At 44.5% G+C, this 68,684-nt stretch overlaps 2 protein-coding genes and 1 long non-coding RNA gene across 4 annotated transcripts; 1 reads left to right on the top strand and 2 right to left on the bottom strand.

The window, feature by feature from the left end:
* The first annotated feature begins 15,088 nt into the window (after positions 1-15,088).
* Positions 15,089-19,278, top strand: LOC139435356 (uncharacterized). The gene is made up of 3 exons (XR_011644640.1): positions 15,089-15,219; positions 16,811-16,914; positions 18,575-19,278. It is a non-coding gene; the product is annotated as an uncharacterized lncRNA (long non-coding RNA).
* On the bottom strand, positions 17,488-25,465 carry c3h16orf87 (chromosome 3 C16orf87 homolog). 2 transcript variants are annotated; one of them, XM_034079103.2, is made up of 4 exons: positions 25,190-25,465; positions 21,618-21,717; positions 20,247-20,426; positions 17,488-18,350 (listed from the first exon to the last, which is right to left on the bottom strand). In XM_034079103.2, exons 1-4 carry the CDS (start codon positions 25,253-25,255, stop codon positions 18,232-18,234), a joined length of 465 nt encoding a protein of 154 aa, XP_033934994.1. In that variant the 5' UTR covers positions 25,256-25,465; the 3' UTR covers positions 17,488-18,231. The 2 variants fall into 2 exon arrangements, with proteins under 2 accessions (XP_033934994.1, XP_033935002.1); XM_034079111.2 differs by lacking the exon at positions 25,190-25,465 and adding an exon at positions 22,380-22,563.
* A 1,084-nt stretch (positions 25,466-26,549) lies between these two features.
* vps35 (VPS35 retromer complex component) lies at positions 26,550-48,052 on the bottom strand. Its single transcript, XM_034104280.2, has 17 exons — positions 47,916-48,052; positions 45,705-45,800; positions 44,372-44,468; positions 43,685-43,808; positions 41,628-41,810; positions 40,840-41,059; positions 40,547-40,630; positions 39,556-39,665; positions 38,795-38,891; positions 37,758-37,906; positions 37,335-37,542; positions 33,792-33,947; positions 33,585-33,707; positions 33,323-33,502; positions 32,740-32,979; positions 32,175-32,318; positions 26,550-27,837 (listed from the first exon to the last, which is right to left on the bottom strand). The coding sequence occupies exons 1-17, from the start codon at positions 47,916-47,918 to the stop codon at positions 27,658-27,660; spliced, it is 2,394 nt and encodes a 797-aa protein (XP_033960171.1). The 5' UTR covers positions 47,919-48,052; the 3' UTR covers positions 26,550-27,657.
* Between the last annotated feature and the right edge of the window lie 20,632 nt (positions 48,053-68,684).

Below are 68,684 nucleotides of genomic sequence, written 5' to 3'. Positions count from 1 at the left end.
AATCAGGAATCTCCCGCCCGCCCCCGGCATACAAAGCAATAGCAATGTTAAAACGAAGTAAACTGGATATAAACTCCCCAAACAGGCGAAAACCTACCAGTTTCACCCACTGTCTCTGCCACCTCCCTCCATGCCTGGTTCCTCCGGTTTGTATCCCGGTAAATAGTTCTGGTCGTAAAGAACCGGGTGATTTGTTACCGTAATTTCTCTTTGGAATATGAGGAAATGAACTGCGGTCTGGCTCTCCCAGCTTGCACGCGGTTTGATTGGCTAGCGCTTGTACTGGCGGGATTTGCATAAACGGGATTTGATTGGCTGATGCCAGCTTCGAAAGCATCGGGAGCATCAAAAGTTGAACATTGCTCAACTTTTGATGCTCACGATGCTTGCAAAGCCATGCCATGCTCCCTACAATGCAGTTCGGCGAAGATTCAAAATCTTCTACGTCACCCCATTCAAATGAATGGACGAAGCGTTGAAAGCATTTTTCGATGCCTGTAGTGTAGACGGGGCGTCACGGTACGTCCACACAGCAGCTTTTCAAAAATCTTGAAAATCTTGGAGCTGGGCGTGTCTGACAGCTTGGGGATTTTTTGCGAGCAACGCGACCAACAACCAATCACATGAATCTCCCGCCCCCGACATACAAAGCAAAAAACCCCGGGGATTTTATGCGAGCAATATATATATATATATAAACTCCCCAAACAGGCGAAAACCTACCAGTTTCACCCACTGTCTCTGCCACCTCCCTCCATGCCTGGTTGTATCCCGTTAATAGTTGTGGTCGTGAAGAACCGGGTGGTCGTAAGGATCCTGGCCACTCTAGTCAATGAGTGCTATTCCACCACACGCGCCGCGTTACGGCTCAGACGCGTCCCAGAAGCGTGCCAGAAGCGGCTCGGCGCAGCGCTTCTCTAAAATTAGGATGAATCTTATTTTTGCCGCGGCGCTGCCGTAACGTAAGGTCGGGCAGGCAGCCCCCCCTCGCAGGAAGTGGAAAGGTGAGCATCCGGGCCAGGCCCATCCCCCACATATACTAATTTAGCTGACCCCCCCTCCTTCATCACAACACCTCCACTACGATACGCACAATGGACAACGAGGTTTTCATCATGGAAGTGGAAAAACACACTATTTGATATGATGTAACCAATGCTTACAAGGACAACATCAGAAAGGACAAGGCCTGGTTTTTAGTCGCTGCAGTTTGTGGAGTGGAAGGTAACAACTACATATTAATGTTTTAAAGTGAATTAATACTTGTAGGTACAGTACAGAGCCATTCAATAAACACAATTTAAACAGACACAAAAATAAAACATTTAACTATGTAGCCTACTTACTTTCTTGTAGAAGTACAAATGTCCAGGATGCCCGAATCAATAACAAAACTGCGAGCCTGCACGCACGACTCTACGCTTCTGAAGCGCTTCTGGGACACGTCCGGTGGGTTATGGCGCTAGAGGAGGTCGGACCAAAACCGCGGCGCAGACAGACCCAGTAGAAACTGGGGGTTAGGCTGCAGCCACACGAGGACGATAACGGAAACGCACCGAAATCGTTATCAAAAAAGTCTTCCGTCCACACGGTCCACACGCAACAGGCACCAGAAACGTGTCCGTCCACACGAGATAGCTCGAACCGCTGGAGACGCTGTAGTACATATTCCTGGCGCTGTACTGTACCAAATACACCAAAAGTAGCGAAGAAGTCTTCTCGCGCATGCATGGTTGCCATGGTTGCCCTTCTGTTTATTCTCCGCGCTGGCTTTAGCAGCAGAGGTGGGGTTTCGCTGGTCAACATGTCCGTTAAAGTTTAAATCTTCCGGACAAAATTAGAAAAGTACCGGTCTAAGGTCTTCTTTGTTATTTATTGAGCTTTAAAACAAATGAATAGCGACTCTATATAATAATACACGGAGGACAGAGCCTCTCTTTTCCTCCCCCTCTCCTTCCTTTCGCTCATCAGTATTCGTGGTCTCATGCAGCTGGCTGATCCAGTATGAGTGACCCGACAGCAGTGGTGGTGTCAGGGGGGCGCTATCCTCGGGGGTGCAGCCTAGCACCCCCTGAGCACCCCCAATAAATGTATAAGCTAGAGTGATGAAATTCACTCTGCACATGCGCAGTTAGATGGTACGATCGCTGAGAAAAAAAGGAGCCACGTTTGAATTTCTCGCGTAAGATATCAGCAAAACTGTGTTTCTGAGGTAAAATATTAACTAAAATGATATGATGTATTTTTTGGATACTGTCTTGAGTTCAAATGTCTAGGAATCCAAACTAGTATTATTAGAAACACTGTTTTGTAAGCTAAAAATATAACTAGCTAAATATGGGTCAAGCTAGAAACCAGGCAGGTTCACAGGGGGTGGAAGCTTTTGAGAGACTCCCTGATGGAGGCAGCTGATTTATATGATGGTCTCAGCTCAAAGGAGGCAGGTCCACATAATGAAGGTAGAAGCACCTCTCAGAGAACAGTGTAATCCTTCACAGAGGATGATGCTGTGTGTGTTATCTGTTATCCTGTTCATTGCTCATTGTTTGTTGGAGGAAGTGTGAAACCCCATTCAAATCTTGTTGCCTTAGAATTTGACAGCTTTCCCTATTTGTTGTCATGCAGTGTGAAAAAAGGTAACCGTTATTAACATGTTACAACCGTGCCTGGCATGTGCTACAACTGTCCCTGTACACAAGGACAGTTGTAACAGTTGAGTTTAAAAAAAAAAAATACATTTTCCAACCTGTACTTATTTCATAAAAACATCTTAAATACATTGTTTCAGTAGCTGACATATTGATAATGTATAATAGGCCTATAGCAAAATGGCTATCCTATTGTAAATGTTTTTTTACTTATTGGGGAAAAGCCCAAAAAGTGTTGCAACTGTCCCTGGTCTCCCTATAAGTAGCCTACTTCTGGATCTCTTGCCCCTTTCACACCAACGCGTTTTCAGCTCCGGCTCGGAGCTGGAGCCTGAAAAGTGCCGGTTTTTCCTGTTCACACCGCAGCGGCGCCGCCTCTTAGCTCCGGAATCCGGTTCACTTCCAGCTCCAAAACATTGTCGGTCTAGAGGCAAGAGCTTCGGAGCTAAGAGGCGGCGTCGCTTACGTCTCTCTTACGGCCCGTCCACACAGCGGCGTGCGTTGACGCTTCCCCATTCACTTTGAATGGGGTGACATCACTTTTAGCCAAAATGCATCGTGGGAAGCGACGTGGAGCGTAGCTGGCGTGGCTCGCTGCAAAAGTTGAGCAATGTTCAACTTTTGACGCCTCGGTGAGGCGTCAGCCAATCGAATCATATGCCAGTACAAGCTCTAGCCAATCAAACCGCTGCTTGTGTGTCAGGGGCGGGAGATTCATGTGATTGGTTGTTGGTCGAGTTTCAGACACGCCCGCCGGCAAGCGTCAGCGCACGCCGCTGTGTGGACGGGCCGTTACGTCGAGGCGTGCAGGAAACTAAACCCACCTCCCCTGAACATGGGTCGACTGTGATGCCTGCCTACAAGCAGTAGTGCCTATAAACACACTTTATAAAGTCAGGCAGCACTAACCAGGCTTCGTGTGATTCTGTTTATTTGTACCTTACTTTGACCATCCGTTCACTGTTATCGATCATTGTGGAGAGAGGCAGACGTGTTGTTTTGTATTATTGCAGCTATCGGATGGAATCAATACATGAGCTGCACAGGTTGTCGTGTCCGACTATCACAAGTAGAATCATAATAAAAATAGGCCGGTAAAATGTGCCTGTAGAAAACGGCTTATGCCACAATAGGATAGCAATAGCAAGTAGTCAGTTTAGCTTCGGTTGCTATGGTAACATCACCCATTTTATACCAGAGAAACTTTCATAACAGCGTTGTGATACCAAACAGCGTCAATTCAGACTGACACACATTCACTTAAGGGGAATGGTGGATATGCATCAGCTGCTTGTGTGAGTCGGACAGTGAATACTTTAGAGCGGCCGCTGCAGTGTGAGCTAACCGGGAGCTAAAGGGAGAATAAACTCCCGTGGAAGAGCAGCACTGCAGCGGTCGGTAAATGCCGCAGAAAGTTTAACACATTAATAAACAATGAACCACGGCACTCTGGAGAAAAGCATAAGGTTGGAGAAGTCGTTATTTAATTTAATCTGGCTTCGTGTGATTAAAAGCAACACGATCATCGACCCGACACAGTTGTTGTTGTTGTTGTTGTTGTGAGCGCCGTAACGCCGTTGGGGAGCAAATCAGCGATGTAAACGGTGACGTCATGACGCAGCAGCGGCAGCACCAGTCGGGCTCTGGGCGGTGTGAACAGAGCGGGAGCAGTAAAGGGAAACCGGAGCTGAACCAGAAAAGCTCTAGCTCGGAGCTAAAAAGGGAAAAGCGCTGGTGTGAAAGCCGCATTCATTCAAGCTCTGCTCTGTGTGTGTGTGTGTGTGTGTGTGTCAGCATACTTGCCAACCTTGAGACCTCAGAAATCGGGAGAATTTCAAAACCTCCTGGGGGGGGGGGGAATCGCCAGAGCTGTATTAGATTAACATTAACATGCTTATTGTAGTTGTAAGTGTACAGCCTTGCAGCCTGTAGCACCATCCTTGATGGAGCATATGTGTGGGCTGGACCCATAGACTGTATATATAAAGGCTGGACCTGTATTTTACAGGAAAGGAGTGAGCAGAGGGTCGAGTTGTCGATTCTTGTTCTGTTTTCTGTGACTCTCTTCCTCACCCTCTCAGACTTTCAGTTGCGCGTGCTACTAAAGAGACGTGCTACCATGGAACCCAAACAATGGTGTAGCTGTATTACAGTCCGAGTGGAAACAGTCCTGAGTAAATCTGATTTAGTCAGAAATCGGGAGACATGCGGGAGAAATATGACCCCGGGAGGAAACCGGGAGAGGGCTATGAAATCGGGAGTCTCCCGCGAAAATCGGTAGGGTTGGCAAGTGTGGGCACGAGACATGTGCATGCGCGAGCGAGAGAGAACGAGCGCGCACCGGTACCGGAGATCGTTGTGGTTAGCATCTGGTGCTAGCTAGCCAAGCTAACGGATATAAGGAGCTTTTTCAACAACAAGGTGGAGGGAGAACTCTCTCCTGTCAGACGGAGAGTCTCAGGCAGGCCCGGTTCCAGAACAAAATGACTAAGGGTGCATCTGAGATTAGAGAGGGTGCAGTGGTAAAGTGCTATTTTTATAAATGGGGAGTGTACCTAACACCCTCTAGGGGGGTCCGGGGGCATGCTCCCCCGGGAAGATTTGTTTTTACATATTGAAGTTAAAAGCATCAACCTGGTGCACTTTGAGAGCAACATGAAGAGATCGATGTGCTCGTTGCTTGACTCATGGCTTCCTCATCACGTAGCCTATAAGAGCATGGCGCCAGGTGTTGCAGCCAGTTGCGGTGAAGGCATCTGACTTACTTGAACCGAAATGTCTACATGCAGAAGATGGCATCTTTTTTACATGAATATTCAGCCGATCTCTGTTTTGAGACCATGAGCTGCAAAATGAGCGCCTCACCCCACTGGACAGGCGAGTTGGTACTTTATTAGATATACCTGCAGGCTCTGTTTTGCAGAGGTCTTCTGGCACTTGCGGGCCGCCGAGGGGTGGCGGTGTTTGGGGTAACGAAGGCGGCTGTGGCTGCTCCGCCTCCGTGGGCGAGGCGGGCAAAGCCGGTGAGTCGGGGCAGGAGGACGTTAGTGTCCACGACAGTGACGTAATGTCCCCATGATCTGAACTGTTATACCTGCAGCAGATGCAGTGCATGCTGGCGATAAGGGCTGGTTGTTTTAACCATGTTCTGAGTTCCATCACTGACGCTGTGTCAGCACCTTGTCCTCGGAGCGGCACAGGTCACGCGCACCTGACATAATAACGTTACTTACCGTTTAAATTGATCAAATAAATGCAGCAGACAATGCTATTCAACCACAATTACAATTTATTTTAACTATATTTAGGGCCTGAGCACGTAGTGCAAAGACCTATTGAAATCGTCAGTATTATTATTCTTCTGTTACCGGTTCTGCACTTTCGACCTGTTTTTGAGGGGGTTACGACACTATTCATGTTGCGACATTTGGCAACGCCGCCAGGACCGGTGAAAATGTTAACATTCTGGCTTCGAGGGGAGAACATTTTTCACCTTGCTCTCTAGCGCCACCTGTGTAAATTCAGTGTTTCGAAACATTTACAAAGTCGCAGCGTAAGTCTGACGGACCTGACATTTTGCACACTTATCCGGGTGGAGCAGCTCTACATAGTATCCTCTCATATCCCGAAGCTCCGCCTACTTTGATTTTTTTTAAATTAGCATAATGTGAAAAACATTGAAATATTAACTTAAATTCCAATTCCTCGATTTTCCAAACCAAACTTAGTGCACAGCATCAATGGAGGGGCAGACACATTACCGTACAAAATGAGCACGAGGTGTGGAAAAATGTGGCCGACATCAATCAAAACATATTAGCAAAAGGGTGTGGCCTACACATAAATGCTCACAATTCATCCAAAATGTATCCAAATATCACAGATTTCGGTGGATAGGTTCAGTGTGTCTTGGGGAATAGGCACAACAAACAATGTTCATTTCGAACAATAGGGGGCGCCAAAAACACAACTAATTATATCTCAAGAACCGATGGACTAAAAAAATATATTTGTCATAGACATACTGGGCAGGGTGAGTATAAACTGAGATTTAAAGGGTCGCAACCAATGAAAAATGTGGGCGTGTCCTATTCAGTTTTTTCTCGAAATCGAAGGGTTAAAAAATGTACCGAGCCATAAGTAGGGGAGAAAATGAGTTACGGCCTTTAAATTCGGAACGCATGTCACAGCCCACAACCTTTTCCAGACTGTAGAAAAAAATCGGACGTTTTAGCAAATATGTCTCAGTAGCGCCCCCTATTATGCGGTAGTCAAATATAGTTTCTTCGAACTACCCGAAACTTGGCACAGAGATTCCTCATGGAAATGCGGACATATTTCAAAATGGCTTCCATTATCTCCGCCCCCCATGAAGTCGGCCATTTTGAAATATGTCCATTTTAAGCGCATTTTCGCATACTTGTCCTAGGAAAATGATCGGAAAAATTTCAAACCAGGACAAGATCAGCCCATATCCAATGTGATGCTAAATTGCGAATGAATAGTCGACTGCTCAAACGGGGAGCTCGTAAGCTAACGGAACATATACCAATTTTGACGATTTAAATGCCACAAAATCGCTAAAATGACTTTCGGACGCAAAACTTGAAACACACGTCACAACCCACGTCTTTTTCCAGACTGTACCAAAAAAATGTACATTTTTGTACACCATCTCAGTAGCGCCCCCTATTGTGCGATAGTCACATATAGTTTCTCCAAACTACCCCAATCTTGCCACAGACATTACTGATGGAATTGCGGACATATTTCAAAATAGCTTCCATTAGCCCCGCCCCCCAGAAAGTCGGCCATTTTGAAAAATCTGTGTTATTCATGCGTTTTAAGCGCTTTTTCGCAAACACCTCCTCGGGAAAAGATCGGGAAAATTCCAGTCCAGGACAAGTTAAGCCCATATCCAATATCATGTTAAATTGCGAATAAAATAGTTGCTAGCTCAATCTGGGCGAACGTAAGCTAACAGAGAATGTACCATTTTTGACGATTTACATGTCTCAAATGACTCCAAACTACTCGCATATAGTTTTCCAGATATTCACGAAACACTGTATACACATTACTATTATGATGGCACACAAATTTACCAGCAACAGCTCTGCTTATTAATTTCCCACATTAACCATAAACACCCAATACATATAAAACTCCTAAACAATGTAGCCTATGGTGAAATGTTTTCCATCTTTGTTTTTCTATCTACGACTACAAACAGTATATCCACTACAAGCACAACAGTAACACATCTTTCTATGCAATACAATATAACAGTATGTGTTCACAGCCAATCCATGATTTAATGAGTATTTCCTTTGTGCCAAGAGCTGATTTAGTATATTGCATCAACGACCTTTTCAATTAAATTGACAATTCTTTTGTGTAATTAATAGTGTGTGAAACCAGGCAGAGTGAGTGACATGGTGTTCATTTCCACTATGCCAAAGCAGTTTACAGTTGCTGACGGTATAAGGTAATATATATTGTCCTAAGTAATTGAATGTAGCTGTGTTCAAAGGAGTACACGTTACAAGGCTGTGCGGGGGGAGCTGCCAGACCCAGATGTCCTCAAAGTCAGCGAGGTATACAAGGACCTCTCAGCAGACATCTCACCACGAAAAAAAAACCGAATGGCTCACTACTCAACTCAATCTTGTGCACAGAGCCTATAGAACACATCATTTAAACCAGCAGGATGTAAACAGAGGAGAACAGCCGGTCTGATTTAGTGCCATGTGATTATCCTGTAATGAGTAACATACACAGTGTTGATCGACTATATAAACAGTTCATTTATTGTCTCGATACATGTGTTGTGTAAGACATTTGAATCAATTTGATACGTCAATATTAAATGTACCTTTATTTTGAAAAACTTTATTGTGAATGACAAACCGGATGTCACATTTCCGGTATTTCCGGTTTAGGGAGAGACTTAATTCAGGTAGCTTGCCTTGGCTGTCTGTGTGCGCGGAGGTTTTGTCGTCAACAGACTCATTAAACTACCCACTTCTCGGTACATAGAAACCCTGCTCCACGGTCAAACGTGAGTAATATCGCAATTGGTGTGTTATACTGAAATGTGTTGACCTATACTTTATACTTTATTTATATATATGTATGCTTTTCATTGGAACACGCGGTGGGTGTGTACAGTGCTAATGCTAATACCTAGCGCCACTTGTTTTGATGTACGTTTTTGTTGGTAACCTCGCTAGTTTGTATCTTTTAGTGTTGAGGTGGGCACCGTTAGATTCTGTGTCTCCTTGCGGTCATAAACAATGTGTTGGATGTGGAGCTAGGATAAGTAATAAGGGAGCTAGGAGTGATTTTCGGTGCAGTAATAGGTTAGCATTTTTCGCTCGGGGCTAATTCAGAGGCTCACTGTTAGCATTGTGTGTTTTTTGTGAAAAAATAAATGAAAAAGATCAGTTAAATTAGTTTTTTTCCCATTCTATGGATATAAAATATTCATAGTTTATTCAATATTAAGCTTCCTTAGACGTTGTTTCCTGAAAATGACGCGATTACGGGTCCGTGGGGCCTAAGACGATAACAGAGTATGTTTTATTTTTATTTTATTTATTTTTTCACAACAGTTGTATTTGGATGGAATGAATACCTATAGTGATAATACAAAGTAATACAATGATTTTTACAGTGAAAACGTTCAAATGGAACTGATGGTTCCCAAATTACCCAGAGGTGAGGTGGACTTTATTTTTCTAAACCTCTCTTAAAAAGGTCAAATTTCACTTGTTTTGCATCAATCTTGATACAGGGTACTTATTATATGTTATAGTTTGGATTCCTAAAGCTTTTAGTCTACTAAACTCATCATTCAAGGGTGGTTTTCACTATAAGTAATGGTTTTTTTTTAGGCGGACATTAGAATTTACATGTTTTTACTATGTTCCATCTCAATTTACTTTAAAAAAAAACATCTCTGTGGTACGGTGGCCCTGAAGTGCAAGAAACCACAGCATTTCACAAAACACAACAGAATTTCACAAAACACAACAGCATTTCACAAAACACAACAGCATTTCACAAAACGCCACAGCATTTCACAAATCGCCACAGCATTTCAGAAAACACAACAGCATTTCACAAAACGCCGCAGCATTTCACAAAACACCGCAGCATTTCACAAAACACTGCAGCATTTCACATTGGACGGAAAGGGTATTCCTTAGGGAGAACACTTATTGTTTGTGATATTGTTTGTGGACAGAGCCAGCCAGAGAAGCACTGCTGTGATTGGTTGTTTTTGCTGCCAATCAAGAAATGACTTCGTGATTGGACCAAGACATCAGCCGTTAGCTGTTAGCACACACTCAGAGCTCACAGCTCCTCATATCTGTTCAGAAACTGGACAAAAGTTAAAGATATGCAAAACACAGACTGTCTATGTCATGGTGAATACAGTCGCTGCTTTATTTATGTCTGTATGATGTTGTTGTGAGTGTGGACGGAGCAGCTACAGGTTAGTTTAGCTGTTTTTCATTTTAAGTCATATGCTAATATTAACCAATACACAGCTTAAATTATTACTTTACTTACCTTGACCACATAACCGCTGTATTGAAGGTTTGCTTTTTGATCAATAAACACAACAACAAAAAGCAAACTCTACTGGTATGGAACATACATGGCCTAATATCCAGAGGAGATGCGTTTATTGAGTAAACAAACAGTCAAGGGCAGAACGTCTGCACAACCCACTGCACCGCACGCCACGGTTAACCTGTTAAGCCCGAAGGGGACCCTGTTTTTTTTTTTTTATTATTTAAAAAAATAATAATATATATATATTTTTTTAAATATTTGTTGTTGTTGTTTTGGGTGGAATGAATACCTATAGTGATGATTCAATGTAATACAATGATTTTTATAGTCTGGTACCTGCAAAAGGTCAAATGTGCCCAAATGTGCCCAAAGCTTATTCCGCCTGGACTTTATTTTCATAAACCTCTCTAAAAAGGTCAAATGTCACTTGTTTTGCCTAAATCTTGATACAGGGTACTTATTATGTTAGACTTTGGATTCCTAAAGCTTTTAGGCTACTAACCCATCATTCAAGGTTGGTCTTCACTATAAGTAATGGGTTTTCTTTAGGCGGAGACAGGAATTTACATTTTTTTGCTATGTTCCATCTGAATTTACTCTGACACAGAGCAATCTATATTGATTCTGACACTTCTACATCCAACTCACAGATGTAACCTTGATTTGATAAAATTCATATAAACCTTTTAGAAGTGAAGTTATGGTCATTTGTTCTGGGAATGTCATTTTCGAGCCTGAAACCTGAAAAACAGGCTCGGGGTTTAACAGGTTAAGGCTCCTCCAGACAGCCTCCGCGATAATCGATCGTCGACGAGCCTTTACAGAAATGTGTTTTCCTTCGAGGCGGCGAGCCCACATACGTTTCCCGGTCGCTGCCGGAAGACCTGGGAGTCCGGGACGCGCACGTTTGAGAAATTACGAACGGCTCATTTCGGAGGACACGCGCGCATCTGCTTGACGCCGGGACGACCGGCGACCCTCCCCTACAGGCGCTCGGACGCGAAGGCCCGCCCACAACTGTGTGCACGTCTGTGACCGCAGTTTTAATCTTCTTATTATTACTATTGTTAGTAATAGTAGGCAAAATGTAATTTTTTTCACTTTTCATTTTTTTTTTTACTTTTCATTTTTCAAATGAGGGTGCATAACGACTCAACTGAGGGTGCAATGCACCCTTATGCACCCCCGTAGAACCGGGCCTGGTCTCAGGTAACCTCAGCTCAGGTGAAGTAAATGACTCTCAGTGTTTAGATAGTTAACTTTAGTCTAAGTATTTCTGAGGCACACGTTTATATGATCATTATAGGTATAACAAAACAAGAGCATAAATGAAAAACAGGTATGAAATACTATATGACAGTAAATCAAGAATACAGTTTAAAAGGGGAGTGATTTGTAAAATATCCATAAAGAAATTGAAAATCGGTTTACAGTTCTGTTGGGCTGTTAAATGGTGGGGACTTCCGGCAACAATCTTGATCAAAGGCCAGAAGACTCGAAAAAACATCAGCAAAGATGTTTTATTGAGAAGATGATCACTACTTGACAGAAGTTTTCAAAACTGTTTATGGTCTCCAGTACTTCCAGTCCAACGCCTACTGCATGCTCTGAGTTAGAAAATCGGGCCTTCAAAATAAAAGTGTGACTTTCTCTCACACTTCAGCGACCCACTCGAAACGGGTCCACTACCCACTTTTGGGTCGCGACCCACCAGAGCTGCTCTAGAGCAGTGGTTCTCAAACTTTTTTCAATAATGTACCCCCTTTGAAAAAAATAATTCAGCCAAGTACCCCCTGATCAGCGCAAAAACAATTTGTTAGGGAAGAAATGACTATAGGTACACTACAGTGCTGCACCATCAGTGTCTGATTTATTAAAACAACAACAGTAACTGAGAAACACTTAAATGCTACATTTAAAATGTTTAAACATGGGCTTGTGCTTCACTGAGGATATTTGTCATTCTGACAGGGAGGCTAAGTGCAGATATTACACTTCGCGGTTTGAAATATGTGTAACTCTATTCATATAAAACCCACACTGCTCAAACTTCGTTACTTTTCCTAAAATTTGTATATTTATTTATTTATTTTGGGGCGTGGGGAATGAAGAGAGACAAATATATGAGCATTTTATGAGCATGGGATTTTGACCCCTCATATTATGCATAATGCTGCGCTATACTTTGCGGCCACACGCCGTTGCCAAGCAACGCTTATTGTTCTGCCCTCGCAGTGTGCGGCTATGCAAAGGACAGGTATCTAACAACTTGAATCCTCCAATAATCACAAGGCTTTGGCTTTTCTTGATGTTTACTGTACGATTCTCATTGTGAAACTAGAAATACAATACAGAAATAAAGCATACATTAGTACTAGGGATGGGAATTTGAAAGCAAATGTATATTCGAATATTCGACCCCCCAAAAAACGGTTAACCGTTTAACCGAAATTTGTCAAATGTATTGAACTGGTGATCACAGTTTGACAGCTATAGGCCTACAGCTTTCATGTGTGGAGGCGATTCACAATCAGGCCCTCTCAGCTGGAACGGAGGTTTGCGGATATAGCAAGGGAGAGCATATACATTTAATTTGGCATAGTTTGACCTCTACACAGCACTAACTAACCTCGTCGAAATATTTCCACACATTACTCCTTTTTGACGCCATGTCTGTTGTGTAGGACTCTTCTTGGAGTGTAAATAATTACCGGACTATGACTGGTAAAATATGTTGAATACCGGCAAAACTAAATCTCTCCAGTCAAAATGTCTATGTACTTTGTGCTGCCAAGCAGCGCTTATTGTTGTTTAGGCTGGCCATGTATCGTGAGTGTTGACGGGGCGGTGGATCACGCTCATGAACTGTTAGCGCCGGAACCTCGCAACGGCTGCGGAGCGCATTTGCGCCACATTTGGGCATAAGATGAGGTTTGAGTCTGCGTGATCTGCGTGCAGGGAGGGGCAGCAGCCACGTCATTGGCTAGAACCAGAGCTATTTAATAGAAGAGTTACGACATCTCCGTTCACTCCAATGGACCACTTTTTTACAGCAATGGCGGATCGTGGAGCCTCTCAATCGTTCCCCGGAGGTTAGCGCCAAGGCTAGCAGAGCTGTGGAGTTGTAGCATAATACACCGTTCGTGACGGACTTTTAAAGGTAAGAAGAAGTTTAAAGATTTATATTGCGGATATTATCAGTACATCTGATTCAAATGAACATGTGTATTAAAGGATGTCAGTGGATTATCCCTAAATTAGTAGATTTAGGGAACGTTTACAGATAACAGATTAAGCTAGTATACCGAAGCAAGTTAGCAACACACGTTGAACAGCCTTTTAATTGTAAATTCCGTTCTCTTAATGTCATTTCGTCCAACATGTTGAATTAGAGAAGAGGGGCTTCTAAACGGGATTGTATGCGGGGGTGGAGGGAGTTAATATTAGATAAATATAACTTTGGTGCGTGTAAGAGTGAGTGTTTTTAGCAGAGCCATATTGTGTCCTTGTGATTCTGTTGATTATTACCTGTCAGTATAATGTTGCAGCTCAGCTGATTTTGGACTGATGGCAAAGGGAGAGGGACTTAAGTGAGAGTGAAAACACAAGGTACGTTTAATACTACTGTTTTATATAAGTAAACACCTTATCTCCCCAAGGCATTTCCCATCCAATAGGTGTGCTGTGTGTGTATAACCCTTTCTCCTGTCTGTTACTCCCTCTTTCAGCACAAGAACCAGAGGGGGGTTCAATGGAGCCTGAATACCTGCACTGAGACCCTCACCCTGCACCCTGAGTCTCAACTCTGTGTTTTTCAAGCCTTTCCCTGTTTTTTTTTGTATTAAACAAAACATGAAGCTTTCCCAATGGTGTGGTTTTCGTTTGGTGAAAAAGTGCAAATGCAGTGTTTGTATATAATTACATCACATATTTTGTTGCTGTTGGTCGTGAAATTGCTCCTGCTGACTTGAGCCAGCCATTTCTTCCTCCGCTCTGTGTCAGTGGGGAAGCCGTACATTCGTACTCCTTTCTCGGAGCGATGTGAGCATCCCCAGGCAGCACAGCAAACCATGGTGGCGACTAGGAGGCAGCACAGCAAACCAGGACAACACGGAGGAAAAGGCACCGACAAACTGCATGATATGCTATTCAATGTTTATTGAATTACATGTATTTGCAATGGATGTTCCTAAAACAACACATTTAACATCATCATCATCATCATCATCATCATCATCATATGCTGCTAGTCCTGCTGCTGCTGCTCGTCCTTTGATAGTCACCTGTCGGTCTCCTGTCCTTTCTGAAAGCCATAAAGATGACATTAGTCATTTAGATAACTTGTGTCCTCAGTTACCAGGGGATTACTGAAACTACCATGAATTTAAGAAAATGGTAGAAATGAATCTAATCTGAATTTTAAAGCATTACTTTAGATCCCCTCCCTCTAAATGTATCAATAAACATTAGAAAGTGATGCTCCTGACTACCATACAGGTTTAAGAAGATAATATTGGTTTGAAAGAATTCAAAGCTATAAATAAACAGCAACAGGCTCTTTAACCAAGGCACTGTTAGTAACATGTAAACTAGTTGTTCACACTAATCCTAATATTATCACTTAATATTAGCAAATTCGATTTTATTTTTTAAAACATATTGATGTAAATACATACACATATCGATTTGTTGTGTAAATATTGCAAATCAAAACCTTTATTCACTAATAATTAACAAAAATCGTAGTTCTATCTCCTGTTATCAATGCATTCACATTGCCCGCATGAACTTCGGGGAACGATCCTCGTCTACATGAACCACGTGACGATAACCGTTTTTGGACTTCCGGTGTCGTAACTCTTCTATCTATATGGCGCTGGCTAGAACTAGCTAGATCTGATGGATTTGGACATAAACGCGAGTGAAGTATAACCGGACGCGAGAGAGAGAGATCAGCACCTGCAGCTCTGCCCGCTGTGAGGGACCGGTGAGCGGAGCAAAACACACCTTAAGACGTCACCTAACACATTTAGCTATGGCACAGTCGTATATATATATATATATACATTGAATGATTCAATTTGATAATATGTAATCAACTTAGGCATCACTCCCAAAAAAAATAATTAATAATTTTTTTTTTAATACAAATATTCATAACTCATTCGAATACATGAATAATTTCGAATATTCGATTAATCGTTCCCATCCCTAATTAGTACACATATAACTGATATACATACATTAATTCAATTAGTCTCATTCATACATGTACACAGCATCTGTATGTAATGCTACTAATTAAGCCCATTTATCCAAACAAATACAATTCACCATTTTACCATCAAAGGCATATGAAAACAACAGCTTACTGTAAAAGTAAGTGCAATAAACACGCCAACATTAATAATGCAATAAGCCTAAATATAGTGCATTGACAATAATGCTATGACTAGCAAGCTAAATGTAAAGCTAGCTGCTAACTGCTTACTAAATTAAGCATGTTCTAACAAACTCTTCATACAGGAAAAATGTTCCAGACTCACAAACATATTCTTTCACACACAGTGACGTCACGAGCTACCCACAATGCAACGCACGCCATATATATATATAAATACGCCATTTTCCTGGAGGTGCTAATATAAACAGCTAGCTAGCAGAGCGTAGGCCTACTAGGTTTTTTTCTGAATTAACGACCGAAGAAATCGCTGCATGTCTTCGGATTACATCTCTGGACTTGAGGGGTGTGCTCGAGGTCGTTACCAGCGTAAACTAGAGCTGTGTGGGTTGTCGGATTGCCCTTACAGACTGCCTGCAGATGTATGGAAAAACGACAGTGGCCTTCGTCGATTTTGGAAACACCAGGTGAATCACTTGTCACAATAATATTATCATGCCAATGCATTTATGTGGTATTTTAGAGTTGACTAGATATTGATTAAGGCAATAGACTATGATATTCTGCTTGCACCTCGCGTGAAATGACGTATACCGGAAATACGGTGTCGCCCTCGGCCCAAAACCCGTATGTGTGTGTGAAAGAATTAATGTTACACAGGTTATACATTATGTTCTGGTACTCATTATCAATAGTATCCAAAGCAAAAGCGTAATAATAAAGGAACTCTGCAGCACCGGGAGTCGACTGCATGTCGTGACGTCAACTGAAGAAATTCCCATTACATGCACACATCGGAGGTACCACAAACGAACACAGTATAACAAATGCAAATCAACCTTAATGATGTATATTGACTACGGCTACAGGTTCTTTTCGAAACCGCAGAAGGACTCTCAACAAGGTGTTGTTCAAGTCTGGGCCGGTGAGGAGCACACTGTTCAGCGACACTCCGTTGCACTCAGCACTTGAATCAAACACAACTCTTATCCGTTTTTTTCTGGGTGAATGTCGGGAGGTACCAATGTACCTTCCTGCAGAGGTGGAGCAGGCTCAGCGTGTTCATTTTCCAACACCTTCCGCATGAACTCAATGTAGTGACTTTGCATTTTTGGCTTTTTCTCAAGAGTTCTCCGAAGTGAGCAGAGACGCTTCATAGCTTGCTCTCTGTTACTAGGAAGACGCTGTCTGGGAGAGCGGAATGGCAATGGTGCCACCCAGCTGTTTCTGTCATCTTGGTCAACCTGGTCATCCACGATGCTCAGGAAGGCCTTGTGGATGGTAAAGCAAACAGATATTGTTCTAAACTGTATTAAAGTAAACGGGTATTATCTTGAACTGTATTGAAGTGAACATGTATTAGTTGGGACTGTTTTAAAGTAATCCTATAAATATTAACATTATACACTTCCATAACATTTCCAAACATCTGGACTACCTATGTTGCAAATGTATTATCTTTTCAATTTACACACGGCATCTATTGCACATCTGTCCGTCCTGGGAGAGGGATCCCTCCTCTGTTGCTCTCCCTGAGGTTTCTCCCATGTTCCCTTTAAACTGTGGGTTTTCTCCAGAAGTGTTTCCTTATCCGATGTGAGGGTCTAAGGACAGAGGGTGTCGTATTGTCATACTGATATTCTGTACACACTGTGAAGACCACTGAGACAAATGTAACATTTGTGATATTGGGCTACACACACACACACACACACACACACACACACACACACACACACACACACACACACACACACACACACACACACACACACACACACACACACACACACACACACACACACACACACACACACACACACACACACACACACACACACACAGAAAACAGAATGCTAAAAAAAAATCATTTTATTTGAAAAGAAACATTCAGTACATCAGCACCATCTCACGATCTGATACATATGTACTTCCTGTATCACAGCTGGACAGCTACACACTGTCTTGAGTTGATTGCAGTTATTTACTTTCATCCACAAACGAAGCAAAGTGAAATGTATCCCAAATAATCCAACTTGCCCTTAAAACCAACGAGTAAACACAACGTGCGTATGTACGTAGCAGTTATTAATGACATTATGGTTTGTAAAATTTAGAAGGAGATGAAACGTCTTCATCTTGTTCAGGGATTCATAAGTGAAGTGAAAGCTTGAACTCTTCAAGGAGGCTCAATATTACTCACAGAACAATGACGGTCCTATTATATATATATATATATATATATCTCTTCAGTTAATCGGACGCACACAGCTGAGTCGTGCTGCCTTCAGTAGATCATGTGATCTCCTGTCTGCTGAGGGTGTCCCTGTCTTCAGATGAATGTAGTATTTCCTCATCCACTTAAATCAAGAGCACATCATGGTGTGGATATTTATACTCGGATGTTTGAATCTACACAACTGTTGGGAAATATCATCGTCCAATTGTGACAACACAACATGCTGGTGCTGTGAGTGTACAGAGGTGTGTGCAGTCAGTGTGAAGCCTCAGCAGCCTCCCCCCGTCTTCAGAGTGGAACACTTCAGGTGTAGCTCTCTGGTCTCCAATGAGAAGGTTCAGTGATGGGTTCCATCAGGCCTATAGGAGGAGTCTCTGGCCCAGGATCTTGCGGTTGATCTCAGCCAAGGCGACAGAAAACACAAAAGCCTTCTCATCGGAAAGACTGGCATACATATCCACCTCCTTCTCCTGTTTCTCTGTAAACACAATAACAAACACGTGTTGGTTATTTAGCTATGGTCATGTCAATAACATTAAAGTGAATTTGACAGGACAACCATCTTGTGTTTGTATAGCAAGCAGAGAGCAGCACTTTGGCAGGAGGGATCATAAGTCTCCATCACAGCAGGGTCGATGAGGGTTGTCTATTGTCATAAGTAGAGACAGTTTGTCCAACCAATATCTTTCCCTATTTGACTAGGTCGTCCTCAGACGAGCCCTCCACCGTGTGTGAACCCCCAGGCCCTGGATCCTCCACACCAGAACCTGCCAGCAAACATGGTTCCAGGTGTTGGTGCATCCACTCTGAGATGAAAAGGTTAACAGAGCAAAATGTCTCCAAGAAACAGAGGCTGTGTTCCATAACATGTGTCACTTTGAAATGGTGTGCTGGCTCGAGTGCAAAGTGTCTCTTCTTATTGAACAGCAAGCTGTGTGAAGCATCTCCATGACTACTCCAACAGGACCCTTAACACTTTCAAGATAACATATGTCGCTTTTATATGGATTACCAATGATGGACTGCAATGCTAACCAAGACCGATGACATCACTAAATGATATTACATCAGAAGCTCAGGAGAATTGCTGTGCTCTAATGAGGACCCGTACTGTTTGATATCTGTTCCGTTAAGGCAGGGGTCGGCAACCCGCGGCCCTTTCAGCCCTCCGCTCTGGCTCCCTTGAGCTTAGACAAAAATAAGAAGGAAATAAAATAAAAGTATTTGTACTATTTATATTTTGCTGCATGGTTGAAAATGTTTCGTATTTTGAGGTGATACTGTGACACATAAATAAAAAACAAAACGGTTTTAATTAGGTCAACTAAAATATGCGTCACATCCTGCTACGGTCCCGCGCGAGCGCCTTTTCTTGGAGGCGAAAAACCTGACCCCCGGCTCGATGAGAGAACTATGGATAAATCAAAGAAAAGAACCGGAGGAACACAGGGTTGAATTCTGTGTGGACAGAGTTATCTGCTTTCACAGCAAACGATGCTGGTTTACCGGTATGTCTGATATGTGGAGAGAAGTTGTCAACGGTGGTGCAGCCTTTACGTATCGAGGAACAACGAGGGAGAGGAAGACAGCTGACGATCTTCAGTCATCATTCAATGGGGTATGTCATTTATTTCAGAAAACACTTTTTGTTATATTCCATGGAATGCTCTTAACGTCCCGATAGCAATGAATATATTAAATGCTTTGACAATAAATACATACAAAAATGAATCTCTGGAAGCCGTAGAGCTGTAAAAAGCACGACCAATCATCTGCCTCGGCCCGGCTAAAGTAACTGGATGGCCTACCTGCCTGTCAGCCGTCCATCTGTGCACAAACTGATCTCGTGCCCTCATTGGTCATGTGTGCGTTCGTGTGTGTTGGAGGAGGGGCTCTGTAAGAAAGTCTGAAGGAAGAGGCATATTTTTTCCGGTTGTGTATTTTCAAATTCTAGCGCACTCGAGCTGTTTTCTCCATTCTTACCTACCCTACCTTTAACTCTTTTTAGGGTGCAGCTATATGTTTGATTTATTTCAAAGTGGGCCCATTTTAATAATATTTTTTCCCTTCAAATGTGCAGAGGACTCCCCAAGTGCTGTGTTTAATTTATTTTAAAGTAGGCCTGTGTATTATTTTTAATTCTCCTTATAGGAGTTCTTTGTTTCTTATTAAATGTAATAAATAGCATAATAAATGCAAACAAACTGTCTGATATAACAATAAAAAACTAGGAAATATGTGTTGCGGCTCCAGACAAAAAAATGTTTTGGAAAAAGGAGCAAAATGGCTCTTTTGGTCAAAAAGGTTGCAGACCCCTGGGTTAAGGCGTCACAGTTAGCCTGTAATAACAAAGTGTGCAACACCACTCCCTCACCTTTGTCCTCCTCTGGTTTCTTCAGGCCCACAGTCTTTGGTCTGCCACGCCCCCTCCGGATGGGATCTGACTGGCTGTTGGTGCGGGGTCTCCTCCTGTTCTCCATGTCGTTGGTCAGAGAAGAGTCGATCCTCTCTCTGCGGATGCGCTCCGTCCTCCTCCGCTTGAAGTCCAGCTTGTCTGAAGCACAACACACGGATGATGAAAACAGTTCCATCACTCGGTTCCACCACAGCACTCCTCATTTCATCCTCTCTACAGCTTGTTTTATCAATATTTAAACAATATTATAAATACTGATTAAACTATTGGTGATAATACTAATTATTTACACAATGAAATGTAAAACGACGAATGAGCAAATAATAGAACAGCTCGACCCCTCAGGCAAGTCCAGAAAATTAGATCCAGTTATTGTAATGCAGTCGGTGAAACCCGGAGAAGACATCATGTGATATTACGATATCTAAAACACAAGACGATATCAAGTCTCACGTCACAATATCCATTTAGCTGACGTGCGTTCACTTTCCCCGCGCATCAGAGATGTTGGTGAGCAGTGTTCGTTTGGACCATGGTTGATGAAAGGTGGTGAGACTTTTGAATGTGTGATAGCAGGAAAGGCACAAGTGTTCACTATTGTGAGAGGGTTGACGTGTGGCATGGACCTCCAATGGTCATGTTCGGAGAGACAGTCCAACGGGTTCAGCTGTTTCTCAGATCTTAATGTGAGTTCTGCAGAAGGACTGTTGGGAAGGCTGCATCAGTTCATCCGTCTGAACGACACAACACTCTAACACACTGTTCTCTATCAGGCGTCACGTCATGGATACCTTATCCAACCAAATAAGCTCAACTATTCCGTTCTGTTCCAACACGGGAAACATAATAACAAATGCGGGTGCACCCTGGAAGCAGGGGGTGCACCCTGGAAGCAGGGGGTGCACCCTGGAAGCAGGGGGTGCACCCTGGAAGCAGGGGGTGCACCCTGGAAGCAGGGGGTGCACCCTGGAAGCAGGTTACTACAAGTGGAAAGCACGTGAACTTATTCAGTCCGTCTCTCCTTCAAACTCCACTGTGTCCAGTTGTCCTCAAAGGTATCTTTGAAACGTGATTGAATTGAAGCTTAAAGTCATTCCTGAAGGACACTTGCCTGTTGCATTGAGTAGGCCTACAGCGCAGACAGTGTGCTTAAAGAACAACATGCGAACATGACAACAATACATACACTTTATATATAAACATAGACAAGCAGATACACTTTATGAAATAAATAAACAGTACTGAAAAATGTAAGCTATAATTCATAAAGCGCCACCAATGATCATAACAGATAACAAGGTATCATAGCATGTGCCAGCTGAGCCTTACCTGCTATGGCCGGAGAAGAGCGCTCATTCAACTTGGCATTGAGGAGCTTCCTGCTAATGAACACATAGCCACACGGGCACGACTTGCACGCAACAGGGATCTGTGAAGTCAGACAGGAAACATTCAGAAGACGTACCAATGTTCAGATTGGGTTCCTTGGGAAAGAAGCATTGACAATGTTAGCTTGAGCCCTATTAGAATGGGGTTAGCATTAGCAGCAGACCTTTTTTCTTCTTATAGCTGTGTAACCATTTATATCTGCTAGTTCTGTAATAACTAGCAGTATTACATATTACTGCTTCACACAGCATCGTCCACCCTCCGCAACGCAACACGTCTTATCAAGAAGCAGTGGTGAGCGCAGCAGAGGGTCCTTCTCTAAGTGCTGTTCTCAATTCTCCATAGTGTGACATGATGCTGAGCACTTTAACCCCACTCCAGAAGGTGGCGGTAATGTACACTAAATCAGTTTGCCAAACACCATGAAGAACAATCACTCAAACTTGAACTAGTTCTTTTTTCCTTGTTACTTGTCCATTTTTGGAGAATACCAGCAACCAATGGACGTAAACTGTATGGCTAGAAAAGTAGCCTATCTTTTTTCACTTTCACTTTCTAAACATGGTTGGAAGGCACTGTTATGTCACTGGCTATAGCAGCCACCGCTATGACCAAAGAGCGCAATAAAAGAAGGACCATGGGATTCAAATGTACTTTGTAAGGGCATTTACTATTAAGTATACTTTATTCAAAACAGCTGACCGGGGAAAGCTGATATATATTGACGCCTGCTGCCATTTCTATAGACACTATCCTCCAAAGATGGTTGAGACACCCCAGAATGCACTGCGACTCCCAGTTCTATGACATGGTGTTGATGTAGCCTGACGCAGGTAGCACTGATGTAGCCTGGAGATGCTAATCTAAAGCAGAGATGAGGAGAGGGCTACAAAGGCCTGAACAGATCACTTCCCTCTAACTCAGGGGTGCCCAACCAGTAGATCGCGATCGACCGGGAGATCCCCAGTCGATCGCGAGATGTGTCTAAAAATAGAACAACAACATTCTGTTTTATCGTTAATGTCCTGACCTATAACATAATCTTCCTGTGCCAGAATAATGCACTTGAACGCATCAAAGCTTTGTGATTGGCCGGCGTGACCCCATGTGTCGGGGCGTGGCTGGTGGGCAGTATTTAGCTGACGTTGTCCGTGTCAACAGGAGTGACAGTCCGCACACACACAAGACCGCAATGGCAGAAGCAAAAAAGCCCAAAATGTATCATTTTCACTCCGAGTGGGAGGATGATTATTTTTGTATCTATTCCAATTCAAAGTCCATCTGTCTCATCTGCAATGCGAGCGTGGCTTTATCGAAGAAGGGTCATTTAGGAGCGGCATTTCAAAACAGTGCACAAACGCTACGAGGCGGAATTCCCTCCTAATTCTGCCCTGCTCCAAAAGGGGAGGGGCCTGAAGGGACGGCTAAATGCACAGCAGTCCATTTTCACCAGGCCCAACAACAAGAGCAAGGCTGCTCCAGAGCATCTTATCGTGTCAGTCACGTTCTTGAGAAACACATGAAGTCTTTCAAAGACGGCGAAGTTGTGAAAGAAGCATTCCTGGAGGCTGCGACGTGCTTTTGGGGGACAGTAAAAATAACAGCAGCATTTCAACAGGTTTTTGATATAATAAAAACTCAAGTTAGATACCGTTATTAATCAGCTGTAAGTTTTAGTTTGTTTGAACATCATTATAATTATTGTACAAAATGGTATAAGAATGCAAACTTAAATTGATTATAGTCTATTATCAATTCAGGTTAAGAAGCTAGTGTTGCTTGCATCCTATTTTAAAGGCATTTCTTTTTATACTCTAATAAAATGCAACAAAAAAAGGGTTTGATTCTCTTAATTTTATCTCTTTTATTGCACGTTGGCAGCAGATTCCTGAGTAGCTTCAGATCTGAGTCGTCTTATTAGTAAGCCTAATTTATACTTTTGTAGCAACACTATTTTTATATAATGGCAAAGAAAGGGTTCAGAGTCTTTTCTTTTCTTCCTGTGTCATATGTGGCAGCACTGTTCAATGTTTCTTGAAGACATTACCCACTGTAGTGACGTGTGAATAAACTCTGTATCAACAACACTGTTGTGTAACTTCAGTTAAATACTTGTATGTGTGTAGATTAGAAAGAGGAAAGATAAAGGATCTGCAGTATGTTATGAAGTATTAATTGTACAAAGGTCAGTTTTATACAAGTAGAAGTGTGTATTTACCTGGCAGTAGGCTGTCAGTAATGGCTACGCCTCTACTTGGACTGGTAGATCTCAGCAGACTGGCAACTTTAGAAGTAGCTCTCGGTTCAAAAAGGTTGGGCACCCCTGCTCTAACTACACATTCTTGCACCCTCGTTGGGACAATACTGAATGTACTCTTCTATATCCGAGTGCACATGATAACCGCACGCAGCGGTGTACGTAACGGGATGAGTGATGACCCAGAAGAGCGTCCGGACTGTTGGAGGCAGATGATAGCCATGTGATTAACATGATGGTTCAGCCTCGATGGAGAGAGACATGTGACTGTCATGTGTATTGCTTCTGCAGGTCTTAGCTGATCTGAACTACACTTTGAACCGGTATTCTGCATATTGTGACTGTAACACTCCGAGCATGTGAAGGACACTATTCTGGAAATGATTTGTCCCATGCAGCTGTGTGTGATGACTACTTCCATTCTTGCAAGGATACTAAATACGTGTATCCTGATATTGAAGAGTGATGTGTGTCCTAACAACCCTCATGCCTCTAGTGACATCGCCTGAGATCTTATCAGGCGTTGGCAGCTCCTGATTGGGCCTAAACATGTCTCAAGACACAATAGTACCACTTCTAAGGTCATGACTTACTTCCCAAGCCCTGCAGACTTTGATTAGAACATACAACCCTTTACATTTTTAAAAGGCCCTAAGAACAAGCAACATCTTGGAATGGTTGGTATGCTACTTTGGCTTCATCAGGAGAATATGAGCTGTCGGTGTGTTGCTGTAATTCACCTTGAGCTTTGCACACTAGTTTAAGATCTAGAGAACCAACCTCGATTGAAAATTCTAATTCAAACTCGTCGCTCATCGCTTTTCCTTATCTCATCGCTATTGCTCATCATATGTCCCATACTGCTTTGAAGTGTGCTTTGGTGCAGACAGGAAGCAGCTCTTTAACTGCTTACGTTTCTCCACCGTGCAACGTCAACAATAATCATGGGAGGATAACCAACATTAAAATCACAAAATAAAGCATGCATTTTACTAAAATGTCATATTGATAACAAAATGGTCAGAAAACGTTATCAACTGAAATGCTATCGAAATGTGAGTAAATCCAAAGACTTTCTGTGCTAACTTGTATCATTACACGGTGCGTGCGGGGTGGCCGCTGAAGCCCCTCCCCCCAGCCTGGCGGGGTGTTTGTTGACTGATATTAACCATAGATATTAACACAATTATCAACAATACACAAAGCTACACTATGAGTAACAACGTTCACAATTGAACAAATGCATTTTCCTCACCTGTTGGTCGCATTCAGGACAAGATTTAGTAGCCATTTTGACTTTCTTTGTTTTATTGACCGACATAGTGCTTTTCCTCCTGCTGTACCGTAGCTACAGCTCTCTGTGAATCATGGACGACCCCTGGCAGCCGCAGGTACCCGAACTCATGCGAGGAAGAAACACAGCGATGTGGCGAGATGACAACACGCCTTCGGAGCACACAAACATTACAGTGGACTAATAATGCTAAAGCTGCGAGGCGAGCATGCGCAGAGAGAGTCCTCCTGCTGCTGTGTTGCATTCATGTTCCATTGAAAAAAGCGGTACAAAGGCTCTCCGCATTCTGGTTCTCATCATTCAGTTCTATAATGAAGAGATACACACAGATGGTTGGACTTGTTTTCCATACTTGCTGATATGAATAATGCAGATTGTGTCTATCCTGTGCATGTGACAGGCGTGGGGTTTGGTCTGACCCAATAAGGCGGGGTAAAAACATATTCACTCCAGCTTGGAATTTGAAACAATTTGTATGTAAATAATCATGTAATGTATATTAACTTAATGTATGTGTTGATTTTCATAAACACTTAACATTTTTCCTCAAGCTCCCACGGGCCTTCAGATTCCTACTGCACTGCTGAAGTCTCAGGCTCCGGCATCTGACCTGTTTTCCTCATGGCTTTTTACCTCTGTCTCAGAACCTTAAATGTCAGTCTTCTGCACCAAAGTACTTGTCCCCTGGACCGTCACCTGCCTCGGCTCCAAAGTGGGCGCCAGTATTACCAGTAAATGACAGCAATAGCATGTGTCCTACACCTTAGGGCTTGAGCTGCATAAGCTCTCCAACATCAGGAGGGTTCTCTACTGCAATATAATAATATAAATACATTTTCTAAAGCACTGTTCTTAAGTAAAATGTTGAAGTACTTGTGCTTTACTTGAGTATTTCCATTGTTTATCAGCTGGTTGCTATCCTGGCACCAAACTGGTGGAACGAGTTCCCCATCGATATGAGGACATCAGAAAAGTAAAACATCTTTTTTACAAAACAATAAAAATCTTCTCATTTCTGAATGTTGCACTTCAAAAGGTTTGGCTTATTCCAATGAACTTGCCGTTTTGATTTTGTATCTTCATGGCTGATCTGAATTGTAAGTTGCTCTGGAGCAAAGCATCCATGGCTTTCCATGTGGAGTTGGAATGTTCTTCCAGCTTCACCTGACAGTGCAGCCCTGCATGGCAACCGGTCCTCCAAATGGCCCTGGATGTGTGACTGACAGTCTGCCGGCCTCTCGCCTGATGTCCGCTTAGCTCCAGCCTCTGTGTCGTGCATTATATTCATATGCCTTGTGTAAATTAACAGAATGCAAATATGTATTGTTAATTTCAATTTTATTTCAGCAACTGACAACGACAATTGCTATTTAATCTGCTTTTTTATTCATCCGATTTACATGTGGGTTTACACACAGATTTAAAAAGGGGAGAGAACAAATCAATAATAGCTAAGAAAGAGGAATCAGCAGACAATGTGGAATGCTGCAGCAAGCATGTACATCATCGTGATCTCACCATGGCAACGTGTCAACGAGCACACAGACCTGAGGAACCCTGCACCCCCCACAACAGATTGTCTGAGACAAGCGTCACTGAGCAACAGGATCTCATTGAAAAACTAAATGGAGCAGTCAGACATTATTCTTGTTGTATTCATGTACAGCAAACTAAAAAGCAAGCCTGTCCAAGCTCACTGAAGCATGCGCACACGTGCTGCAGCTCTCAATCCATTGCTGCGGGGTCCGGAAATAAAATACATGGAGTTTATAGGGAGCTGGAGAGATACATCTGATGTTCAAAAGAAGCACTGCTTTAGTAGGAGGATGGACTCTTTCCAACATACTACCATTTCTCCTCCATCGTTGAGGTCATTAGTAACTTCGTACAGAAGGACTGAGGGTCATGCCACACAACTCTGAACTGAACAGGCTGGCGAGATGTAGACGTCTGTTCTAAAACATCAACAGTAGGGCCAGGTGGGGGGGGGGGGGGACTAGCTTGGATGCAACACAGCTGTAAAACCACTGCTAGATTCTGTAGCCATAATACACTCACGCTAATACATCCACTTCTCAATATGGGAAGATGTGAACAAGTGACGACTCAGTGGAGACACCTCGAGCAGCAAGTAAGTCTACGGACATGAAATGATACGTTAGAGACAGAACCAGGGAGCAGGACCTAGAAAGGACACACTGAAGCGGAGTGTTGCTTCTTCAACAGAACACCTCCAGCCTGCTGCAGAAGCACGTCCTGGAGTGAGGGACAGTGAGGAGGAGATTATGCAGAAAAATTAACAATAATAATTATAAAATGAAGGAATGAGTTCTTTTAGCTCTTCTTGACATTTATTGTTATTCCCACCCTACATGATGGGATTGATGTGTTCTTGTGAGTGTATTCATAATATAGTTAAACATCTAGTTTTAAAGCACCAGGCCCTCATAGGCGGGCCCCTCGGCCTCCGGGGACTCCCTCTGCAGTCGCAGGTGCTCCAGTGTGTTTTGGAAGTGTTTGTTGATCTGCTCCGTCTCCTCGCTGGCCTCCAGGTTGGGCAGATCTTCCCTGATCTTCTGGATGAGCTGGTTTAATACCTGGACAGTGACCTGGGGGGGAGAGAGTGTTAGAGGGACGCGCTTTATGGACTCTCATATCATAGAAGCAACTGTCCATGTGTTTGAAAGTTAAAGACAATAGAAGAGTTGACCACCTAATTTGATTGTGTATTGTGTGCAACGAGCCCTTTGTTCCCGTGGACACGCGGCTGCCAGCACCTCTGTTGTTCTCACCGGTGGTGGTGGGCGTAACGCGCAACGAGGCGGAGCAACTCACACAAAGAAGAATGCTTGCTAACAAACATGGGTGTTCACAATTGACGAATAAAAATGGTTTATAGTGGCTTCTTAAACATGTTGAGGATTACACACTTACATGTTGGTTAGAAACGTATGCAAACAGCTAAGCAACTTTGTTTACGATGAAACTAAAAGTAACCGCAGAGCTTCAGTCGGCAGACTACAAAACCACTGATGAAGCCAGACATCTGGGTGTAGTGAAGGACTCAGACCTGAAGTACAACTCATTAGGTCTGCTTATGATCACCTGAAGAACATATCGAGGATTACAAACTAATGTCACAACAGGACTTAGAAAAGCTTTTATCTTCAGTAGACTCGACTACTGCAGTGGTGTCTTCACAGGGCTCACAAAAAACTCCATCAGAAAGCTGCAGCTGATTCAGAACGCTGCTGCTCGAGTCCTCACTGACACCAACAGAGTGGACCACATCAGTCCGGTTCTGAAGTCTCTACACTGGCTTCCAGTCGGTCAAAGAATTGATTTTAAGTGCTATTGCTAGTTTTGAAATCATTACATGTTTAGGACCAAAGTATATTGTTCAACTCCTGCATAATTAGGAGCCATCGAGGCGCCTCAGGTCTTCTGGGTCGGGTCTGCTATCGGCTCCGAGAGTAACAACAAAACATGGAGAGGCAGCATTTAGCTGTTATGCCCGACACTCTGGAACAAACGACCCAAAGCATGCACGTCCGCAGAAACGCTCACCATTTTTAAATCGAGACTGAAAACACATCTCTTTGCCGCTGCTTTTAATTGAGACGCTCATATTCGCACTACAGTATGCCTTTTAAAGATGCATTGTTTACCTGTGGTGTTTATTTTTATTATCTTAGCTTTGTAATGCCTGTTGTGAAATGCCATTATATGTGTTTTACTGTATGTCTTCCTAAAAAGTCTTTTAATTTGTTTTGTAAAGCACTTTGAATTACAACAGAAAAGCGCTATAGAAATAAACATGCCTTACAACCCTGTACATTTCAGTATTATTATAACTGGTTTTTTATTATTTAAAAAAATGCAACTTGCACACTTGTATAGTATACGTTTATATTCTCCTATGTTTATAAAGTGTGTTTAAGTAGTAGGCTGGTCTATACCAGTGTATTCTAACCTATGCTGTATTTGATAGTGTATTATATAGATAATATAATATATGCATTTACTGACATCTCTAACTCGATGCTTCTGGAACTAACCAACTTCAGTAAAGCACATCTATTCTCTTCCACACACCCCAATTCAATGCAGTTGGGACGTTGTGAAAACGTAAATAAAAAACAGAATACGATGATTTGCAAATCCTTTTCAACCAATTGAATACACTACAAAGACAAGATAAGTAATGTTCAAACTGATCAACTTTATGTTTTTTTGAAATATTCTCTCATTTTTGATTTGACGCCTGCAACACGTTCAGTGTTACATCACCTTCCTTTTAGCAACACTCAATAAGCGTTTGGGACCTGAGGACACTAACGTTGAAGATTTGTAGGTGGAATTCTTTCCCATTCTTGCTTGATGTACACCTTCAGTTGCTCAACAGTCCGGCGTCTCCGTTGTTGTATTTTGCGCTTCATAATGCACCCCACATGTTCAATGGAGACAAGTCTGGACTGCAGGCAGGCCGGTCTCATACCCTCCTCACTCTTTCACTACGAAGCCACACTGTTGTAACGTGTGCAGAATGTGGCTTGGCATTGTACTGCAAGGACGCCCCTGACAAACATGTCGCTTGGATGGCAACAGATGTTGCTCCAAAACATGTATGTCCCACAGAATTAAAGCTCACCTATTATGCTATATTTGAAAAATATATTATAGGGCCATATCTATACAAAACATGTCTCTGAAGTGTTTTGCTCAAAATACCAAACAGATCACCCTTTGTAGCCTGCCTCATACACCTCTATTTCAGCCCTGTTACTAAAGTGCTGATTCTTTGACTGTAGCGTTCAAATTTGAACTGGGCTGATGCTGGCCCCGCCCCCTTTGGAGCACGCAAGCAGTGAGCAGTATGGAGCTCAAACGCTTCTTTTCTCTTGCGGGTCTACCACAAGGCGTGTACCTTTCATATCCTGCTTCTTCACACATGCTCTCTCCAGTACAGTTAGCTTTGAGTGTTAGCGATGCTAATGTAAACAAAGACCATACTACTTCCAAAACAGTCGGGCATTGTTTCTGATAGCAGCGTTTCTGATTGGGTCGTGGGTCCACATTTAAGATATTACGGCATATCGGACGCAAATCTGGATCAGCTCCGTTGTTCCCCGTTTTAGGAGGAAAAGAGAGGGTTTTGTGTTCTGACACTTTGGGAGTTCCCTGACGCACCGGGGACACATAGTTATGTAGAAAAGACATCAAAGAGTGCATTTTGTATGATTAATGGTCACCATCATACCATCACAGACGCTGGCTTTTGAACTTTTCTTTGCTCTTTAGCCGGACGACACGACATCCATGATTTTTTAAATGTGGACTCATCCGACCACAGCATACTTTTCTACTTTGCGCCAGTCCATCTCAGATGAGCTCGGGCCCAGAGAAGCCGGCAGTGTTTCTGGGTGTGGTTGATATATGGCTTTGTATGTTAGAGCTTTATCTTGCACCTGTGGATTTAGCGACTAACCGTGTGAACTGACGATAGTTTTCTGAAGTGTCCCTGAGCCCACGTGGTAATATCCTTTACACAATGAGGTCGGTTTTTAATGCAGTGCCGTCTGAGGGGTCGAAGGTCACGGTAATCATTGGAGTTTTCGGGCCTTGCCGTTTACGTGCAGAGAGTTCTCCGGATTGTCTGAATCTTTTGATGATATTATGGGCTGCAGATGAAATCCCTAAATTCCTTGCAATTGTATGTTGAGAAACATTGTAATACTCATGGATTCATGTACTGTTGGACTGTTTGCTCACGCAGATGTTCACAAGGTGGTGAACCTCGCCCCACCCTTGCTTGTGAACGACTCATTTCATGGATGATCCTTTTATACCCAATCATGACACTCACCTGTTTCCAATTAACCACATGTGGAATATTCCAAACAGGTGTTTTTTAGCATTCTTCAACTTTCCCAGTCTTAGTTGCCCCTGTCCCAGCTTCTTTGGAATGTGTTGCAGGCATCAAATTCAAAACGAGTGAGTGCAAAAAAACATCAAGTTGATCAGTTTGAACATCTGGTCTTTGTAGTGTATTCAATTGAATATAGGTCGAAAAGGAATCATTGTATTCTGTTTTCATTTACAATTTACACAACTTCATTGGAATTGGGGTTTGTATTAAATTATATAATTTGCCGCAATACTTTCTAGAGCATCATTCCATTTCACAATGATGCTCTCAATTTGTCTGGCGTTAGACATCCTGCTCCCCTGCCTAAAAGCTCTCGGCCAGGATGTGTCCGTTTAATAAATCCATATGAACACGTAGTTGCCGTGTCTCTATTGTCCGGTCTCTAGCGTTCAGTCAACTTTGACTAACTCGTCAAGCCGGAGCCTCTCAGTAAGGGCTTACCAAAATAAGAGCACTGCGTGTAGCAGTATAATTAAACATTACAGGTTGTGAGTGACATTAGTTATCATATTTATATATGTTTAGTAGGTTGTGGAAGTGCGCTCCAAAATATTTGTTGATCTTCTTTATTGGCATTTATTATTTTGATATTATTTATTTAAATGTAATATATAAATGTATAATTTATTTTTGTATTGGTTTTTCAGTTGAATTATACTTAAAGTTCAGGGTATTCAACTGTTAAAAACATACTGTTCAAATTATTATTATTATTTTTTTAAAGTTCAATAAATGGATGTTTTCAAAGTCAATAAATAATCGTATATCAATATTGGCCAAAAATAAAATCGTGATTATGATTTTTGCCATAATCGAGCAGCACTAATACTTTCCCTGGTATCTTTATCATCGGTCAGAGGTCTGTGATTCTCTCTCTCAGGGCAATCTCTCCTTTTCCTCTACATATATACAGAAAGCAGGTTTTATCATTTACACCACATCACAGATGTCCTGTTCCTGCGGAGTTTCCCTTAGAAACATGAAACACCCTTAACCACGTAGGCGTTAGTGTCTTACCGCATCGTTTTCCCGCTCATAGAAGCAGACGTATCTGTTGAGGATTTCAATGAAGAGCTGGACCTGCAGCGAGGGGTCCATACACTGGTTGGCAATCTTCAGGGCTTTCTTTAGGCACTCCATCACACGCTTACCGTCGCGGATCTGAAAATGGAGCAGCATCAGTACGGAGCACTGGCAGCTAGCAAAGTGACTGGGCAGGTTTATATAGAACTGATTATCGTTAGAACACATAAAGAACTGGTTTCCCTTTACTTTAATCTACATGGCATTGTGGTAGCTTTAGGGTTTAAGATGTACCATGTGATCAACTTTCCTGTCACTTCTCTCATCAAGACAAAACTTGAATGGATAAAAAGCATCAAATGAGTTAAAGAAATGAAAGTGTGGTTAAGGGTCAACTGAACATTGAATAACTCTCCCCACATACATGATGTCCCTGTGAGTATGGAAGGGTTTCCTACTGTTTGCACCTGCTGTGGACGCCACAGTGAGCATACTGCTTCTGCTCATGTTATTCCAGATGAAGTGTGTTTGAAAACAGGAAGAGAAAGACCCAACACACCTCCTCCCCGTTCTTCTCGGTGCTGCGTCCGGACCAGAAGAGGTGAGCGCAGATGCTGACGGCCCGGCACTGGTCGGGCTTCTTCAGCAGTTTGGAGGCAGCGAGCGCACACTGAGTCCTCAGAGGCTCGTGGTTCTCCTCGCTGAAACACCGCATCCGCTCAAAGGTCCCGATGATCAGCGTGATGGCTGCCAGCTGCGCCTTGGAGTCACTGATCTCATCCTCGTACAGAGAGAAGGCCTGGGGGGGGGGGGGGCGGACATTTTGTACACGTGTGTCACAATGGATCGGTGGACTTTTATCTGCAAAACAAATCCACCTACAGGTACAAATAAATAACCTGAACCTAAATAGTTTTTAGGTCTTGGTCTCTTCTTTGAATAGTACACTCAAGATGCTCAGCGCTTCCTTTTTATAAAATCAACATCACCACCTGTACCGTTCCCCCATGCCATACATATTCTACTTTCAAATTGTACATGAATCCATGAGTAGAACAGAAACACATTTACAATTCGAGGAGCCAGTCTTCAGGCGTGTTTATCTTAACCCGGGACATTTGACGAGTCTTATGAAACTTTACCTGGGACATGAACTCATAAGCTACAGTCTCGTGGTTCTCAAAGCCGATCTCCCCCGCGGCCAGCGCCCCCTGCAGGAAGAGGCGCAGAGGCAGCTCCGCCAGCTCCGCCTTGATAAGAGCACTGATGGTCTGATGGGCGAAGGAGAAGATCTTCTGACACTTCTTCTCCCACTTGTCATCCTGAAGGCAGAGCGGGGTGAGGGCGTGAAACAGGAAGGAGGAAACACAGTGTGCGCGTTAGGGTGAAGGACCGTTTGCTCACCGATGAGGAGTTCTCCTTGTATCTGAAGGCCAGCTGGTAGGCGGCGAACACCAGGGGGGGCAGTGTGTAGCGGATCCGCAGGTTCCCCCCCGCCCCAAAGTGTTTCCGGGCTGTGTTCAGGATCTGGCCACAAATCAGAGTGTTAGCTTGAACGAGCAGGTTAGTCAGTTAGAGATACACACGTTTCAGATCCATGGGGGGGCCCACCAGGTACTGTTGATCCGGATCCTCAGATTTGAGCAGGTGGATGAAGCGTCCCACGAGGCTTTGCTCCTCAGCAAAGTCCTCTGGGTCAGGGTCATCAGCGGGTTGGTCCGGCTGGTCCTGGATCAGTGTGGATGCCAGGGACAGGATGGCGTCCACCTGGAGAAACAGCGGGGGAGGAAACGTTACGTTCTTTTATTCAAATTCCTTCCTGATTTTGGCGGGTGGTCACGGTGATGGGGTCAGGGGTCAGAGTGACAGGAGCAAGGGGCCACAGCTCATCAACTGAACTCAACTACGCAGGGCCTTCATTTGGATCAATAACCCAGAAGCACATGCCTCTGCGATGTGAACGTGTCCCCTCAGTCAAAGCATTATATTGTATGTGTGCTGTCCCAGTGGGCTGTCACGACAACAGGAGACAAAGACCATGTAAATATGTATATTGGTATCAACAATGGGCCAAAGTAGGAGTAATCATTTGGAAATAAAACCAAGTATCAATACCAATCAATAATGGTGCTTCCTAAATGCTGACAGTGTAACAATAAGATGCTCTCATGATGACACAGCGAGTTCAGATGGTCTCGTGCTGCACACCCCAGCAGCTGGTTACACCTCAGTGTTGGCATATAGTCGCCACATTAGCAACGGCTTGTCGGGCAACTTTTACAAATCTCCAAATGTCTTTCTTTCCTTCCTGTACTTGTGAGGCTGCAGTGACTTCCTACACACCGACAGGTTTTGATGGAGCAGCGCTACAGCGTATACAGTTTCCTGGTCTACTTGACTACATTTTGAGGCACACCTGTAAGTTAAGGGATCACAGATCTAGGGATTCTACTCCAAGCAACAAGGAGGTAAGCCGGGCGGTGAGGTGGATGTTCGTAGTGGCCAAACAGTGGTACTACACACCCGTTTCATTAAGGGCCCAACAATGACATTCGGAAAGTGAAATCTGGAAACCAGCAGATTATTTGGACCTGAATCCACTTCCCATATTAAACACTCAACTCTTATTAAATCACTAGATTTTAAATTGTTTAAATGCGCTAAAAGCCGAATCCAGAGTTATTCAAGACAGACGTGACACTGACGTGAAGGCGAGCGGAGGCGGGGCTTAAAGAAAACACTGCCCTAGTTAGTGTAGGCAGTGCTTCCCAACTGGGGGTACGGGGACCCCTAGGGGACTGGAAGGGAGGGGGTTTGTAGAAAGATTAGGGACTGCGTCACACATAAGCCTGGTGTCCTGCCCGCGGAACTATCAGAGCTTATTAGAGACACGCAAGTCTCTCAATGAAAGCTCCAGTCTTAACAAAAGAGGTTCAAACTGCTAGAAGTGAGTCTTAATGTTATTCACTTTCACTGAATAATATATATATAAAAAAGTTTAAATGCATTTGTGTAAAGGGTGAGTTATTAAGTGGTTTTCATCTAATGAGCAGTTGGGTTAAAAAGGATTACAAGGGGTTTAACACAAGATAACATGTCGGCGAATCATCACAGATGAGTGGGGGGTTCTGATAGAAGGGAGAACAGCTCAAGGGGGACTCAAGACAAAAAGGCTGGGAACCACTGCTGTCAGGGACCACATGAACGCAGGACTTGTTGTTGGACAATGCTCCATGTAGTGCTGCAGGGGAAATGTGACGTGAAACATACACCACAGTTTGGTATGGCGCACTTCTGTTGCCGTCGGCGTCAGAAAGTCAACTCTAAAAGAAGAACAGCTAAAAGGGTGTGATCGATAGTCTAAGGGTGCGTTCACACCTGCCTTGTAGAGTCCGGTTGAATCGAACCCTGGTGCGTTTAGCCGCTTGGTGCGGTTCATTTGAGTCGGTGTGAACGCAGTCCGAGACCTCTGAAGTGAACTAACCAACCGGACCCTGGTCCCCTGAAAGAGGTGGTCTCGGAGCGCTTGCTAGTGAACTCTGGAGCGGCTCATTGCTGTGTGAACGCAGTCCGCAGCAACACATAGGAAGCTAGTATTTACGAGTCACAAGAACGCGGGTGTCTTCATTTCTTTAGCGAAAGAGTGAAGCAGAATGAAGTGTTGAACAGTGTAAAGTCAAAACAACTATCAAACTAAAAACTATACTTAAAAGTCAGAACACGTGTTGTCGGTGAAACCCCCCCGACTGCATTATATGGGTTAGAATGTTTTGTATCGCACGTCGTCTGATTACATAATCACACGCGCCGTGGCTGTTGATCTGCTCTCCAGATTAACAGCAGCGTGAAAGAACCCGAGGCTCCACGGCGGAGGCCTTTTTACCCCTTAATGTCTGACCAATGGTTGAACAGCATTTCCGTGCACATGACTTGTGTTTAAAGTGTATAGTCCGTTTGAGTGTTGCCGTGTGAACGCAAACCCAACCTTCTGAAAAATGTAACACACCGTGGTCTGGTGCGCACCAGAGAGCTACTGGGTGAATGCACCTGCAATCACAATATCCGTCTGTCTGTCCGTGTGTGTGTCCGTGTGTCCGTGTGTGTGTCCGTGTGTGTGTCCGTGTGTGTGTCTGTGTGTGTCGTGTGTGTCCGTGTGTGTCCGTGTGTGTGTCTGTGTGTGTGTGTGTCCGTGTGTGTGTCCGTGTGTGTGTCCCGTGTGTGTGTAAGTTGTGTGTACGTGTTGTGTGTGTAAGGTGTGTGTAAGTGTGTGTGTGTGTGTGTGTGTGTGTGTATGTGGTGTATGGTGTGTGTATGTGTGTGTGTAGTGTTTCTGTGTAGTGTGTGTGTGTGTGTGTGTGTGTGTGTGTGTGTGTGTGTGTGTCTGTGTCCGTGTGTGTGTGTGTGCGCATGTGTGTGTCTGTGTCTGTCTGTGCGTGTGTGCGTGCGTGCGTGTGTGTCTGTGTGTGTGTCCGTGTGTGTCTGTGTGCGTGCGTGTGTCTGTGTGTGTCCGTGTGTGTCCGTGTCTGTGTGTGTCTGTGTGCGTGCGTGTGTCTGTGTGTCCGTGTCTGTGTGCGTGCGTCTGTGTGTGTGTCCGTGTGTGTCTGTGTCTGTGTCTGTGTGCGTGCGTGCGTGTGTGTCCGTGTGTGTCCGTGTCTGTGTGTGTCTGTGTGCGTGCGTGCGTGTCTGTGTCTGTGTGCGTGCGTGCGTGTGTCTGTCTGTCTGTGTGCGTGCGTGCGTGCGTGTGTCTGTGTGTGTGTGTGTCTGTGCGTGTGTGTGTGTGTGTGTGTGTGCGTGCGTGCGTGTGTCTGTGTCTGTCTGTGCGTGTGTGTGTGTGTGTGCGTGCGTGTGTCTGTGTCTGTGTGTCCGTGTGTGTCTGTGTGCGTGCGTGCGTGTGTCTGTGTGTGCGCGTGTGTGTGTGTGCGTGCGTGTGTCTGTGTGTCCGTGTGTGTCTGTGTCTGTGTGCGTGCGTGCGTGTGTCTGTGTGTGTGTCTGTGTGTGCGCGTGTGTGTGTGTGCGTGCGTGTGTCTGTGTGTCCGTGTGTGTCTGTGTCTGTGTGCGTGCGTGCGTGTGTCTGTGTGTGCGCGTGTGTGTGCGTGCCCCCCTCCCGTCACAGAGCACAATGCCCCCAGGCTGCAGCCGTGCTGAGGGTCTGACCTGCTCCTGGGCCAGGATGGTGGTGTTGAAGTCCAGCGTGTTGCTCAGCACGTAGCAGCTCATGCTCTTGCGTGACTCGAAGTCGAAGTACTCGAAGAGCGGAGGGAAGTGTTTGAGCTGCAGCACCGTCAGGACGTTGCTGTAGGTGTCCACCGGGATCTTCAGCAGGCGGGTCAGCTCCTTGGACACGGCGCTGCTCGTCGCTATGCTGGAGGGGGACCAGAGAGACACATGAGAGGGCAGCGAGGGTAATGGTTCCATTCCGTCAGTGAGAACAACAACAAGCACGTGGAACAACATTTCTGATCACTCTCCCTCCTCGCTCAACAATGACCCTTCCCTTCGGTCTCTCGTCGGCGAACACAAACGTCTGGAACTACCGACACATTGTGTCTTCTTGTGTGTAGGACTTTGAGGACTTACTGTTCCAGGTTGAGCTTGTTGAAGATCTCCACAGTACTCTCCAGGACTTTGTCCACGTAGTCCACGCGGTCTGGGTAGCACTTCATGGCCAGGTTGATGAGAGAAACCTGCAGAGAGACCACGTCCTCTGAGGGCATGTCCTGGCGAGACTGCAGGAGGTAGAGAGCGTGAGGTTAGCCCACCGTCAGTAGTGCTGGAGCTGCGAGACGTGTTCCTGTGGTACAGGCGGCTGCTTCACTGACGTCACTGATATTACAACAGTGACGTCTGCAACATGGACTTAATGCATTACAGGATTCTGTTCCGTTAGTTTTATAGTGCTTCTACTTATTTTAACCCTGGATGTGTTGTTATTTTGTTAAAGTGTGCTTGCATCTTTAGAATGTTTTTATTTGTGCAATTGGTCCGTCTCCGTGCTGTAACTCTGGGACTCGCAGAGGACTTCTCATCGTGAAGTCAACCCGTGTCCGATCGGGAGGCATAACCCCACAGTAATTAACTAATCTATCAAATATTACACTTACAGCTATTTGGATATTCAACTAGGCCATTTTGCAATTTTGATCAAATGTAAATGTTCTGTGCAGACCTAACTATCCAACCCAAAACACGTGTCCTTGTGACTCATATGTACTGCATATAAACTACACTGTATATGCCATGAAGCTTTAACATCTAAGTGTGAGAGCGGCACGGTCTGTGGACTGCTGCTCTGCTGCTCTGCTGCTCTGCTGCTCTGCTGCTCTGCTGCTCTGCTGCTCTGCTGCTCGGCTGCTCTGCTGCTCTGCTGCTCGGCTGCTCTGCTGCTCTGCTGCTCTGCTGCTCTGCTGCTCTGCTGCTCGGCTGCTCGGCTGCTCTGCTGCTCGGCTGCTCGGCTGCTCGGCTGCTCGGCTGCTCTGCTGCTCGGCTGCTCGGCTGCTCTGCTGCTCTGCTGCTCGGCTGCTCGGCTGCTCTGCTGCTCTGCTGCTCTGCTGCTCTGCTGCTCTGCTGCGTTTGTACTGACTGATGAAAGGATCCTTTAAACTCCGTATACCTACTTGAATGACGGTGGCTACTTGTTGAGAGAAGATGTCGAACAGTTTGATCTCAGCTGGAATGCCGGGCCCGTCTTCTCGATGAGCGAACAGAGCCAGTCTGAAACAAACAGGAAGTGAGTGCATCACCAACAGGCAGCGGAGCTCACATCTTTCTTAAAGAGTCACTTCACACTAAATCCACTTCATTGTTCATTGAGCTTATTCTCCAGAGATGCAGTGCCTCTCTCCCAGGGAGAAGACAAAGCTTATTCTCCAGAGATGCAGTGCCTCTCTCCCAGGGAGAAGACAAAGCTTATTCTCCAGAGATGCAGTGCCTCTCTCCCAGGGAGAAGACAAAGCTTATTCTCCAGAGATGCAGTGCCTCTCTCCCAGGGAGAAGACAAAGCTTATTCTCCAGAGATGCAGCGCCTCTCTCCCAGGGAGAAGACAAAGCTTATTCTCCAGAGATGCAGTGCCTCTCTCCCAGGGAGAAGACAAAGCTTATTCTCCAGAGATGCAGCGCCTCTCTCCCAGGGAGAAGACAAAGCTTATTCTCCAGAGATGCAGTGCCTCTCTCCCAGGGAGAAGACAAAGCTTATTCTCCAGAGATGCAGTGCCTCTCTCCCAGGGAGAAGACAAAGCTTATTCTCCAGAGATGCAGTGCCTCTCTCCCAGGGAGAAGACAAAGCTTATTCTCCAGAGATGCAGTGCCTCTCTCCCAGGGAGAAGACAAAGCTTATCTTCACAATAGCTGCGCCAACTAGCAGAGAGGCCGCGTGTACCTGTCGATGAGGGCGATGATGATGTTCTTCACGTTGACGTGTTGGTGGAGATCAGCACAGGAGCGCAGGAAGGGGTTCAGGGTCTGAAGGTGGAACTCGTCTGGGAACACCTGACAACAGAAGAGTCTATTAGTCCAGGGGGGGGGCTCTGCTGTCGCAGGGTGTGGAGGGACCGTGCATGTGCTCTCCTCCTCCTCCTCCAGCAACGAAAGCCCCTCCCGATAACTTAGTCCACTAACAGAACATCCCACATGTCCTGATGATGGCTACATCTGAGCATTAAAGATATTCCTATAAAGGGTTGCCCAACTGTGCGATGCAGAGGTCCTCGTTTCCCAGGGAACAGGGGACAGCATCAAACACATTGTGTCCACCAAACTGTCACTTAAACATTGCACTATTAACGAGCCCTTTCATAGATTTATTCATTTGGAAGAGACTTGCACTGGATTATGCAACAGTGAACCCAGGCTTGGGGGGGGGATTACTGGATGACATGATCATCAGGCACAAACAGGTAAGTGCATTCCTTTAAGGGGAAATGAGACACATGTAGGACCAGATACTGGTACGTTTGATACAAATGGGGATAACTAGCAGGGCTACAATACATGTACAAATAAAGATCAGTGGAGATGTCAACTATATTAAAGATCTTTTTGTGGACAACTGATTTATTCAATACAAATATTATAGCTTTTAATAAAGTATGAAACTAACACAGAATTTGTAAACCATTGTTTTGTAAACGTATCATTTAAGATGTCACGTTGTCCTGTTGTCCTGCAGAACACACTTCAGTCAGAAGGATCTTATTTTCTCTTTAAATGTGCATTGCATTTGATACTGAGCTTATCCAAAAGGTGACTGTGATACTCGTATTCAGACTTTACAGGTTACGAGTCATCGTAACAGTTTACATATTGAAGTGACCTTCCCAAGCCTCCATCGCATACTGACGAGAATAAAAGCTGTAATCTCCGGTGTGTACCTGAATGATGCACTCCATGAGGTACTCCTGAGCCAGAGAGTCTCTGCAGTTCACCACCTGCTCCAGCACCCCCGAGAGAACAATCTGGAGACACAGCAAGCACATTCACACATGGACACAATGCCCTGAGCCAAACCACTGTACGTCGTGTCTTGGATTCGCCGTAGTGAAGGACCGTCATGTTGCCTTAGAACTAACCAGACAAATGTGGCCTCATGTTTGTTCGCTCTATTAAGAAGGTTGCACACGTGCACATCATTAATGTCCGACCTGAGTGGCCTGATTGAGCACACCTGTTTGTACTTGTCCACGTTGACCCCCTCCAGCTGGCTGAGGCGCACCAGGTTGGTTCCCACCAGGATCCTCAGCTCCTGGCGCTCCTTCTCCCTCTTCTCTCGGTCCCGGCTGTGTCCCTGGTGCTGCATCCTCACCCACAGCTTGTTCATCTCCGCAAAGTTGAGCAGGACAAAGTCGATGGAGTCGTTGATGTCACCGGTCATCTCCTCTGTTCCCCTGAAGAGTTTAGAGCAGTATTCAAAACTAAAGTCAAGTTCCCTTTCTATGCAAAATGAAAGGAGAAGCGCAACATCAACATCATGTTGTGTGTGTGTATGTATGTATGTATGTATGCATGCATGTATGTATGTATGTATGTATGTATGTATGTGTGTGTGTGTGTGTGTGTGTGTGTGTGTGTGCGTGCGTGCGTGCAGAGCGCATTGAGCAGATTCGTGAAGTTAACTGTCTGAGTGTTGTACATTAGTCTTATATTTAGAAATCCCAAAATTAAAAAAAGCTGTTCCTGTAGCTATCCCATTGTGATAGTTTAAGAATTAGATTTGTACATTTCCTTTTTTGGCATTATGTTAACTTTACATTCATTCTCCAAAGTATTCAAATTCAGATTGTAGAAGCTGCTTTAGTATTTCTGTTCTGTCCCTGATTTGCTGTGAACGTGGTGAAGACGTAAAGGTGCTGCTCTACAGGACTGATGATAACATCTTGATGGAGTGTCAGGACGCTGGGGACGAGGGAGTGTCAGGACGCTGGGGACGAGGGACACTCAGACAGGCGGTCTTACTCTGGCTGCTCTCCGTCGTCGGGCAGGATGTTGCGGGTGCACTGCAGCAGGTAGTTCCTGAGGAAGAGGCCCCTGAGAGGGTGCTGGACCCCCCGACACATCTCCACCAGGTCCTTCAGGATGTCCTTACGGGACTGAGGGAAGGAGCGCACGTACACCACCCCCACGGTGATGAGCAGGTAGCTGGAGGGAGGGAGGAAGGAAGAGGGTTGAAGGTGAAACACAGCAGCAATCTGTGAAGCCTGACATGTGCAGCGTCCATTGGAGGACATGCTGCACTTATGGAGAGGGCAGCGCCACGCAGAGTACGTGAAGGACCAGTACGAATAGTGAAGCAACGAGAAACAGTTTGAAAGATAAGAAGCTGCTGGAAATGAGTGGAGGTGCAAGAAAGCAAATCGTATTCCTATGTGTTGCACCGAGTATCTAAATCACCTTTTGAAAGAATGACATCCTTAGAACAAATATAAATAGTGTTAATGCACTAAATGTAATCTGCTCCTCTTCACTACAGCTTGGATTGGACATTTGATTTGCTTAAATCCAACATCATGACAACGTATAGAAGTGAACACTCGGGCTCTCCTGGCTTTGGGCATCTTTACGGTCAACACGTTGACACTTTATTGGGAGTTCACTTCCATGGAGCCATTTCACAAGTAACACAAACATGTGAAGTGTTAACAGCTTTGTCATTTTGTTAAATGTTCAAATATATGCCACTAACGCTGCCTCTCGCTGACGCTGCCTCTCACTAACGCTGCCTCTCACTAACGCTGCCTCTCGCTGCCTCTCACTGACGCTGCCTCTCGCTGCCTCTCACTGACTCTCGCTGACGCTGCCTCTCACTGCCTCTCACTAACGCTGCCTCTCACTGACGCTGCCTCTCACTAACGCTGCCTCTCACTGCCTCTCACTAACGCTGCCTCTCACTGACGCTGCCTCTCACTGACGCTGCCTCTCACTGACGCTGCCTCTCGCTAACGCTGCCTCTCGCTAACGCTGCCTCTCGCTAACGCTGCCTCTCGCTAACGCTGCCTCTCGCTGACGCTGCCTCTCTCTAACGCTGCCTCTCACTGACACTGCCTCTCGCTAACGCTGCCTCTCGCTGCCTCTCACTAACGCTGCCTCTCGCTGCCGCTGCCTCTCGCCAACGCTGCCTCTCGCTGCCTCTCACTAACGCTGCCTCTCGCTGCCTCTCACTAACGCTGCCTCTCGCTGACGCTGCCTCTCGCTGCCTCTCACTAACGCTGCCTCTCGCTGCCTCTCACTAACGCTGCCTCTCGCTGACGCTGCCTCTCGCTGACGCTGCCTCTCGCTGACGCTGCCTCTCGCTGACGCTGCCTCTCGCTGCCTCTCGCTGACGCTGCCTCTCGCTGCCTCTCGCTGACGCTGCCTCTCGCTGCCTCTCACTAACGCTGCCTCTCGCTGACGCTGCCTCTCGCTGACGCTGCCTCTCGCTGCCTCTCGCTGACGCTGCCTCTCGCTGACGCTGCCTCTCGCTGCCTCTCGCTGACGCTGCCTCTCGCTGCCTCTCGCTGACGCTGCCTCTCGCTGCCTCTCGCTGACGCTGCCTCTCGCTGCCTCTCGCTGACGCTGCCTCTCGCTGCCTCTCGCTGACGCTGCCTCTCGCTGCCTCTCGCTGACGCTGCCTCTCGCTGACGCTGCCTCTCGCTGCCGCTGCCTGACGCTGCCTCTCACTGACGCTGCCTCTCACTGACGCTGCCTCTCACTGACGCTGCCTCTCCTGCCTCTCACTAGCCCGGCCTCCCCATCCCCATGCAGTCACTCAAGGATGTCCTTCTGTGGCAAACCTAACCTACGCCTGATCAAATATTTAGGCACGAGACAGATGTGTCCTCGTGACAGTACAGTGTCATAAATAAGTCAATAAAAGGGGGCACATAAATAAATAACGTGTTGCCTTAGCGTGCATGTAAAGGATCAGAATGGTTTGTTTCCAGCCAATCCAAACATGTTACTGTAAAGAGGGAGTAACTCAGATACTTTGAAGACAGCGTATATTGGCTCGGGTCATGCTTGATGTTGGTACTCACAGTCTGGGGATGATGTTGCCTGCGTACTGCACCAGCTCATACAGGTCTGCCACCTTGCGTCCTTTGGCAAACTCATCAGTCAGATACACTTCCAGGTAGTGCAGTTCATCAGAGATGGCCATGTCTAAGGGCACAGTTAGGGACCCTCCACACAACATGGCTCATCAGAGCCACTGCTTTACCCCCCTCGAGGTTCTACACAGGCAGTGTCTGGCACAGCACTGCACAGAGCTCCAGGGTTTCACTGGAGCTCCACTCTGGCGTCTCCTGCATTCTACCACGTGTGCTTGTCACTCACATCGAGTTAGCATACATATGAGCTCAAGTGGGAGCCCTCAGCTCTCCCTTTCTGAGCTGTTAACGTCTCAGTGTTGTGAACAGCCGTTATGATGACAGAGGGGAAGCGACTAGTCACACAGCCTAAACAAGTCACGGTCACCTTCTGAGAAGATTAATGTGACACATTCAGGTGTAAAGAAAATGCTTTTGTGGCAAATCTGTTCTTCCATGATCAGCTTCTCTAGGAGACAGGCCAGCACTAGTTATTAGACATGTTTAGATAAGATTACATACAACATGAATGTGAAGTTACAAAGATGTGAAGTGAGCCCAAATGTATCATAGCATAGCCACATGTCCGTTTAAGTGACATTTCCAACACGCATACATTATAGCTGGTGAGGATACAGAGCTCATAGTAGCTCTTTGGAGACAGCATGGAGGTCCGGAGCTCCCCCAGCATGTTGGAGGCGTGCTTCAGGGCGTCCATCAGCTTGTTCTTGTCCTGCAGGAGCGAACAATCCGGCCGTTAACATGCACCCTTCAATTGGGTTGCGTCGTCAGATAGTTTACATTTGTTTCTTCATGGTCAACCTTTATATTTCCACTCTTATACTTCTGTTTTATCTTCCATTTTGAGATGTTTATTTTCTACTTGATTTGGAATACTTGCTTTACATGCTGCTGAATTGAAAACATGTCCCACTTTGGGATTGATAAAGTATATCTTATTAAAACATAATCATGCTGTCGTCACTGCTGTACTTTCCTTCCCAGTGAGACCTCATACAAGGACACGTTGTTATTTACTTTAAATACTCTTTTAGCAGCTTATTGTAAAGCATGCCCAAAGCACTCTGACAAGCACTCCTGGGTGTTTTCTTTGAATATGGGTCAACTCCAATATGTCCAACAAATATGTACAACCAATGTGTATAAGCTGTCATTTCTTTTAGGCATACAGCTGAACGAGGGGGGTCACAAGAACAGGGAATTCGGTACCATGCCAAAGTTCTGTGTATGTGACGGTACTCGTTACCACCCAGCTACCAGGACGATACTGACGTTGTTCTGTTGCCCCTGGGCGATAGAAAGTGCGATTGATTGCCCTGATAACGCTACGCTGTGAACAACAAACCCTTGTTGAGAACTAGCAGCAGGAGAGAAAGGTACCGTGAGCTGTGAGCTCGTAGCTGAACAATAGAGCGAACATTTAACGTTAACAGAGCGAGGTTCCATTGAATTACGTTATGACGCCTTCAAAGTCCATTTGGCAGAGGACAATCATAATATTTGCAGTATGTATAAATGTTATCTCGTAAAGTGTAGTACATGATGAGAAACTCGAATTGAGTGTTTGAAGTATTTGACATATGAAACAGTTTCTATAGATTTTAAAAGTGGTTATTGTGATGTGTTCAACTTCCTAACCCTAGCTCTAAATGTAAATTGTTTTATTGTTTATCACCGTGGTATTGAATAGGATATAAAGAATCGTAATGGAAGAGACTTCTACATTTCTGTTAGGGTGACATCCTGTTGGCTTGACGATATGCTCAAGGTACACTAATGTCCTTTGATGCCAGTTGATGAATACATTCCCATAAAGAAAACGGACCAATGGAATAGAAGACGTGCCAGTATGTCCCTGATTATAAGGCAGGGTAGCTCACCACCCAAACTGTGGCTTTAAACAATTATTCAACTAACACCATATATTTCACATACTGAAGCAACCTACCAGGCATCGCTTCATCTGGAAGGACTGGACCTTCACAGCCTGCACCGCTTCATCCAGAAGCTTCTCCTGTTCGTCCTGGGGAGACTGCGAGGTGGGCTGAAGACCAGGAGATTAAACACAATTTATTTCAATCTGAGCTTGATTTACAGCGTGATGAATAAATCAATACAGTCCAACAGTCCCTTTAACCAGTGCTGGAGAAGTACTGACATGTTTCACTAAAGCGATACTACATTGTAAAACAACCTGGTTACAACTCAAAGACCAGCATTCAACATTGTACTGAAGAAACTGGCATCGAAAAATATTATAAAAAAACATAAAGTTTAAAAGTAAAAGTACTCATTATGTGCAATGGGAAAGTCCAGAATCATATACATTAAAGCTCCCGTGTCATGGCCATTTCTACTGATCATAATTCCATTGCTGAGGTCGACTAGAATAGATTCACATTGTTCAATGTTCCAAACTCACATTGGTTTCTCACAGCATCTCTGTATAGTGTGTGTATTCACTCTCTGTCCTACACGGCTTGTTGGAGCTCCTGCCCCCCCCTCCCTGTGAGCCCAGTGGCCGCCTGCGAGACACAGCGAAACCCAGCCCGAACACACACACACACACCCGCAGCCTGGCTGGGAGTTTGTGTGTGTGCTCACACACCGACTCACAGCCTCGCCGCGTCCCGCCGTCTCAGGGAGGAGAAATCGGCGGAGCTGCAGCTGAGAAAAGATTGAGTGTGTGTGTGAGGAAGGACTTAACCTAACGGCTCCGCGGACGTAACGGCTCCACGGATTGGTCCATTTGGGCATGGGCACGTCACTGTACCCAGGAAGAAAACAATGGAACAAGAGAAATCCCCAACGAGGCGTTCTGGGGCCGCACAGACAGGTCTTCTCTGTGTTAGAGTTTTACTCACGTCAGGGGGTACTTTGAGGGTTTGTGACTCTGCAGACCGTTTACATGCAGACAAACCTACATAACAACAAGGGGCGGGTGATAACCGGAAAAGCATGACATGGGACCTTTAAGTGGTGGATTGTGATCTTTGATGCAGTAATGTGTTCATCACTTCTGCTAAATGAGGAGGCCATTTCAATTACTTTTACTACTGCTGGATATCCTAAGGTATAATTATATGTTTATTTATAAGAGTATTTTTTTGTATTAGTTAACCATTTGAATCTGTAAATTAGCAAAAGTTGTCTAAAAAAAAAAGTTGCTAAATGTAATGGAGTAAAACATAAAGTAATGGCTTCCAAAATGTATTGGAGCGGAAGTGAAAAGTAGCATGTTTACTCAAATAGACTACAATGCTACAGTAAATGTACTTAGTTACATTCCATATCTGTAGTTTTAATCTAGTTTAAAGTACAAAGCAGTTGACTGGACTGAATTACAAATGGAACCGTGAAAGGACCTTATAAACATCACGCAATCATATCTTTAGGTACATAAAATAAGAACATGCTTGATACAAACTTACAGAGTACAATTAAAACATACAAGACAATGTTTTATTTTAATGTATTGACTTCCAAAACACTAAGTGAAATAAGTGAAATAGCCAATAAGTGAAATACTCGTTCGTCAACCCCAATTCCAACTAAAGCACACATCTAGCGTAAAGACAGCCTAATGTTTACGGAGGACGTATATATAATGTGTGTACAAATAGGCATTCTATTGTACGAACACTTATATTAAAATTATAGTTTATGTGTTCTTGCCTTATGGCATTTTGGGAATAGCACCGCTGCTAATCAGCTGACATAGTTCCTGATGTTTATCCGGTGCAGGCCATAACATTAGCTCAGTAAATGTGACACAGCAGAGCGGAAGAGAAACGCTAGGCTAACAACAGCTAGCCTTACTGTTACACTTCTTTAGTCCCATAAATCTAAACGGGCTACACTCACTGGCCCCATTAAGCCGTCACTTGAGACGGAATATCAGGATGTGAGGAATGTGCTTTTGAATACAATACAATTCAAGTAAAACCACTAGCTTCTGGCTTGTTTTCAGCTGCAGTGTTAGCCTAGCCAGTCGCTGTCTGACGCTGCCTCAGAGGCGTTAGGCCACAGCAGCTTCACGTACAGCCTTTACACCAACTGAAGGGACACACTGTATGATAGGTGTTGCATATACACATGCAGGCAAACAGAGGAAGCGTTTAAATGCATACAATAATGCTGTATTTAGAAAACGTCTTACCATGATTATTTGATGTGTCTCTGCTCAGTCGGAGAGGCTGCCTGTCATGTGACACATTAATGCTGCCTTCACGGTCCGCATTCAGCTACACCTCTCAGGGCAGGCGGGGCCAGTGCACCACATAGACTGTTTACTGTATATAAAGTGTCCTACCATAAACTCTATAAATGAAGTTTTACACCATATATATTTACCCATAAGCCCCACCCTCTCAATCAACTTCCTCTTGACTTTTTTATTTATTTTGTATGTACTTACTTGTTTGCCTGTCTTTATTTGTCTATCCTCCCTCATACTGTAAAGCGTCTTTGAGTTGTGAAAAGCGCTATATAAATAAAATGCATTATTATTATTATAATGTATATTTAAAGTGTAACACCATACACTCTATATATAAAGTGTAACACCATAGAGTGTATTTAAAGTATAAAGCCATAAACTGTATATAAAGTGTACTACAATTGACTACTACCATATATAAAGTGTACCACCATCACTGTTGGGGTAGTGACTAAAAAAAAAGTAATGCATTACACATTAATTTTACTTAAAAAAAAGTAATGACTTACTTAACTAAATGACTCACACTCTTTGAGATGATAAAGTAAGGTAGATGAACACAGTTTTCAGGGCACCCAACCGCTTACGCAGTCCAGTTTGAGCTGACATAGGATTAACTCCCCCAAGACCCTATGCAAGTTAAGATGATGGATGTATCAATAAACAAACTAAAGGCACGCTGTTATGAGTCAGACAGCATGAAACCAGTTCCTGATTTTTCTTAGTTGTTTAAATTGTCTCTAAAGGGGCACTATTTAGCTTTTTGGGGTTTTCCCTTTCCTGTGGTTTGCCAACTGTACAGTGACGCGCTCTAAAACCCGGAAGTAAGTTAACATTTTACCACTTCTGGTTCCTTCGACAAAACCAATGCAATATCTCCATAGGATTTTGGAAAATAGCTCGAAATAAGGTTTGTGTTTTTTGTCGAAGGAACCGGAAGAAGTTTACTTCCGGGTTTTAGGACGTGTCACTGTGGCACTCTATTGCAGTGATTCTCAAACTTTTTTCAATAATGTACCCCTTTTGAAAACAAAATTCAGCCAAGTACCCCCTGATCAGCGCAAACACAATTTGTTAGGGAATAAATGCCAATTTAAAGAGGTACAGTACAGCACTGCACCATCGGTATCTGATTTATTAAAACAACAACCTTGTAACTGAGAAACACTTAAAGGTGGGGTAGGTAAGTTTCAGAAACCGGCTCGAGATACACTTTTTGTTATATTCCATGGAATGCTCTTAACATCCCGATAGCAATGAATATCTTAAGTGTTTGACAAAAAATCCATAAAAAAATGTCATCTGTGGAAGCCGTAATACTGTAAAAAGTACAATCAATCGATTGATTGTACTTTTTACAGTATTACGGATTGGATTGCCGCCCTGTCTGTCAGCCTTCCATCTCGTGCACGTACAAATGTATCTCGTGCTCTCATTGGGCGTGCATTGCAGCAGTACTTCAATGACTCGCCAGCAACAGGCGGCCACTTTCACCAGTCTGCTGACGTCATGTGCGCGTTCATGTGTGTTGGAGGAGGTGCTCTGTAAGGAAGTCTGAAGGAAGGGGCGGATTCTTTTCGGCTGTGTACTTTCAAATTTTAGTGCACTCGAGCCGGTTTCTGAAACTTACCTACCCCACCTTTAAATGCTATATTTCAAATGTTTACAATCCATCACTAAATTCATGGCAAACCAATTTTAACATCATGCAATAACACTAAGACGACATTAGCTGCATTGAACTGATCTTTTTAATAAGTTGTACTTACAATTTAGTGAGAAACATGGGCTTGTGCTTCACTGAGGTTCTTTGTCATTCTGACAGGGAGGCAAACTGCAGTTATGTGTAACTCTGTTAATATAAAACCCACACTGCTCAAACTTCAAACATAAAATAAATCTCACGTACCCCCTGCAGTACTCCAACGTACCCCCCTAGGGGTCCGCGTACCCCCATTTGAGAACCACTGCTCTATTGGACTCCTTTGTTTACTTCCGTAACATAATGACATCAATATGTAACACTTCTATTGGCTAGCTCTCCAACACATTGTACGTGATAAATGTTGCCCACTAATCCGTCCAGCACAAAGTGTGAGAGGCGGCGGATCAAATGCAGCAAACATGACCTCACAGTGGAAGCAGTTTGAAGATGATGTTGACCAGATAGCATTGCGGATCTCTGCAGGAAGTGCATTCCAGATGGTGGGGGCCACAACACTGAATGCCCTGTCACCAACAGTTCGGAGGCGAGAGTGGGGAATGGTGAGCAGGCCCGTGTCTGAAGACCGCAGACTCCGAGCAGGGGTGTAGGGATGGAGGGGGGCCGATAAGTACTGGGGGGTGAGGGCATGGAGAGACTTGTAAGTGAGGAGGAGTGTTTTGTACTGAATCCAGGACTTGAGCGGCAGCCAGTGAAGGTGGATGAGGATGGGGGTGATGTGTTGCCAGGGCTTGGTGCGGGTGAGAAGCCTGGCGGCAGAGTTCTGGACGTATTGGAGCCTCTCTAGGGCTTTGCTGGGATCCCCGGACAATACTCCATTGCAATAGTCGAGGTGGGAGGTGATGAAAGCGTGTATTGGCATTTCTGAGAGTGAAGGCCAGAATCTGGAAATGTTTTTGAGGGGGTAGAAAGCCAATTTGGTGACATATTTGATCTCCAACCTTCCGGAGCTGTGCCTTGGGAGCCACAATCATGAGCTCTGTTTTATTGCTGTTTAGTTTGAGCAGGTTTGATGACATCCAGTTTTGTATGTCCTGTAGGAAGTTGACAAGGGATTGAGGGGGGAGCTGAGTGGATGGTTTGGTGCAGAGATAGAGCTGTGTGTCATCAGCCAATGAGTGAAAGCTGAGACCATGGTGGCGGATGATTTGACCAAGTGGGAGCATGTAAATGGTGAAGAGGAGGGGTACAAGCACAGAGCCTTGAGGTACACCTTGGTTGACTAGGGCCGATGGGGAACTACACATGCTGGCTATTTGTGTGTTCCGCAAAATGTTCTATGGCACGTCTCTACTGGGAATTGTAGTTTTAAAAGACGTTTTCGTATTTCCCATAATTAGAAGTTGCCAGTATTAAACTGTGTACATCCCTGGAGGTTTAGGGGATGGGAAACACATTGGTGTTATCACATTTAAAACATATAATTTATAAATGGGTGACAATTGCTTGTGTCCATAATGGGCAGCATTAATATACCCACATGACAGCTAAGGTCAGAATAGCTTTATTTAACAGCTGGTCTTATGTCTGTGACCCCTCCTGTTGTTCATTGATAAGCCTTGAAACATGCACTTGTCTTTGGAGGTTCAGAGGCACATTTTGCAAATATGGCAGTAGCCATCGATCATCTTAAGATAAGATAAGATATACTTTATTGATCCCAAGTTGGGAAATGTTTTTGTTACAGTAGCATGTAACATGCAATTTATTGTTACTTTGTAATTCTACTCCACTACAATTCAGAGGTTAACCTGGTATTTTTACTCCACTTCTTTTATTTTAGGTACTTTGCAGATTCTGATTAATGATGTGAAATATAAACAACCCTTAAATCAGACTTTAGTTACACCTGAGTAAAATTACTTATTTATTTATTAATTAAAAGAAGACCTTAACCTAAAGTATTCTTTAATGTTTAAATAAAGCCTTATTAGTTTGTCTGTTTTGCACCTCCTCCTGTTAATATCTTTGGACGTCCTGCACTAAACTGTTTTATTCTAGATATCATTTACAGTATCTTCTTGATATTTTCTATTCTATATTTCTATCATTGACCTTCTACTTTCCCCCTATTTTGTATGTACTCTTAATATTTAAATGTTTTCATCAAATATAACACATTCAACAAAACATGCAGCAGACCTTAGGCAAGGCAAGTTTATTTATACAGCACCTTTAAACACAAGACAATTCAAAGTGCTTTACAAAAATGAAAAACAGTCATTAAAAAACAACACCATCTACCTGCATTGCAATTACTCTAAACGTATAATAACGTTAACCAGTAGCTGGTGCAGATTAAAAAACTGTCAAGTTTACAGTGTTAACACAATAAATTATACTATGTATTTATTTATTTGGCAGGGAGGGACAGTGCACATTGATTGACATATCTGTAAATGAGCCAGAGTTAGCCAACAGGCTATTTTTCATCTGCAGTCCCTGGACAGATGTTGAAAGTCATCCTAAAAAAGAAAAAATTCACTTCAAATGACAGGTAAATACAATCAGTAAAACAACATTCAACATAGATGCTTATATTATGATAAAAGCATATATTAAAAACATGAAAACATAAAAACAAAACTAAAATAGATATCACAAAGCAGACAGATAGCCACAGGTCAAGGCACATGTACAAACAGAGCGTTGTAAAGTGCAGATTGTGTCAGTGTTGACAGAGCTGACTTTCCACTAACAATGTTTTTAAGTTAGATTTAAATAAACTGCAGGTGTTTAGTTCTCTAATCTTTACTGGGATTGAGTTCCACTGTTGTGCATCTTTAAAAGAAAAAGAAGATTGGCTGAATGAACAACGCAGTCTCCTCTTGTTGCAGCTCTTGTTGACCTACAGGTGTGCGTATGGTGATAAAATGTCTGAGCGGAGGTGAGGTAAGGTGTATTATTTTGTACATGAGGCAAGCATTTGCATATCTCATTACTGTTATGACCCTGGTCGTTCTATTTCGTATATGGCTTCGCCCTCTAAGGCTATCGCTATTGGGTAATACCCCTGCGCCCCCGTGCAGCACTGAAAACTTGTAGTCCACGCCCACCTGCAAGGGCCTCCTTCCGGTGTAAATAGGAAGGAGGCCCGGCAATCTGCTCCCTCTTTTCTTCAGCAAACCAGCACAGTTACTGAAGCACAGCAATTGAGAATCATCATGAGCAACAACTGCGTCCGCGATTGTCCCTCATGTGGCTCTGGGTTCATAATGAGTTATGACCAGCAGAGATAAAAGCAGTATGCGAATCCTGCCTGGGGTCAGAGCACGCGTACGCGGCTCTAAACCAGCAGGTAGCATGCACACACTGCGCCCGTCTCCCCTCGGGCGACAGGAAGCGGAGAGCGGATGGTCTTACTGCTGCGGCCGAGGAGGACGATTGGCCCGTCCAGGCTTACGAGCCGCGGACGGGGCCTCGTGTCCCTGGGGCCGAGTGCCGGGCAGGAGTCCGAAGAAAAGCAACTCCTGCCCCGCCTCCCTCCACGGTTCACGGTGCGGTTCTCCCCTCCCTCCTCTCCCCCGGACGGGGGAGACAGAGTCGGAGCAGGGTGCCAGCTTGGCGGCCGAACATGCTTTCCCCCTCTCCGTCACCACAGCGTGGCGGCGAATAACATCGCGCTGCTCTCCAACTCGGTGGTGACACTGGTAGAGCGGTCCACCACCAAAGCAGAGGAAATCAGCAAGGCGGGCCAGCACGGCGCTCATTCTGCGCATGTCCGTTGCTGTCTCCCAGGCGAGGATTTCCGCGTGGGTGACACAGATCCAGCGCCACCTCTGGCGGAAGCAGGTGTCTGTTACGGAGACGGCCAGAAAAGTGCTACTTGACGCTCCAATCAGCCCGGACGGGCTGTTCGGACCCCAGTTCCACGCCATGGTGGAGTCCATGAACACGGCCGCGGAATAGGCGGACGGCATTCGCCAGCATGTACAGCTGGCTCCAGCCGGCTGAGCGCCCACAGCGGCACCAACGCCCACAGCAGCTGCGGCGTCCACGCCGGCCACAGGAGACCGCAAGTGGAGAGACGCCCACAGCAACCGCCTCGGCGTCAGACTCGCCCTTCGGCGGCTGCAGGGGCTCCGTCCCACGTCTCCGCTCCCCTACCACCCCAGAGATAGGGTCTTCCGGCGGCGAGTCAAAGGGGAGTGAGGCTCCCCCGCTCCTGGTCTGCTCCGCGAGAGCCTCTGAGGAAGCAGAGCCGGTAATTAAGCCGGCTGCCACTAATCTGTTGACAGCCTGCTGGTTTTACCTATCGGTTAATAACCTGCAGAGCTCGCGGCATTCCTCTGTCCGAGATACGCCTCCTACACACGGCCAATAACCCATGAGCGCCGTTATAACGCCTCATGTGGACAGCACTGCACATACCGCCACTCATCCCCTGAGCGTGTACACGCCTCATGATGACAGCCGGAGTGAAACACAGCGTGTGGAGGCTTCCTCGCAGCCCTTTCGCCTCACGGGCAGCAGCAGTGAGGGCAATGGCGTGGCTCGTAACCATGACGACCATTACAGGCTGAGTGCCCCCAGCGGCAGCGCCCGCAGCGCTACAACGTCAGTGCTCGCTGCAGAAGCCTGCTGGTTTTAACCTATCGGTTAATTAACTGCAGAGCTCGCTAATTAAGCCGGCTGCCACTAATCTGTTGATTAAGTAGACAGCAGGGCTCGCGGCAGAAGCCTGCCGGTTTTAACCTCGGTTAATAACCTGCAAAGCTCGCGGCATTCCTCTGTCCGAGATACGCCTCCACACACATTTCAAACCTTTATTTATCCAGGTGTATCCCATTGAGATCATTGATCTCTTTTTCAAGGGAGACCTGCTCAAGTAGGTCCCACATGAAACATAAAAACATAAACAGAACAACAAAAAGGACATCTTACAGCATCATTACAGGGATTACAATTTACAATAACTATCCACATAAACAGGTACCAACAGCTTCCGATTGAGTAGCATCCAACCGAGCTTTAAAAACATTTAGTGGCACCAGATTGCTCAGTTTCCATTTCAATTGCAGACTATTCCAAGACAGAGGAGCTGCGCATCTAAAAGCTATCTTCCCTAAGACAGTCCTAGCAGTTGGCACATTTAATAAAACTACAGCATGCGATCTCAGGCAGTACACACACGGTCATAATAAACCCATGAGCGCCATTATAACGCCTCGTGTGGACAGCACTGCACACACCTCCATCCATCCCCTGAGCGTGTACGCGCCTCATGATGAGAGCCGGAGTGAGACGCAGCGTGTGGAGGCCCCAGTGCAGCCCTTTCGGTCCAAGCACACCTTGGGTTGCCTCACGGGCAGCGCAGGAATGCATACTTCCACGTACCCATCATCCCGAAACACAGGAAATAGCGTTTGGATATTTCCTGGCTCCTCGCATTTTTTGTGTAGAGAAGGCTGGAGCCGCTACACAGAGGAGGGATGAGAGTGTGTTTTCCTCTGGACGACCTGCTATTTGCTGGCTCGCTCCAGGGAGGAAGTCGCTTTACAGACGGTACATCTCGTATCGCATCTGTCAAAGCCTGGGTTTCATAATGAATTGGAAGAAGAGCTGTCCTTTTCCCTCTCAGACAAACGTTTATCTGGAGTGGAATTAAACTCAGCCAGCAGAGCGCGGCTCTCGCGGCAGCGAGTGGAGAAACTGACAGCTCTCCTCCGGCATGACACAACCCACACAGCCCTCTCCGTGACGCAGCTGCTCGGCGTTGGCGTCAGCTGTTCACGTGATGATCCCCCGGGGTCTCTTCCAACAGGGGGACACACGAGAGGTGGTTCATTCGCTGCAGAAGCCTGCTGTTTTAACCTATTGGTTTATAAACTGCAGAGCTCGCGGCATTCCTCTTTCCCAGATATGCCTCATACACACGGTCATAATAAATCCACGAGCACTGTTATAACGCCTCGTGTGGACAGCATACACACACATCTCATCCTCTGGGCGTGTATGCGCCTCATGATGAGAGACGGAGTGAAACGCAGCGTGTGGAAACTCCCTCGCAGCTCTTTTGCCTCACGGACAGCGGCGGCGGCGATGGCGTGGCTCGTCACCATGATGACCATTACGGCACATCACAGAGAAGCCTCTCCCCCCAGCAGTTCCATGGGATACAAGAAACACTCCTGTCATCCCAGGAACAGTGTCTTTTTACTCCCGCTATTTTTCTAAATCTCGGAAAAGAACGGGGGAGTCGCCCCGTTGCTGTTGTTATCTGTGTTGGTTATTCTCGCGTCCAGGAGAGAAGCTTAAAAAGGAGACTAAATTGAGTCTCTGAGATTGTTTCAAATTGGTACTTTAATTAATAAAAAGCGTGGTGATGTTACAAACAGGATATTGTCCGACTGAAATACAGCTGTGTATCTGGCTCTGGCTAGCGGAGAAAGAGGCCGAACCCCTCAGGTGAGGTCGCGCTGTTTATATATCCTCTGCTGGCTCCTCCCTGCGGGCCGGCTCTCCATGTTTCAATGTCCGTTTGTTATGCATATCAGAGGATACAGACATTGTACATTCAATATATCTAAACACGCCTTTTCTCTTCCTTAACTCTTTCACGACTTTTCATTTGACACATTCTAAACGCTGTAATCAATACTCCTAAAAATACAGGAAATACTTCACAGCAGTTTGGTTTCCGGTCGTTCCGAATGTTGTCACATGCTACCCACATCTGTAAACAATAACGTACTCAAATGAACTGTACCTTCATTTAATATTCAACAATAATAATATCTCGACGTCTATAGTTGTAGTGTTGAAATCAGTAGGTTTCGGTGTGCAACATCATATCATATTGCTGCTAAATTCACCTCTATAGTAAATAGTATATTAGCCTCATGCTAAATGCTAACCGGAGATGAAGGATTTTCAGAATAAAAGCTTAACAACTGGTTGTGCACAAGAACTTCTGGTTTTTCAGTATAAAACAGCATTTAAACTGACGGTATGTTTAAGGTACATTATGCTATCAAAACATTGATTTTAATTTCTTTAATTTATGTACTATGCAGAGTTCTTCATCTGAACTCTGCATAGTACATAACTCATATAAAAAACATACAATCAAATGGAATGGTTCGAATAGCCTCAACTTTACAAAAATACTTTGACTGTGTTCAAACATAAAAGTTTTCCCTTGTGCTTAACTTCTAGTGTTTACATTCAATATGGTTCTTCAAAATAGCAGCAATGGCTTGGTATTAGAACATTTCTTCCTCCCTCCTTTCACAGAAACCGTTCTCATACCACGCTCAGTGTTAAGGCACTTGTTTTTACAAAGTGAAAAGAAACAACCCATTTTAATAGTAATGATTCTAAAATGCATGAAATCTATCATATAGAACAGTGACAAATAATACAAATGAAATAAACTATCTTGGACCAGTGTAATGTAATAATAAAAAATAAAATACACTATCTTGTAATAGTATAGAGTAATAATAAAAAATAAAAATACACTATCTTGGAATAGTATAGAGTAAATTGAAATAAAATACACTATCTTGTAATAGTATAAGTTAATTGAAATGGATTCACTCCATTTTAGCATTTTATTTTGCTCACTTCTTCACATGATTTCACCATTTAAAGAATCACATCGGCTGGACATTCATTGAACAATCTCATCTCTGAACATCCATATCATTTAAACCAGGGGTGGCACACTCATTTCAGTTAAGGGGCCACATACTGCCCACTTTGATCTAAAGTGGGCCGGACCAGTAAAATCATAGCATAATAACCCACATGTAGTACATTCGGAAAATGTCCACATGTAATGAGACGCAAAACGTTATGAACAAACTGACATTTATTAAGAAAAAACAAGTGCAATTTCAAGTGCTACACACATGTTCTTTACAACAGATCACAGTTTCCACCTGAACTGACTCACCACAAAATACAAATAAAAATGTGGGAGCTATTAAGTGAGGAGTTTGAGTTACCCCCCTTGCCTTGAAGATATAACATTTCTATATTTTAAAAAGAAGTTGGGGCAGTGCAGCCACAGTGTCACATCAAATCAAACTATTGTTTGCCTAATGCAGCTGCTGATTGACATTATAATACACAATGTTCTATGACAGAATAATATAACATGTTCAAATATTTCAGTAGGTTCTTATTTTCACGTCACTGAATAATTTGCTCCTGAAACTTGACATCTTTTAGCCCTCACAATGGCATCAATATCAGGCTTAAAATCTTGACTAGCAGCCAATTTAATTAGTTCATTCAGGCACTTGTGTGTGAGTCTTGAGCGCAGCTTTGTTTTAGTAATGTTCATTACAGAGAAAACCTGTTCACAAAGGTAGGTGGTCCCAAACATGCTCAAAACTTTTGCTGCCAGGGCTGTCAATTTGGGGTATCCTGGCAAAAGATACCGATAAAATGTGCCCAAGTCCGATGAGGCACATTTGTCCTTTAAATCCTGATCACATTGTAAGTCGATTATCTCAAGTTGTATGTCGACGGGCATATCCGCAGCCTTAACTGCAAATGGCGAGCGAAACACTGCAAACTCTGTCTCAAGCTCACCAAAGACCTGAAACCGCCGCTCAAACTCCCGCAGCAATTCCGTAATTTTATCTTTGTACCGACTCATGTCAGCAGTAACTCCGGTCATATGCACATTTCTTAGATGAGGGAAATGAGCAAGGTCACCACTTGACAGCTGTGTCTCCCACAAAGCCAGCTTCAATTTAAATGCGCGTATGCTGTCATAATATTCTGTGACAACTTTTTTGCGACCTTGCATCGTTATATTCAGATTATTCAAGTGCTCTGAAATATCCACCATAAATGCAAGGTCCTGCAGCCATTCTGGGTTTTTTAATTCATGCACTGGCTTACCCTTTTTCTCCATGAACTGTCCAATTTCCTCCCGTACATCAGAAAAACGCTTCAGCACGGCACCTCGGCTCAACCACCTTACTTCAGTGTGATATGGTAGGCTACAGGTGATGTCTTTATCACTGAGGAGGCTGTCGAACTGACGGTGATTCAGCCCTCTGCCTCGGATGAAATTAACAGTTTGGACAACCACTTTCATGACGTGATCCATTTTTAACGTCTTGCAACACAATGCCTCCTGGTGCAAAATACAGTGGAATGTCCAAAAACGATCTCCTCCATTTGCTGCTTGTACTTTCTCCCTGAATTTCGTAGCAACACCTGCTTTTTTCCCGATCATTGATGGTGCGCCGTCTGTAGCCAGACTGACAGCACGGGTCCAGTCCACTCCGACCCTGTCCAGTGCTTCAACGAGAGCGCTAAAAATGTCATCCGCTTTAGTGGTGTCTGTCATAGGAACCAACTCAAGGAACTCTTCGGTGACCGTCAAAGTCTCATCTACACCACGAATGAATATGGCCAGTTGAGCAACATCTATAATGTCAGTGCTCTCATTGATTGCAACTGAAAATGCTACGAATGACTTTTTTCTGGCTATCCAAATCTGCTGAAAGATCGGCAATCCTATCCTTCACTGTATTCCTCGTTAGACTAATGTTGGCAAAAGCCTGTCGCTTCTCATGACACACGATTTCTGCAGCCTTCAGCATGCATGTTTTCACAAACTCACCCTCAGAGTATGGCTTTGAGGCTGATGCTATTTCGTTAGCAATGAGATAGCTGGCTTTCACAGCTGCGTCACTTATATCTCGGCTCCGGGTAAAAACGGCCTGTTGTTTCTTCAGACCTGATAGCAGGTCATTTATCTTTTCTTTTCTCCGTTGTCCTTGCAAGCAGTCGTATTTCTCTCCATGGTGAGTCTCATAATGGCGGTGAATATTATATTCTTTGGGCACAGCAACTTGCTGCGAACACACCAAGCATACAGGTTTTCCATTTACCTCTGTAAAAAAATAGGATGCGGTCCATTTTTCTTGGAAAACTCGGCACTCCGTGTCCACTTTTCTCTTTTTTGACAGAGACATTTGGGGATGAGAGTGTCAGAGGTTATTGACTGCAATCACTACTCTTACTCATCACTTTTTTTACAGTCTGGCTGCGCTCTCACTGGTACCGGTGCGGTAGTGCGCCCACTAGTGGAAGGATTAAAAATAGCAGTTTTTTTCCCCTCCTCTCATAGCCTACTTAGCAAAATCCTTCAGCTCCGTGGGCCAAGCTGGAATGCCTCCCGTGCCGGATCCGGCCCGCGGGCCGTATGTTTGCCACCCCTGATTTAAACTAACTCATCATTTTCATCAACATCTGTATATGGGGGTGGATCGTCCTGTCTCCTCATGAGAAATGTACCCTCCCTCCTTTCATACCATTTAAGGTATGAAAGTAATATGTTCTCTGGAAAAGGCCGTCGTGATCAATCGGTATTTTAGGACATGGAATTAATGCAACATCTAGGCCTCCCCTGGGCTATCCTTGTACCCTGGAGCCTAAACTCCCCCTGGGACTGGTCTCTTAGCCCTATGGTTTTGGGGTGTTTCGCCATGTTGATTAAAAACATCACTGGCTGTGCTAGTGCACAGGTCCCAGCCCAATCCTGTGGCAAGACTGAGTACAAGGTTTTAGTTCCACAGTACCACCAAACATCTACTCTGGGATACGGCATTCTAGACAGTCATTTCTGGGAGTAGATTTTGGTCAGTTACAACAGTTGTAGAATTTCATCACTTAAAAGTTCCTACTTGGTGGCTTTGGGTGGTCTGTTCTAATGATGTGATAAAGTCCCTGAAATGGTGTGAAAACCGGTGGAATATCAATAACTCATTATACTAATTTATTTTCAATTCTGGTCTACTTAAATAACTATGCTGACCCCTTTTAACAGTGTGTGGAACCCGGTGCCCGAGCATGTGATAATTACTCCGTCCTTTAACAAGGACTTTAAAAACAGAAGTCATTTCATTAATGGTTTGTCGTTCAATTCAGGAATGTTCACTCATGGCAGATATGTTTCTCCTTTTAAATAACGTCTCTAAATGTCAGGTCATCACTGATTAAATGGATGAGCATTAGGAGGTGGTGGCACCTGTCTTTTAAAACTCATAATCTGGTGCCGTGCGCTCCCTCTGAAGTTGCAAGTAAGATTTAAAACATCTGCAGGGTGGGTTGAGCAACCCCTTCTCCCTGAACGATATTTGTTGTTGAAAATATGCACCATTAAAAAGAGTGATCCAAGGCCCCGCATGTATTACTCCCAATTATACTAGTTTTTCAAAATTTAAATCTTCAATCGCTCTTTGCCTAGTGTCTTTTTAAAACTCTACATCTTGGACCACAAACAAATGTTGTTTCCACCTTAACAGTTCTCCTACGGTAATAACCATGCTACAATGGAGACATCAATACTCTAGATTGGAATACTTTCTTTGGCTTGGTTCTAGCTCTACCTTTAACATTTTCCATTCAAATAAAGATTTGTCTGCCTTTATAGAGTGGTTATTAAACTATCCCTTTAAACTGTAGATCTATATTGTAACAAATTAAATCTTCCCCAAATTCTCACATGAATAAGAATCTCTATAAGAATAATTTGTTTATTATGATGAAAAGATTGAATCATATGTTCTACCCTCAGTGTGTTTTTAGGATTATTTTCTAATAAGTGTGTTTATGTGTAAACTCACTCACTCCCGTGTTCCTTCTCTCCCCCTCTGGTCGTCAAGCCACGACCCCCTCACGTTCTGCTGGCCCGTGCCAACTCCTCCATCCTGTCTTCTCCTCCGTCCTGTCTTCTCCGCAGTCCATCCGCTCTTGGATCCTCCCGCTGTATCCCTTTCCAGTGGCCCAACTGCTTTGCATTTCATCTCCTCCTTTTCAGTCTCTACGCTGTTGCATGGAGGGCGTATTCCGCTCTCATGTCCCACACTCTGCTCTTGTGCCAAATTTCGTGGCTCAGTTTGGAACTTCGTGTCCTGTCTGAGGGACCGATGAGAGTTTGCCTCTTTGTCAGCATGCTGGTTTGGTTCTGGATACCTCAGGTGGAGCTGGTTCTGGATGCCTCAGGTGGAGCTGGTTCTGGATGCCTCAGGTCGTTGTTGGTTCAGCTCGGGTTCTCTGTCTGTTCGATGGAGGAGGAGTTTCCTGTGGTGAGGTCATTTGTCTGAAGATGGGTTCGTAGCGTTTTCTGAGAGAGAGAGAGACAGGTCTCGGGCCGCATTACCTATAGTTAATTCTAACACACTGAGGTAAAATAAATCCAATCCTTTCCACTCCATTTTCCTAATCTTACTATCTGTCTTAGATGTTAAATGCCATCTAAACCCAATTAATGTCTACTAATGGTTGTGCCATATCCCTAAACATTGTTTTCACCCACTGTAACATGGCTACTCCAAATAACTCTTTCAGGAAACCATCTTCTTCCATAAACTGAAATACCTAGATGTTTCAAGCACCCCATATTTCACACACTATAAAAGAACGTCCCCATATTTTCTCCATCATTTTAAATCTCACTGTTATTGAGAACATAAGTAACTTTTGTTACTGGACATATCTGTGCAATGTCGCCACAATCTGCTGGGGAATTTTGTTCATAGAGTTTGTACGTACAAAGCTGTACTTGTGGACTAGTAGCCTGTTTCTACTGTAATCATTTTCAATAATTGTGCTCAGGTCACCGGTCGGTTGTCCATAAACTTAACAGGGGGTGTTTCTGGTACAGACTAAAACATGGATCCAGTGTATTTGGAGATTCCCCTAATCTGTAAATCCCCATCACTGATTATCCTGATCACTTAAACCCATCCCATCATTTGATTCAAGAACTGCATATATGGGGGGTGAATCATCTTGATTGTAACTGCCTCACCTTTGGGAACGAGTATTCCTAACTCCTCCTCTTGTTGCTCAGCTGATCTTTTGGCTCTGGGGATAAGTGAAACTCTCTGAAACACAGCTGGTGTTTTGCTAGTGATGTGGGCATTATCTATGAGTGGACTAATGGATCCATGTCTTACATGATATTGTACTCCCCATCCAAACAGAAAGGTGCCAAGTGTAATGAGCACAATCAACAATGCTATTCTGACTCTTCAATCAATCAATCAATCAATCAATCAATCAATCAATCAATCAATCAATCAATCAATCAATCAATCAATCAATCAATCAATCAATCAATCAATCAATGTTTATTTATATAGCCCAATATCACAAATGTTACATTTGTCTCAGTGGTCTTCACAGTGTGTACAGAATATCAGTATGACAATACGACACCCTCTGTCCTTAGACCCTCACATCGTACAAGGAAAAACTTCCGAAGAAAACCCAGTTTAAAGGGGAAAATGGGAGAAACCTCAGGGAGAGCAACAGAGGAGGGATCCCTCTCCCAGGACGGACAGACGTGCAATAGATGCCGTGTGTAAATTGAAAAGATAATATATTTGCAACATAGGTAGTCCAAATGTTTGGAAATGCATGTGTGTATAATAGGAAGATGAATCCACGAGGATATCCATCCAGGACCGATGATCCAGGACCACAGCCACGACTCGCGATCCAGGGCTCGCGATCCAGGACACAGGACCGCAGGATCATCCATGACTCCGGATCCCGGCGTATATAGACACCAAAAAGAAAGACATTTGGGGAAGCTGGGTTAATCGGAACATGAGAGTACACAGGTATAGACAGAGAGAAGGAAGAAGTAAGATGTCCCCCGACAAACTAAGCCTATATCAGCAAAACTAGGGGCTGAATCTAATCAGCCCTAACTATAAGCTTTATCAAAAAGGAAGGTCTTAAGCGCACTCTTAAAAACGGATAGGGTGTCTGCCGCCCGAACACAAACTGGAAGCTGATTCCATAAATGTGGAGCTTGATAAGAAAAGGCTCTGGCTCCCATTGTACTTTTAGAGATTCTAGGAACAACCAACAACCCTGCATTCTTGGAACACAATGCCCTAGTAGGACAGTAGGGTATAATGAGTTCTTTAAGGTAAGATGGCGCCTGCCCATTAAGGGCTTTGTAGGCGAGAAGAAGAATTTTAAATTCTATCCTGTGTTCTATAGGGAGCCAGTGTAAGGCAGCCAGAACAGGAGTAATGTGGTCCCTTTTCCTAACTCTGGTTAGTACACGGGCTGCAGCATTTTGAATCAGCTGAAGCGACTTGACTGACTTCTTGGTACTCCCTGATAATAAAGAGTTACAATAATCCAGCCTAGAAGTAACAAATGCATGGACTAGTTTCTCTGCATCGTTTTGAGGCAAGATATGCCTGATTTTTGCAATGTTACGTAGATGGAAGTAGGCGGTCCTTGAAATTGATTTTATGTGGGCGTTAAAGGATAAATCCTGATCAAATATAACACCAAGATTCCTTACAGTCTCACTGGAGGCCAAATTAATGCCATCCATAGTTAGTATATCTTTAGATAATTTGTTTCGTAGTTTCTTCGGGCCAAGTACAATAACTTCAGTTTTGGTCGTGTTTAACATCAAAAAGTTTAAGGTCATCCACGTTTTTAAGTCCTTAAGGCAGTCTTGAATTTTATTTAGATGATTAATTTCATCAGGCTTGATTGATAAATATAGTTGAGTATCATCCGCATAACAATGAAAGTTTACAGAATGATTCCTTATAATATTGCCTAACGGAAGCATATATAATGTGAACAAAATAGGTCCGAGCACTGAGCCCTGTGGCACTCCATGGCTAACTTTGGTTTGCGTGGAAGATTCATCGTTAACACGTACAAACTGAGAGCGTTCAGATAGATAGGACCTAAACCAGCCTAAAGCAGTTCCCTGTATGCCAACTAAGTGCTCTAGTCTTTGCAATAGGATATCATGGTCGATAGTATCAAATGCAGCACTGAGATCGAGCTAAACAAGAATAGAGACAAGTCCCTTGATAGGCTATTAGAATGTCATTTGTGACTTTAACCAGAGCTGTCTCTGTGCTATGATGTGTTCTAAAGCCAGACTGAAAATCTTCAAATAAATCATTGTTTTTTAAGTAATCACACAACTGTTTTGCGACCGCTTTCTCAAGAATTTTTGAGAGGAACGGAAGATTAGAAATAGGTCTATTGTTGGCTAAAACCTCTGGATCGAGGTTGTGCTTTTTAAGAAGCGGTTTTATCACTGCTACTTTGAATGATTATGGAACATAGCCTGATAATAAAGACATATTCATAATATTTAATAAAGAAGTGCTAATTAATGGAAAAACTTCCTTCAACAGCTTAGTTGGAATTGGGTCTAACATGCACGTTGATGGTTTAGAAGAGAGAATCATTGAATGTAATTGTTCAAGGTTTATGGCTGAAAAGCATTCTAGTTTACTATCTAGTGTAATATTAGAACTTACGTTTCCGGGAGCTGTTGATAACACTATACTGGTCAAAGGCAAGAGGTAATTAATTTTGTTTCTAAGAGTAACAATTTTATCGTTAAAAAAGCACATAAAATCATTACTACTGAGTGCTATGGGAATAGAAGGCTCAATCGAGCTGTGGCTCTCTGTCAGCCTGGCTACAGTGCTGAAAAGAAATCTTGCATTATTCTTATTCTCATCTATTAATAAAGAGTAGTAGGCTGCTCTCGCTTTACGCAGTGCTTTCTTATATTCATTGAGAGTAATATGCCAAATTAAACGAGATTCTTCAAGTTTTGTGGAACGCCATATCCTTTCAAGTTGTCTAGACTTTTGCTTTATTTTGCGGGTTTCGGCATTATGCCATGAAGCTAATCTATGTTGTTTTATTTTCTTCTTTTTCAAAGGAGCAACAGAGTCTAATTTTATTCGCAGCGCATCTATAGCACTATCAACAACATGATCAATTTGGGGTGGTGTACATTTTGTATAAGTTTCCTCCCCTACATGCAGACATGCTATCGAGTTAAGTATTGGTGGAATCTCTTCCTTAAATGTGGCTATAGCACTAACAGATAGGTTTCTGCTGCAAGAGCTTTTGACTAATGCTTTGTAGTCTCGTAATAGTACTTCAAAAGTTACTAAGAAATGGTCGGATAAAGCATGATTATGCGGTTCGACTAATAATTGCTCAATTTCAATACCATAAGTCAGAACAAGGTCGAGAGTGTGATTATAGCAGTGGGTTGGTTTATTTACACTCTGACAGAAACCAACAGAATCTAATATAGAGTTAAATGCAACAGTAAGGCTATTTTTATCATCGTCAACATGAATATTAAAGTCACTTTGTCTGTTTTAAGAACCAAAGTTGCAAGTTAGGGACTCTTATCTCTAGGGCAGAGGTTCTCAATTGTTTTTCAGCCAAGGACCCCTTACAAGATAGAGAATACACCATTTTGGGCTATATAAATAAAAATGTACTTGATTTGACATGTATGTCCCTTGGAATAATCTGACGTAGCCTATTTTTTACACTTCTATAGTCTTAGTTATGTGAAACTCTGTGAGTTGGGGGAACATGTCTGTAATGCCATTTTGCACCTGCCTTCTCCAGATCGCTGTTTTTGCACGGAATGCCTGGATTTTGTCGCTTACCTCCAGGATAGAGGCATATCTGCCTTGAACGGACAAACTGAGATCGTTCAATAAGTTGAACACATCTGCGAGGTAGGCGAGCTGTGCGATCCATTCGGGGTCCGAGAAGAGTGCTGCAGTGGTTGGCTTGTCATTCTGGATGAACTCACACAGCTCTGAGCGCAGTTCGTACACCCGCTGTAGCACTTTTCCACGGGAGAGCCAACGCACCTCTGAATGGAACAGCAGGGTGTCCTGTCCTGCGCCCATCTCCCTGCAGAGCTGGCCGAATAAACGGGACTGTGGCTTACACTTGATGTGGTTGACCACAGATACCACCGTGCTGAGAACGGACTGTAGCTCAGGACTCAACGATTTTGACGCCAGAGCCTGCCTGTGCAGCATGCAGTGGGTAGCTATCATCATTGGATTGCGCTCCTTGGCACGAGCAACCACCCCACTATTGCGTCCGGTCATGGCAGCTGCCCCATCCGTGCAAATCGCAATGCAATTCTCCCAACTCACATTGCCAGTCTCCATGAACATATCTATAACATTGAAAATCTCTTCACCTGTTGCTCGCCCCGTCAACTCTTGACAAAATAAAAAATCTTCCTGAATCCTTCCTTCCCACGGGTAGCGAACCAGCGCGATGAGCTGCGCAGAGCCGGACACATCAGTGGACTCATCCAATTGAACCGCAAATTTAGACCCTCTCAGTCTTTCCAGCAGTTGTGATTTGATATCAGCAGAAATGTCCTCAATTCGTCTGATGGTGTCATTTGACAGAGGTACACTTCTCAATTTGGCAGCTGCATCTTTCCCCACCATCACCTCACACAGATCCACCGCAGCAGGGAGCAGCAGTTCCTCCGCTATTGTGTGGGGCTTTCGCGCCTTACGTTACGTCCACACAGCAGCTTTTCAAAAATCTTGAAAAGCTTGGTGCTGGGCGTGTCTGACAGCTTGGCGATTTTTTGCGAGCAACGCGACCAACAACCAATCACATGAATCTCCCGCCCCCGACATACAAAGCAAAAAACCCCGGGGATTTAATGTGAGCAATATATATATATATATAAACTCCCCAAACAGGCGAAAACCTACCAGTTTCCCCCACTGTCTCTCCACCTCCCTCCATGCCTGGTTCCTCCGGTTTGTATCCCGTTAATAGTTCTGGTCGTAAAGAACCTGGTGATTTGCTACCGTAATTTCTCGTTTGGAATATGAGGAAATGAACTGCGGTCTGGTTCTCCCTGCTTACACGCGGTTTGATTGGCTAGCGCTTCTACTGTCAGATTTGCATAAACGTGATTTGATTGGCCCCGGGGGTGGATGAGATCCGCCCGGAAATGCTGAAGGCTCTGGGTGTTGAGGGACTGTCATGGTTGACACGTCTCATCAACGTTGCGTGGAAGTCGGAAACAGTACCGAAAGAGTGGCAGACCGGGGTGGTGGTTCCCCTTTTTAAAAAGGGGGATCAGAGGGTGTGTGCCAATTACAGAGGCATCACACTACTCAGCCTCCCCGGGAAAGTTTACTCCAAGGTACTCGAAAGGAGGGTCAGGCCGATTGTCGAACCTCAGATTGAGGAGGAACAATGCGGATTCCGTCCTGGTCGTGGAACGACGGATCAGCTTTTTACTCTCGCAAGGATCCTGGAGAGGGCCTGGGAGTACGCTTATCCGGTCTACATGTGTTTTGTAGACTTGGAGAAGGCGTATGACCGGGATCCCAGGGAGTTACTGTGGGAGGTGCTGCGGGAGTATGGGGTGAGGGGTCCTCTACTCAGGGCCATCCAATCTCTGTACTCCCAAAGCGAGAGCTGTGTCCGGGTCCTCGGCAGTAAGTCGGACCCATTTCCGGTGAGGGTTGGCCTCCGCCAGGGCTGCGCTTTGTCACCAATCCTGTTTGTAATATACATGGATCGGATTTCGAGGCATAGTCGTGGGGGAGGGGGTCTGCAGTTCGGTGGACTAAGGATTGCACCACTGCTTTTTGCAGATGATGTGGTTCTAATGGCTTCATCGGTCTGCGACCTTCAGCACTCACTGGATCGGTTCGCAACCGAGTGTGAAGCGGCTGGGATGAGGATCAGCACCTCCAAATCTGAGGCCATGATTCTCAGCAGGAAACCGATGGACTGTCCACTCCAAGTAGGGAATGAGTCCTTACCCCAAGTGAAGGAGTTCAAGTATCTCGGGGTCTTGTTCTCGAGTGAGGGAACAATGGAGCGTGAGATGGGCCGGAGAATCGGAGCAGCGGGAGCGGTACTGCAGTCGCTTTACCGCACCGTTGTGACGAAAAGGGAGCTGAGCCAGAAGGCAAAGCTCTCTGTCTACCGGGCCATTTTCGTTCCTACCCTCACCTATGGTCATGAAGGATGGGTCATGACCGAAAGAACGAGATCGCGGATACAAGCGGCCGAGATGGGTTTCCTCCGCCGGGTGGCTGGTGTCTCCCTTAGAGATAAGGTGAGAAGTTCGGTCATCAGGGAGGGACTCGGAGTTGAGCCGCTCCTCCTTCGCGTCGAAAGAAGCCAGTTGAGGTGGT

Source organism: Pseudochaenichthys georgianus, chromosome 3 (genome assembly GCF_902827115.2).
Source record: "Pseudochaenichthys georgianus chromosome 3, fPseGeo1.2, whole genome shotgun sequence".
Classification (NCBI taxonomy): Eukaryota; Metazoa; Chordata; class Actinopteri; order Perciformes; family Channichthyidae; genus Pseudochaenichthys; species Pseudochaenichthys georgianus.
Note: the sequence above shows the minus strand (reverse complement) of the source record. Positions and strands in the feature narration are given on the sequence as shown.

Bases quoted from the DNA above. Each gene is read 5' to 3' on its own strand.
- c3h16orf87 (XM_034079103.2), bottom strand. From the start codon at position 25,255: ATGTCGGTCAATAAAACAAAGAAAGTCAAAATGGCTACTAAATCTTGT. The intron at 21,718-25,189 runs GTGAGGAAAATG...CTGACTTCACAG, and splicing joins GTCCTGAATGCGACCAACAG to ATCCCTGTTGCGTGCAAGTC. The intron at 20,427-21,617 runs GTAAGGCTCAGC...GTTGTGCTTCAG, and splicing joins CTCTTCTCCGGCCATAGCAG to ACAAGCTGGACTTCAAGCGG.
- vps35 (XM_034104280.2), bottom strand. The intron at 39,666-40,546 runs GTACACACCGGA...TTCTGTTGTCAG, and splicing joins TCATGGAGTGCATCATTCAG to GTGTTCCCAGACGAGTTCCA. The intron at 27,838-32,174 runs GTAAGACACTAA...TCTCCCCCCCAG, and splicing joins ATGAGCGGGAAAACGATGCG to GTCACTGTCCAGGTATTAAA.